The sequence below is a fragment of the Neomonachus schauinslandi genome, chromosome 13, assembly GCF_002201575.2.
Source record: "Neomonachus schauinslandi chromosome 13, ASM220157v2, whole genome shotgun sequence".
NCBI lineage: Eukaryota > Metazoa > Chordata > Mammalia > Carnivora > Phocidae > Neomonachus > Neomonachus schauinslandi.
Genome location: NC_058415.1, coordinates 59,359,198 through 59,429,946, shown reverse-complemented (window position 1 = coordinate 59,429,946; position 70,749 = coordinate 59,359,198). Strand labels below are relative to the sequence as shown.

Sequence of the window (70,749 nt, the reverse complement as noted above, 5' to 3'; positions counted from 1 at the left end):
TACTTGAGATAGAGAGGGAGCATGAGCTGGGGGAAGGGCAGAGGGAGAGGGAGAGGGAGAAACAGACTCCCCACTGAGCGTGGAGACTGATGTGGGGCTCCAACCCAAGATCCAGAGATCATGACCTGAGCCGAAGTCAGACACTTAACTGAGCCACCCAGGTGCCCCATCACAATCATTTTTAAGTGCACAGTTCAGTGGTATTAAACACTCATAATGTTGTGCAACCATCACCACCATCCACCTCCATTGCTCTTTTCATCTTGTAAAACTGAAACTCTATATCCATTAAACAGTAATTCTCCAATTGCCCCTCCTCTCAGACCCTGGCAAACACCATTCTACTTTTCATCTCTATGATTTTGACCATTCTAATTACCTCATATAAGTAGAATCATACAGTATTTGTCTTCTTGTAACTGGCTTATTTTGCTTAGCATAACGTTCTCCAGGCTTATCCATGTTGTAGCATGTGTCAGAATTTCCTTCCTTTTTAAGGTCGAATAATATTCTATTGCAAGTATATACCACATTTTGCTTATCTATTTATCCATTGGGTTGCTCCCATGTTTTAGTGATTGTGAATAGTGCTGCTATGAATATGGGTATACAAATGTCTCTGTAAGACTCTGTTTTCAATTCTTTGGGGTATATGCCCAGAAGCAGAATTGCTGGATCATATGGTAATTCTATTTTTGATTTTTCAAGAACTGCCATACTGTTTTCCATTTTGGCTGCAACAATTTACATTGCTACCAATAGGGTGCAAGGGTTCCAGTTTCTCCACATCCTTACTTGTTTTTTTTTATTTTTTGGACAGTAGCCATCCTAATGGGTATGAGAGGGTATCTCATTGTAGCATTGCTTTGCATTTCTCTAACAAGCAGAGATGCTGATCATCTTTTCATGTGTTTATTGCCATTTGTATATTTTCTTTGGAGAAACGTCTATTCAAGTCTTTTGCCCACTTTCAAATTATATTTTTGGTTTTATTTTGTTTTGGGGTTGTTGAGTTTTACTTCTCTATTCTGGACATTAGTCCTTTATCAGATATAAGATTTGCAAATATTTTCTCCCACTCTGTGGGTTGCCTGTTTACTCTGTTGATATTGTATTTGATGCACAACATTTTAAAAATTTTCAAGTTCAATTTGTCTATTTGTTCTTTTGTTGTCTGGGCCTTTAGTGTTATATCCAAAATATTGTTGCCAAAATCCAATGTCCTATTCCTATGTTTTCTACTGGCAGTTTTATAGTTTTAGGTCTTACATTTAGGTCTTAGATCAAGTTTGAGTAAATTTTTTTTTAAGATTTTATTTATTTATTTGACAGAGAGAGTGAGCGAGCAAGCATGAGCGGGGGGGTGGGTAGTGACAGGCAGAAGGAGAGAGAGAAGCAGGCCTCCCGCTGAGCACGGAGCCTGAGGTGGGGCTCGATCCCAGGACCCTGGGATCATGACCTGAGCCAAAAGCAGACGCTTAACCGACTGAGTCACCCAGGCACCCCGCTAGTTATAGGTCTATTCAGACTTTTCTATTTCTTTGTGATTTAGTCTTGGTAGGTTTTGCATTTCTAGGAGTTTGTCTGTTTCATCTAGTTTAATTTGATGGCAAAGAATTGTTCATAGTACTCTCTTATAATCCTTTTTATTTCTGCAGAATTTGTAGTGATGTCCTCATTTTCATTTCTGGTTTTAGTAATTTTAGTCTCTTCTTTTTTCTTAGTTCATTTAGCTGAAAGTTTGTCAGTTTTGTTGATCCTTTCAAATAACCAATTTTTGGTTTCATTAATTTTCTCTATTGTTTTTCTATTCTTTATTTCATTTACCTTTATTAGTTTTTTCTTTCTGTAGTTCCGAGTTTAGTTTTTTTTTTTTTTTTAACTAGGTCATAAGTTGTAAACCTTGTTAATTTGAAATCTTTCTTGGTTTTTTATTTTTTATTTTTAGAGAGAGGAGAAGGGCAGAGAGGGAGAGAGAGAATGTTAAGCAGGCTCCACACACAGTGCAGAGGCTGACACAGGGCTCAATCTCACAACACTGAGATCACGGCCTGAGCCAAAATCAAGACTTGGACACTTAACCGACTGAGCCCCCAGGTGCCTCTTAAATCTCTCGTTTTTTAATGTAAGCATTTTTAGCTATAAATTTCCCTCTTTAGGACTGTTTTTGCTGTGTCCCAAAGCTTTTGGTCTGTTATGTTTTTATTTTCATTCATCTCTAAGTATTTTTTTTTTTAAGATTTTATTTATTTGAGAGCGAGAGAGCACGAGTGGGGGGCGGGGCAAAGGGAGAGAGAGAAGCAGACTCCCCACTCAGCAGGGAGCCTGATGAGAGGTTCAATCCCAGGACCTTGGGATCATGACCTGAGCTGAGGGCAGACACTTAACCGACTGAGCCACCCACATGCCCCTCTTTTTTATTTTATTTTATTTTATTTATTTATGAGAGACAGGGTGCATGAGCAGGAGGAAGGGCAGAGGGAAAGGGAGAGAATCCCAAGCAGACTCTCTGCTGAGCTCAATGCAGGACTTGATCCCACAACTCCAAGATCATGACCTGAGCCAAAACCAAGAGTCAGACACTTAACTAACTGAGCCACCCAGGCACCCCATCTCTAAGTATTTTCTAATTTCCACTGGAATTTCTAAATTGATCCTCAGTTATTTAAGAGTATGTTGTTTAATTTCCACAAATATTTTACATTGTCCAGTTTTATTTCTGTTATTGATTTCTAACATTATCCCCTTGTGGTCAGAGGAGATACTTTGTATAAAATTTATCTTTTAAAATCTACTGAGACTTTATGGGGTGCCTGGGTGGCTCAGTCCCTTAAGTGTCTGTCTTTGGCTCAGGTCATGATCTCAGGGTCCTGGGATCAAGCCCCATGTCAGGCTCCCTGCTCAGTGGAGAACATGCTCCTCCCTCTACCTCTGACCGCCCCCCCCCGCCCCCGCTTATGCTCTCTCTCTCTGTCGCTCTTGCTCTATCTCAGATAAATAAATAAAATCTTAAAAAAAAAAAAAGAAGAAGAAGAAAATCTACTGAGACTTAACTTGTAGCCTAACATATGTTCTTTCCTGGGAGATGTCCCAGGTGCACTTGAGAAGAATGTGTGTGCTGTTTTTGTTGGGTAGTGTTCTGGACATGGCTATTAGATGTGGTTGGTTAATTGTGTTAATTCTTCTATTTCCTTAACTTCTGTCTGGTCATCCTATCCATTATTGAGAATGGGATGCTGTAATCTCCAACTATTACTGTGGAACTGTTTCTCCCTCCAATTCTGTCAGTTTTTGCTTCAAATCCCCTGGAAATTGCTCTAGCTGGAGGGGATAAGGCTTGCAACAATGGGGGAGGAGGGTTATGGTGCAACAACAGGCGCCTGTCTCTTCATCTGCACCTCTGTATCAAAAGCAGCAATCAGCAATCCCGAATATTTGGAGGACAGAGTCCTTTTTTGCCCATCTTGGCTCCCACAAGCTGATGCAAGGGGTTCCAGGAACCAGTGCATAGCTGCCCTCCACGTGGCTGAGGGGTGAAGGATGGGTAGCTTCTACTGTGCTAACAGCTAAAACTGACCAAAATTTACTGCGATTTATCATCCAAGCTCTCCCCTAGAGGTTGCCGTCAATAGACTCCAGAGTTCCAAAACAGTTACATCAGACAGATTCTGCCAGTGCAATTATTATGTGGGTGAGGAGACAGATTCTTGGTGCTTCCTTCTCTGCCATCTTCCCGGAATCCTCTCCCCAAGTTTTTTTTTCTTACACAATAAAGCATTATGAAATACATTTGTAACTATTAGGGCTATAGCTGCCTTGTAAATTTTTTCCAGAATTTTCGTGACTCATCTTGCAATATTATCTTCCCTTACGAGTCTTAGAATCAAGTGTCTAGTTTCAAAAAGAATCTGGTATTTTCATTGAAAAATTTATATCTTAATTTAGGAAGAATATTGTCAATGATTTAAAAACCAGAACAACCTAAAATTCCTGGTTTTTATAAATACTATTAATATAATAAAGATTATTATAAAACTTAAATTAATACAGGGGCGCCTGGGTGGCTCAGTTAAGCATCTGACTCTTGATTTCAGCTCAGGTCTTTATCTCAGGGTTGTGAGTTCAAGCCCAGTATGGACCCTACTTAAAAAAAAAAATTATGGGCATTTGGGTGGCTCAGTTGTTAAGCGTCTGCCTTCGGCTCAGGTCATGATCCTAGGGTCCTGGGATCGAGCCCCACATCGAGCCCCTTATCAGGCTCCCTGCTCAGCGGGAAGCCTGCTTCTCCCTCTCCCACTTCTCCTACTTGTGTTCCCTCTCTTGCTTTGTCTCTCTCTGTCAAATAAATAAATAAAAATCTAAAAAATAAATACATAAATAAATCAGGGCGCCTGGGTGGCTCAGTCAGTTAAGCGTCTGCCTTTGACTCACGTCATGATCCCAGGGTCCTGGGATGGAGTCCTGCTCCCTGCTCAGCAGGGAGCCTGCTTGTCCCTCTCCCTCTGCCACTCCCCCTCCTTAGGCTCTCTCATTCTCTCTCTGTCAAAATAAATAAATATTTTTTTTTAAAAGATTTTATTTATTTATTTTGACAGAGAGACAGGGAGACACAGCGAGAGAGGGAACACAAGCAGGGGGAGTGGGAGAGGGAGAAGCAGGCTTCCCGCTGAGCAGGGAGCGGGACGTGGGGCTCGATCCCGGGATCCTGGGATCACGACCTAAGCTGAAGGCAGACGCATAATGACTGAGCCACCCAGGTGCCCCAATAAATAAATCTTTAAAAAATTAAATTAATACAGAAGTATATAAGGACTAAAAATTAAATTCTTAAACATTTCCTTATCACCTCCCCCTTCACTGAGGTAACTACTGTGAAGAGTTTGATTGTATCCTTTGATACTTACCCATATCTTTACAAACTTTTATGTGTACCTCCACATGCAGGTTTTTGTTTTGTTTTGTATGTATTTGGATCATTAGAGATGAAGGAGCAATAATATGTACATATCAATTTTTTTGTAATCCTCTGTAGACGCACATTCAGACTGTTACCTTTTTTCTCCTACTAACAGCTGTGATCAAAAGCCTCTTGTATATACTTCCACATTTGTGTATTTCAGAATACATTTCTAGAAGGAATTGCTAGTTAAAAGGGAAGGAACGCACATTTTAAATTTTGAGAGATACGACCAAGTTATCTTCAAGGAAAGCATCAATGATACTCCCACCAACAACACAGGAGGGGCCTTTTCACACTTTCCTAAGTAATAAATACATAGATCTTTTTAATTTTTTCCAGTTTGTAAATCAGAGATATCTAGCTCACAGCATTTTTGTAAGGATCATGTATATGAAAAGACCTCTCACATTGCCTAGGTTATTGTCAGAATCCATTTTTATAATTTTACTGCCCAATCTGCAGTAAAAACGTGTAAGGGCTCTAAAATGTCAGGCAATCTTAATGAACAGAATTTACCTTCAGACTTCACTGAGGCCTTAAATAAATCCAAAGGGCAACTTTTCCAACCTGTAACGTCTGAATGAATGGATCGGCTATAATGGTATTTAGGTACAAAGTCTGAAGAAGAGGGGTGTTCCATTTTTAAAAGTCTCCCCCTACCCCCGACCCACCCCACCCCGAAAAGAACCCGCGGCGATCGCCAGCCTGCCTTTGTCTCCCGAGCCACGCACAGCTCCCGGACAGCTCCCGCCGGAAGGTCCCTCACGGGATTGCTTCTCTCCTCTTCACCGGAGGAAGGAGGGCTTCCTCCCCGCCCAGGGCCCGGCGTCCCCGGGAGGCTGCTCGGGCTCTGCATCCGAGCGTGCACCTCGGAGCTCGGGAGCCGTCCCGGAGCTTGCTCTATTCTGACAGCGTCCGCGAGCCTTCCACGTCGGTTCTGGAGCCGGCAGGCGGATCCGACCTGCAGCACGGAATGCGGAGAGAAAGGCGGGTCGGGGCCGGGACGCCCGCCGGACTCCTCGGGTACCCGCGCTGGGAGACGCCGCCGCCGGGACTGGACGTGCGGCGGCATCGCACCCAAGTGCTGTCAGACCGTATTTTTGGTTCAGCGATTTTAGCCTGGATTTTGGCCCAATTCAACTACACAGCGTCTCGGAATTTTATTTTCTTTTTCCCAAAGTCTACGAGATGGGAGGAACTCAGCCTCCAGCCCGCCGCGGCTGTGGGCTCCGCAAAGGGCACTGGCTTCAGAGAGCGAGCAGGCGGTCACGAAAGGGCCGGATGCCGCGAGGGTGGGGAAATCCTTCAGGTCCAGCCAATGGTGGGACTCACTCCCCGGCGGATTGGCCGGGCCGCTCGCGCAGACCTCAGGCAGCCGCGACTGCGATTGGCACAATTAAGCGGAAAACCCGCTTACCTCAACCATAACGGCTATTGATTGGCTGCAGCACACAGTGTCTTTTCTACAGTCCAAACCTAGAGCCGCTTAGTGATAAATCCCGCCTTAAAAGGCGTTTGATAAGTTTTACGTATTGTAAGGCAAATGGTGATTGGTCACAGCGCTCACGGATTCTGTCTGTAGTAAACACAGCGAGGTCCTGGGGCCGTCGATTGGTCGGCGTTCCGGGGGCCAGAGTAAATTCCTCCGAATTCCGCGCGCCGGCTGGCTGCCCTTCTGCCCCGGCCCCGCCCCCTCCCCTTCTCATTGGTTGCAGCTCGGCCGGAGGGAGGAGGAATGGAGCGGAGTAAGCTCTCTCGCGGGCGTCACTTCCGTTTACTGTCGGCCGCCGCCGCGGTGTTCTCAGAGTGCGGCGGCGAACGGGCCGAAGAAGCTGGGGGACGAGAGGCGGGGTGGGCGGAAGGGGGAGGAAATCCCATCGCGGAGACGCCGGCCTGGACGTTCCCGCCTCCTCCGACACTGTCAGGCCGCATCGGAGAGGGGTCACCGCCTCCTCCAGCGAGCAGGGGGGCGGAGCCCGGCTCAGGTGAGGCGACCCTGTCAGCCCCGGCGGTGGTGGAGCGCGCGGGCGCGCTCACGTGGAGACCGTTGAGCTCCCGGAGAGCTGGGCCGGCGGCGCGAGCCGGCTCGCGCCTAGGCGTCGGGGCGCGCGCAGACGCGTACCGGTGACCCCCGCCTACCCTGCTGGTCTTTTTGAAGGGGTATTGTTACCCTTCGGAGCCGAGGGGCCAGGCGGGTTCTTCTGCGCAGGCGTCCCCCAGGTTCCGACGCCAGAATGTCTGCTGGGTGGGGCGGGGGCTCTTGCCCCCACGGGTCCGCGGGCGGGCGACGTTGGTTCCTGGGATGGCGTGGGAAAGGCCCAGGACCTACAGGCTGGCGGGTTAACAGAGGATCTGCCGCCCTACGGGTTGGGGTCGGCTGGCTTCGTTGCCCTCTTCCTGGCTCTGAGCGTCGGGGTTTCCTTTCAGCCGAGCAAGGCCGAGGCGGTCTGGAATCGGGGACCGGCGGTTGACCCTGGAGGGGTGGAGCCAGTCTTTTGGAATGCCCCAGCTTGTTATCTGAGGACTGTTTCTGGGCATTTATTAAATGTCCACTTTTTCCAGGCTTCGTGCTAGGAGCTGTGGGAGTTGCAGTGGTAAGAACAGCCGTTCCCCCTCTTACCCTTGTTTGGAGGACAGATTTGTACGTAAATGTTAACATCAGGCAGTGAATTAAGGGGGGGTGGAAGGTCAGTTTTTTCCCTTACAAAAAAAAAAGAAAGGAAAGGTTGTTACAAAGTCAGTCTGCATTCTGTCCTGGTGAAGGGTGCTGTAAGAAGCGAAGTTCTTTATAGGAGACAAATCCTAAATGTTTATTCGGAGGAAAATTTTTACGGAAAAGAACAGTAAAGTCTTGATTACTGATATGCTCCGGTTCTCGTAATTTGAATGAATAGAAGTAACCCTTCGCCTTCAAGATTTGAAACAACTTTTCGCAAAATACATTCATATACTTTTCAGTTGTAGTTAAGTAGAAGATATTGGGATTTTTAGAGGTTGAAGAGAATGCTGTGCCTTAGTCGATGATTTGCTATCCTTGTACGGACACTTGTGCCTTAGATAGTTAAAAAGGTGTGCTGGCCACCTAGTTATCTTCTGGAGAACATGCTTTTCATTTGCTAAAGTCTTGGCGATTTCTGAGATGAGGGTGGTTGGCAGCAAGCTAAAAGAGCAGAGGTGGGGGGAAGAGACCAGGTGCGGAGAGAAGAAAGAGTTTTATTAGAGAACGGCTCCTAAACGAAGGGAAGGCCTGCTGCTACTATTGCTTTAACCCCCGCTGGAAATTCCAGCAAACTTGGGAGGATTGGCCTGGCCACCACAGCCAGCTTGGTGACCTGCCAGGTAAGACTAACTGGTTGGGGACCTGTTCTGGGCCCTTGTGTTTTGCTGAGTAAGTGAACCATTTAGAGTTCTGAAGTCAACTTGTTTTTTGTTCTAAAAATTGTGTCAAAACGTAGTTAGCTGGGGATCCTGGCACGCTGTATTCTGGTTAACTGAGGTATCTCTAGCAAAATTCTGAATGTGATAAGATTTGGAAGAAAAGCACCTTAGAGTAGGGTGTTTTCCTAAATTTAGAGGTCAGTGCTCTCGAAAGAGACTTTGTTGAAAGACTGTCACAAGAAGTTGAAGTCATTTTTAAAAATTGCTTTGATTCAAAATGCATGCAGATGTTTTAATATTTAAAGTACTTAGCATTGGAGCACCTGGGTGGCTCAGTTAAGTGTCCAGCTCTTTTTTTTTTTTTTAAAGATTATATTTATTTATTTGACAGAGAGACATAGCGAGAGAGGAAACACAAGCAGGGGGAGTGGGAGAGGGAGAAGCAGGCTTCCCGCTGAGCAGGGAGCCCGATGCGGGGCTCGACCCCAGGACCCTGGGATCATGACCTGAGCCGAAGGCAGACGCTAAACGACTGAGCCACCCAGGCGCCCCAAGTGTCCAGCTCTTGATGTTGGCTCAGGTCGTGATCTCCGGGTGGTGAGATTGAGCCCTGGGTGGGGCTCTGTGCTGAGCGTGGAGTCTGCTTAAGATTCTCTCTCTCCCTCACCCCTTCCCTCCCCTAAAAAAAAATAAAATTAAAAATATTAAAAAAAATAAAGTACTTAACATGAATTATATTGAATTGGAATTCTTCGGTGGGAGTAAGACGTAAAAATATCTTACGTACAGTGAGACAAAAGCTTGCTGTAGTGCCAACACAGAATCTTGAATCTGCCTCAATTTCTCCTTGGAAAGGGAAAAGAAAAATTTAAGATATTGAGTCTGTGTTAGCTTTCAACTTATATTTTTTAAATGTAAATTTTTTATGAACAAATACTTTTCTCCTGTGTCAGTTTTAAACATATATTTCTCTTTTACTGTACTTAACACTTCTCAGATACGGACATTGAATAGTAGGAGCCAAATTTTGTTAGTGTAGCCGGTGGGCTGGAATGTAACACTACACTGCACCTTTTGTCTGAGTATGAAGTGAACTTCTCATATGCTAAAGACCAGCTGTTTCTGAGTGAACTGCTGCTCTTACAGTTGTTTTCATCATTTTCATCACTGAATAGTGGCTTTTCATCTCAAGGTTCAGTTTTGGGGGGTGCCTTTCATCTGATTAGTTATACATATATTTGCTAAAAGCTTTGATTTAGCTTTCTGACAGCTCCAACAGATTAGGAATTGTGTTGGAGTACTGATTTTTTGTAATGTAACAGGCATATTGTACTGTACCCTGGAAGGAAGTCACTATGCACAGCTCACATCAAGGAGTGAGGAGAGTTATGTTCCATCTCTTTGAGGGTAGAGTATCTACATAATTTACTTGGAATTTTTCTGCACAGGAGATTTGACTCTTCTCTCCCATTTATTTATGTAAGCAATCTATATCAGTACGGATCTGTGGATATTTATTTTATATACTTGGGGTATAATCCAATAGTATTTTTTTTTAAGATTTTATTTATTTATTTATTTGACAGAGAGACAGCGAGAGAGGGAACATAAGCAGGGGGAGTGGGAGAGGGAGAAGCAGGCTTCCTGCGGAGCAGGGAACCAGATGCGGGGCTCAATCCCAGGACGCTGGGATCATGACCTGAGCCAAAGGCAGACGCTTAACGACTGAGCCACCCAGCCGCCCCCCAATGGTATTTTATCTTTTGCTCAGATTTTTCCAGTTTTGGCCTTTGGGAGCTCTTTCTCCTGTTGGGTCCCATGTCCCTTTCACATATTCCCATTTTCATGTATGTTTGTTTGTTTGAAGCATTTCCTTACTTCCTGACACTGTAAGATACTGCAGGCTTATCTTGTATATTTTCAGCCCCAGTCCTAGAATCAGCCATTTCTCCAAAGAGCACTAGTTCCTTTTGTTAGAAAATGGTATTTGAAACCAAGATCTGGGCACCAGGATGCTCAGAGTGGTACTGATTTACATATCTTTGAAATTCTCTTCAATGTCTAGTTTAAAAGAAGACAGGTGGATTCTCATACCTGCTTTTGTATTCAATTTGTTGGGCTATAACCTTGATTAAAGTATACCAAGAAAAATCCACCATCACACAAATATGTACTTGGAAAAGGGAAGAGTATTTTAGTAGCTTTTTCAAATAACTTTGGATATTCTTTTCTGATACTGTAACAGAGCTCAGCAAATGGTATTTTCTTTTCTTTTCTTTTTTTTTTTTTAAAGATTTTATTTATTTGAGAGAGAGAGAATGAGAGACAGCATGAGAGGGAGGAGGGTCAGAGGGAGAAGCAGACTCCCTGCCGAGCAGGGAGCCCGATGCGGGACTCGATCCCTGGACTCCAGGATCATGACCTGAGCCGAAGGCAGTCGCTTAACAAACTGAGCCACCCAGGCGCCCCTAGCAAATGGTATTTTCTTAAGTGGTTGGTTAGTTGCAATGTGTAATCTGAAACCATGTCAACAAACTTTTCATATTCTGTTACAATGAAATACATTAGTATGTATCTTGCACTTTGAATGAATTTTTTTATCCATAACTTATTTTTTAACATCACATTTTATAACATTGGTCATTTGGAACATACTGATTCACTGGGTTATGCAGATCTTCCAAATGTTAATGCATTTATAATAAAAAAAAATCACATTCCATCAATATCACCAATCATCTCATTGGGTTTGAGCACTGGGAAGCTGTGAAACTCACAGTGACATGTACAAATTTCCCAAAATTCCAATTTTTACCTGAAAGCTCAAATTTTATCATAGGCAACAAATACTATAAGTTGTTTTCCTTGAAATGACAAGCTCATTTCATTCATCTTCAAGAGATGTCTGGCAAATACTCAAGTCTGAATAACCATAGTTTGTCATTGTTCTTCCAAGTTATAATGGTGTTCCATGATAAAGCAATTAGTTCAGCTTACAACTCAAAAATTGCACAAGAATTTTTCCTTACATTGCATTTTAGTATGCAGCACAATTACTTCAAGTGTACTTTCCATTTCATCTCACATAATATTAAAAAAGACATGTAGGGGCACCTGGGTGGCTCAGTCATTAAGCGTCTGCCTTCGGCTCAGGTCATGGTCCCAGGGTCCTGGGATCGAGCCCCGCATCGGGCTCCCTGCTCAGTGGGGAGCCTGCTTCTCCCTCTCCCACTCCCCCTGCTTGTGTTCCCTCTCGCTGTGTCTCTCTCTGTCAAATAAATAAAATCTTTAAAAAAATAAAATAAAAAAATAAAAAAGACATGTATTCAAGAATTGAAACTAACAATAATGAAGGGAACAGCATTCTTGTAGAAGTGGCTGTGTCCAGCACACAGACAGCAAGCATTCTGGCCAGATTGTCAAGCTCAGGTGTCCAGTCTTCCCATCAATTCTTGCAGCAGCTTCTGTGCTTAGGTTAGCTAGAAACAGTTTCTGTTGCTGCAACCAAGAACCCTGACTGATACTGCGCTCAAGCTTTAAAAAATGGAATTAGGGACGCCTGGGTGGCTCAGTCGGTTAAGCGTCTGCCTTCGGCCCGGGATCATGACCCAGTCCTGGGATCGAGTCCCGCATCAGGCTCCTTGCTCCGCGGGGAGCCTGCTTCTCCCTCTGCCTGCTCTGCCTGCCGCTCCCCCTGCTTGTGCTCTCTCTCTCTGACAAAAAATGGAATTAAAATATTTTTTTACAAAAGTTACGTGAAAAGTGATGATAGTCTTTAGATGAAAATTATATGCCTCTTTGTTAACTTTTCTGATGATGCCTGGTGATCATTATCAGTTAAGAGCATTTGCTCTCCAATACCTGCCTTTCTAGCCTTACCTGCTCTCCAGCCAGAAGAGATACGCTGCCTTCCCCACCTCAGACCTCTCCCCACTTTTACCTCTGCATGGAATGTATTTTATGTCTTATTTTTATCCAAGTGCGAACTTGTACCCAGCTCTGTCGTCAGGGCCACCAAGAAGCTGGAAATAACGTTTGCCTTATCTGAGCCCCCGAACACACTTCATCTCTTGGGTGGCACTTAGTGCTCTCCATTTGGTCATAATTTGTATATGTCGTGTTCCCGCTAAGCACCCGTGACAGTTAGGACTATGCCACATCAATCTCTGTTCCATAGCACTTAACCTTGAATGAAGCAAGCACTTCCAAACATTGGATGAATGAATCTGTATACCAAATACACAAGTGCCTTCATGGGCTGTTGCAACTTCTGGGTTGTATAGCCCTCTAGGACATGGCTCCTACGTTGCTGGGCCTCTTTTTTCCCTTAGTGGATCAGCTGTCTTTATTTATTTATTTATTTATTTACACAGCTGTCAACGTGCAGCCGCCTCTTGCCCTCATTCTAGAATTGCTGTTGCTCATCTTCAGTCAGTTAGGAAACTAGAAAAACTTGAATTTTGTTTGTTTAAAACAAAAGATTATGTGAGCGCTTGAGGGACTTTCCTATGAGGAAATCTTTCAGATGTAGGCTTTGATCTTTATTTTGGATATTCTGAGACTTTCTGGGTTTTGGCTGATTTTAGAGATAGTTGGGACTTTCAGGAAAATAACTGTTGGGTAATATGCTGTTGTAGTTCATCTGTATACAGTCAGTGCTCATTCAACCAATAATTTACTGAGCTGTGTATCAGGCACTTAGGGAGGGAGAAAGAAAATGCAGTCCCTGCCCTCAAAAACTGTTTTAGTAGAAACAGCATTTTGAGTTTGCACTAGGAATATAAGTAGGGCACTAATACCTTTTCTTATTCAAACGGAATCATGAAGTTCTAGGTCAGCTAATCCGTAGGAATTTTGAACTGGGAAACAAGGTGGCAGAGCAGGGAGAGTTGAGGGTAGGGGGAGATGGTAAGGGATCTGGCTCTCGCTTGAGTTCCCCAGTCATGCTCACTTTTTAGTCATTGATAGAGTCCCTTTTTACTAGACCTGATCTGTCCAGTTTCTGAGCCAGCCCTGACAGAGCAGAAACAGAGAGATTATAAAATTAGTAAACACTGACGGATCAAGATCTGGGGTTGACGCTGGGCACCTGTGTGCCCACCTAGTCCTAGCCGTTCCCTACTTCCACTTAGTCAAATCAGAACAATGGGCGAACATTCTAGGACTCCATGACTCGGAGCTCTGTCAGAATCCTAGACTGCTTCTCTGGAACCTTGCCTAGTTTTGTTTGCTTACACTTATTTTTGTCTGTATCATCTCTAAAAATGGAGAAAAAGTTCTGTTTGGTTATTTTTTCTGCTAGGGTGTTAACTAGATTAAGGATACTGAATGTTAAGAATTCCTTAGACTGTTAAGACACTTCCTGCAGGTGGCAACTTTGCAGGTCCTGCCCGGCACACAGGCAGCAAATCAGTCGATGGTATTTGAGTATGGGTGTGCTTTTCCTTATGAAGTCAGTTATTGAAAAGCATGTGGGTAGGTTAATATATAAGTCAAATAGTTTAAAATGTGCTATTAATTGGTTTGTTCTCCTAGAACACAAATGAACTTTTTTATTAGTCTAAGTAAAGCATTATTAGGAAAGTAAATCTATTGAGAAAACAGCCAGCTCTTGATTATTCATGTTAATATAATGAGCAGTGGTATAAGTGTATTTTCTTAATTATATTTAGTTTGGAAATTACTAAAAATCTGGTCCTGCAGATAACAAATATTGTAGTATACACTTGCTATGAGTCAGATAGTTACAAATTGGTAGATTACTTGCTGTATCTCCTCCAACTATTTAGATTCATATTGTCACATTTTGAAATCTTTTAAAGAGACCTGAAGCTTTTTTCCTTGGTTTGAAGGCTTTAGACATCAGCTTTTGGTAAAACACTTACTTTTTCAGCATGAGCTCTTTTTATCGCTTTTACATTGGACCTCCAAGTTTGCCACAGTTGCTTGGTAGTTTTGAATAACCATGATCTTGATTCATGATTCTCTTCCATCAGAGCTGAGAGTAACAAATTTTATATCTCCTAAACTAACTGAATTTTTTTTAAATACCCCTTCTAGATCCACAAAGGTTTTAGGATAGCCATGTTATTTGGGTTTTTCTGAAATTATGTTTTAAACCTTATGTTTGACTGTGTGACAGATCCAACATAAACCAGTTTAAGATAAAAGCGGAATTCATTGGCTCATGAAATAGGAAATCCTAGGGTGATGCCACCTGTAGTCATGACTGGATCCCAGGGTCTTGCTGTCATCAGCACATTTGGGGGGGGGGGTACTGCTTTCTTTTGTGTTGGCTTCCTTCTCAGACAGGCAGAAACGGCCACCATCAGTGCTAGACTTAATCTACCTTATAACTTGCAAGCTGGGTGAAGAGAATCCCAGGGCAGACTCTAACTGGCATGGCGTGGGTCACATACCCATCTCTGAAACAATCACTGGAGTCATGGGGCCAGATCTCCCTGGATTATTTGTCCACTCCTGGAACTCAGAGGTTTAGGGCAGTCTGATCTGCAGCACGAGCACTAAGAATGGGTGAAAAGTAATTTCCCCCAAAGACTTAGTAGGCAGGACCCCCCCACACCCAAAAAAGTGTCCCTTGGAGATAATATTTGAATGTTGATTTGTGAGGAAATGTTAACAAGTTTCACGTTGTTCCAGTTATTTGTTGCTATGTAACAAGTCACTTGCAAACTTAATGGCTTGAAACAACAAAAATCATTTTATTGTTACCTCTAATAGTTCTAGGGGTTGACTGGGCTCAGCTAGATGATTCTCTCAGGGTCTGTCATGGGGTTGAAGTCAGACCATGACTGGGGCTGAAGTCACCTTGAAGGCATACTCATGCCTGGGAGTGAGTGCTGACTGTCAGCTAGACTTGAGCTAGGCTTCCTCACGGCATGGTGCCTGGGTTCCAGGAGCAAGCCAGAAAGAGCAGGCAAAAGCTCTGTTGCCTTTTATGACCCAGCTCCCAAGTCAGTGGGAGTGGAAGAAAAACTGTAATTTCTGCCGTAGTCCTAGATTTGCTTGGCTTCAAGGGGAATGAGCACGGACTCCACCTTGATGAGAGGGGTATCAGTGTCACATTGTAAGAAAGCATGCAGGATGGGCGATCTTAATGATGCCAGCCATCTTGGAAAATATAATCTGCTTTAAACATTGCCTTATTTCTAGTGACTAGTTTTTATAAAGAACATGAGATATAAATTAGGTGTGGGTTGTACTTATATTGACCAGATCACTTTGTTGCCTAGTGTATCATGTGGTATCACTGGCTCTCTGGCTGTCTTTCTCCTTTTCTAATAGCACTCTGATTTCCTGTTTGTGAATTATCTCAACCCACTTTCTGTACTGATCTGCCCCTCTCACTCTTAAGGTTGCTAAAAGACTAGAATTTCATGGAGCTTATTCACTGTCCTTAGGGAATGCAGAATTCTAATTCACTTCTATGGGATAGCTATTCCACCACTTACACGTTGGTCTTTTCTAACATGGGTCCCTAAGTGTTAAAAGTGGGCCCTATGAAGGGGAGCCCGTAAAGAGCCAGCAGCTGATGCCACATGTGTACATGCTTCTAGAATTGTTAGCCGAATTCGCATTTGTTCCTTATTTGACAGGTTTTTAGTCTGTGTGCCCATCATGAGAAATATCAACAGCTTTAAAAGGTCCAAGCTTGGCTGTCCATATCTCTTTTCATCGCACCCTCTGTGCTCTGATTTCGACTCCAGCTTTTCTAAGTCTTAACACTTTCTTTCTTTGTTTTTTCTATAGGATCATGGATTTTCCTGGACACTTTGAACAGATCTTCCAGCAGCTGAACTACCAGAGACTTCACGGGCAGCTCTGTGATTGTGTCATTGTCGTGGGGAACAGACATTTTAAAGCCCACCGCTCGGTCCTGGCAGCATGCAGCACGCATTTCCGAGCCCTGTTCTCAGTGGCAGAGGGAGATCAGACCATGAACATGATCCAGCTGGATAGCGAGGTAGTGACAGCGGAGGCCTTTGCCGCACTGATTGACATGATGTACACCTCCACCCTCATGCTGGGGGAGAGCAATGTTATGGATGTCTTATTGGCAGCCTCTCACCTGCATTTGAACTCTGTTGTTAAGGCGTGTAAGCATTACTTAACGACAAGGACGCTGCCCATGTCTCCCCCCAGTGAGCGCGTCCAGGAGCAGAGCGCCCGCATGCAGCGCTCCTTTATGCTGCAGCAGCTGGGGCTGAGCATCGTGAGCTCAGCCCTCAATTCCAGCCAGAGTGGCGAGGAGCAGCCAGCCCCCATGAGCTCCTCAATGCGCAGTAACCTGGACCAGCGGACACCCTTCCCCATGAGACGCCTTCATAAGCGCAAGCAGTCTGCAGAGGAGCGGGCCAGACAGCGCCTCCGGCCCACCATGGACGAGTCTGCCATTGCTGATGTTACACCGGAGAACGGGCCGTCAGGGGTTCATTCTCGGGAGGAGTTCTTCTCACCTGATTCCCTGAAAATCGTGGATAACCCTAAGGCTGACGGGATGGCCGACAACCAGGAAGACAGTGCCATCATGTTCGACCAGTCTTTTGGTGCTCAAGAAGACGCCCAGGTGCCCAGCCAGTCAGACAATACTGCTGGCAGCATGGCCCAGTTGTCTATGGCCTCCCGTGCGACTCAGGTTGAGACGAGTTTTGAGCAGGAAGCTGCAGCCGAGAAAAGTGGTTTTCAGTGTGAAAATCCCGAGGTTGGCCTTGGAGAGAAGGAACACATGAGAGTGGTGGTTAAATCTGAGCCCCTGAGCTCTCCTGAGCCTCAGGATGAAGTGAGCGATGTGACCTCCCAAGCAGAAGGCAGCGAATCCGTGGAAGTCGAAGGGGTTGTGGTCAGTGCCGAGAAGATAGACCTCAGCCCTGAAAGCAGTGATCGGAGTTTTTCAGATCCCCAGTCTAGCACTGACAGGGTAGGTGACATCCATATTTTGGAAGTCACAAATAACCTAGAACATAAATCCACTTTCAGCATTTCAAATTTTCTTAACAAGGGCAGAGGGAGTAACTTTAGTGCAAATCAGAACAATGATGATAATATCCCAAACACTACTAGTGACTGTAGGCTGGAGGGGGAGGCCCCTTATTTGCTGAGTCCAGAGGCTGGGCCTGCGGGCGGGCCCTCCTCGGCCCCTGGCTCTCATGTGGAGAACCCGTTCAGTGAGCCTGCAGACTCCCATTTCGTCAGGCCTATGCAAGAGGTGATGGGCCTGCCATGCGTGCAGACCTCAGGCTACCAAGGAGGAGAACAGTTTGGGATGGACTTTTCCCGGTCTGGTTTGGGCCTCCACTCCTCCTTCTCCAGGGTCATGATGGGTTCCCCGAGAGGAGGAGCCAGTAACTTTCCATACTACCGACGCATAGCTCCCAAAATGCCAGTTGTAACTTCTGTCAGGAGCTCACAGATCCCAGAAAACTCTGCCAGTTCCCAGCTAATGATGAATGCGGCCACGTCCTCATTTGAAAACGGCCATCCTTCGCAGCCCGGCCCTCCGCAGTTGACCAGGGCATCTGCTGATGTCCTGTCCAAGTGCAAGAAGGCCTTATCAGAGCACAACGTCTTGGTTGTAGAGGGGGCTCGCAAGTATGCCTGCAAAATCTGCTGCAAGACTTTTCTGACCTTGACAGATTGCAAGAAGCACATCCGAGTTCACACAGGTGAAAAACCCTACGCCTGCCTCAAGTGCGGCAAGAGGTTCAGTCAGTCCAGCCACCTGTATAAACATTCAAAGACCACGTGCCTGCGCTGGCAGGGCAGCAGTCTCCCCAGCACTTTGCTCTAACCGGGCCGCTCGGCAGCAGGCCGGCGCCAGTCGTCTCACCGAAGCGGACGGCTCTTGTGGTTGGTGGTAGAGGCCACTGGGCTGGAGGCCTCGGGCCCCCGATGGCTGGTGCAAATGCCGGTGACTAGCAGCTGGAGAGTACATGCGCGGGGCCGTTGGGCTGCGGCCGCATCTCGCAGTGAGATGCACACTTCCGGAGAGGGACGCGATCCCTGAAACCGAGTTCTTCCTTAGGGTTGAGTACTGCGGTCAGAAAGTAGTTTGTAATTGATGGCGTTAAAAGTGGCACATTTAAAAATTAAAAATCGAAGTGCAAAAAAATTTTTTTTAGCAATTTTTATAAAACTCTGTGAAGCATTTAAGTAAATTTCCTATATCCTCCGAAGGGAATATTATATACCCGTACAGCGCTGCACACCGTACTTACGTGTAGCCGGTGGCGATCTTGTGCCTGTCTGAAAGGAAGGCCCTTGGGGACATGCCTGTCCGCCACAAATGCTTTAAAGTGTATCAGGAGCTAGTCCGAGGCCTCAGCAAGTACTGTATTTTTAATTTTTGTCTCAACTGCAGTCACAGACACTGCACTTTGATGGTGCTGACACTGGGTCCAGAGCGAGCATTCTCCGGACTGTTAGGTGTACATACTTTTGAAAACATCACTGCTGGATAGATGTTTTAACAACTTTTCCTGGTTTTAAAAACACAGTTGTAAATGGAGTATGTACCGTAGGGAGTGGCAAGTAAGGTGTTGTTTCTGTACGTGCTGTTTTAGCAGTATTTTACCCAACCTGTATTACATATGTTACAGTTCCATGTTTGGAAGTCAGAAAAGAGCTAGTGTTTGTCTTTGTTAAATGATGTGGAGTCCTGTTTTGTGGGATCTTTCATGGTGCATTCACCCTTTGCTCCATCCAGGCTTTGGGGGCCCGTCCAGCCTGACACATCTCACCAGTGACAGGCCCGCTCTCTGCTTTGCTTCTCCGCACTCCTGCCCCGCGTGGCATCTTGTCCAGGCCTGCATTACTGTTTTGTTGCAGACTAACCAAAAATGATGCTAACACGTCTCCACCGTGGGTTGATCACTTTTATATACTATAGTTTTAAAGTCTAGACCCTGAGCTTTTAGCGTTGTTGCCCCAACCCAAGACTGAATGTCTCAAATTGTTTAAAATCCAAACATAGTAGCGGTGTTCCCAGGTAAATATTTTCCAGACTTTGTAAGAGAGTTGGGCAGCCCGGAGCACGGAAGTCACCGAGTAGCACCGGAGACTGCTGGAGGACACAGTTGGGCCACTGCCCGGGGCCTCCGTGGCCCCCGCCTCGCTTCGCCAGCCCCACCTGCGCCGTCAGGGCTGTCGGCGGCACCTGTGCAAGGCCGAGCCCGGGCTCGTGTGCATCCAGGGCAACAGGTCTTTGGAGAGCTCATGAAGTCAGTTTAATTCATGCATGGAACATGAGTTCATTTTTTATACGGCTCTTTCAGAGACACCAAACCATTGTGCGTAAATCAAAAGAAGTCCTTCGGTTCTTATTTAGAACTGTTTAGAAAGCTAAGTATGTGTAGCCTAAAACAATCAGCATGTGTTTTCTCCCCTTACTCTAGTGTGTGCAGTTACACATCTGTCTGTGGATAAACTCACATTGTTCATAGTCAGGCTTAGCATCTCCTATGAACTGATTCCCAGGGAGGAAAGCCAAAAAGGAAACTTCTGTGATTCCTCTCCTTTCCAGCAGAAGTGGGAAAGAGACCGTTGGAGGATATGGGATCACGTGTGAAATGCAGTTGTGCATGCGGCTGTTGCTGGAGTCATGTTCTGACTGGATGTGAGGGGGCTCTTCGTCTACCCCTCTGCTTGATGTGGGGACCAGTGTCTTGTGGGGAGATTAACCTTGGGAGGCAGGTGGGTCAAGGCGGAGCACAAGAGAGGCCCTGCCTGGGCCCGGGGAGAGGAGCCAGCAGCACGGGGAAGAGCGGGGGTAGCTCTCTTCCCTTCCATCTTGAGGGGGAGGGGCCGGGAGGCTGCGCCTCACCTCAGCTCAGCCTTAAGTGGACTTTGCTTTAGGGCCTGTCTCTGATAGAGCGCCCGGAGCCTTGCCTCTCCACTGCTAGATGGAATCTGGAATCTCTCATCTACCTCTTAGTCGGTTTCTACATGTGAGAAGCAAGCTTTGGGGCCCGTGTCCTCATACATGCTGTAGAACTTAAAAATAATTCAGAGGTTCCCTGCAAAACTAGTCTCAGGGTTCCTGTGATCCGTAGCTTCTACCTGAATTAGAACTGGTTTGGGGTACCTGAATTTTGATTTGTTAGCCTTAATTATAGCCTGGCATAATCATTTCTGGTGATCAAATCATAAAGTTCTATCAGGGCACCTACGTCAGTGGTGCTATGCTGGTCAAAATTTGAGATTTTGAAATAAAAAATTTGTCACATTCATGCCTCTAACTAAGTATGTGTTCTTTTTTCTTCGCTTAGGTTATTAAGGTTGAAAGAAAAAAGGGAAGTAGTATGGCTTTCTCTCCTAACCCTGCTTTGACCAGTACTTTTTTAAAAAACCCAAATCTCCTCCAAAATACTCAATGCTGTCAATCACAGTTACGGTCATTGCCCTCAATTCAGTCCCTCCACTCTCCCTGCACTGTGTGTGTCTTTGAGGCAAAGATGTGTGTGCGGTTCTGTTCTCAGCACACCCAGTCCTCCTCTGACAGCCCGCTTCAGCCTGCGCTTTCTGCCGCTCCCTTACCTGCCTGGCTCCCTTACCTGCCTGCCTGCCTGCCCGCCCGGGTGAAAGCTCCATCTGCCGGCTGGGCTTGGCTGTGGGGAAGAGCCGGAACCGGATTCCCTCGGCAGGAGCGGGGCTTTGGCAATGCACGAGGCCTGGCCTTGGGAGGAGTAAGCCAGGTGGTGATCAGAGCAAGGGCATCCACCTGGGGGACGGGGGTGGCGGAGGGGGGGGACAAAGGAGCAAAGTGTGAGGGTGCTGAAATGGATTTTAAAATAAAAATTAAGAAACTCACCTACCTCCAGTTATTCTTGACCGAAACAGTAAGAGTACTCTGACCTTACCTGGTTCTCTTTGCCGTGTATATTTAATTAGATGATCTAGGTAGCAGATTTAAGTGCCATGGTCGTCCCATCCCCGGTGAGGGACAAGTGAAGGAGTTGAGATGAGCGGTAAGGTGGTTTGGACAGGTTCTAAAAGTTCACGTGCTGGGGGGGCCGGGGGAGGGCTGGGGGAGAGCAGAACCCACAGGTCACCAGATGCCCTGATTTTAGAAAGGTAAGCAGATGCCCTTGTTAGCTTCTCCCAGTTACAGGCCCACACAGTCTCTCAGAGAACTATTTAATAAGATCACATACTTTTGGCTCAGAGTTTCCAACCACAAAAGCGGCAAGCCCGTGTATCAGCACCAGTCTCCCTTCTGCAGGATCAGAACAGATGAGACTTTTCCTTGGCTCCAGTCCTGTGGGTCCAAGTCCAGCCTGCGCTCACTGACAGACCCCAGGGGCACAGTGGGCCTCCTGGCCCTCAGCGCCTCCTGTCTGGCTACAGCTTGAGTTCACTGGGCATCGGCTCCCCTCGCAGGCCAGCCAGCAAGTTGTTAGCTGCCAACAAGGACATGGTGTTTCGGGTTCCGTAGGTGGCGCTGCCAACGTGGGGCAGGATCACTGGAAAGGGGAGGAGAGGGAGGAAAGGATGTTTCAAGAGCCTTAAAGTGGGCCCTGTTTTCCTGACTAGGGGTTGCAGGGAGAAGAATAAAGAGAACCTGCCTTAGTATTCTTTGATTCGCCTTCCTGTCATTTGTCTTTGATTTGCCTACTGTCCTTACATGCTCCACTCCTGTGGGGCTGAGGGTTAGGGGAACGGTACAGGGACTCAGGGCTGCTGGAACCCAGACGCAAGGGTGGCAAGAGATTCGGATCCTAAATACGAGGATGCCAAGCCCAGAAGGGGTCTTGGAGCCTATCTAGACAAAGCCCTTCAGATACCAGACGGTGAAACCAGGCGCCAGTTCAGCTTAGAAGTTGCAGCACTGATCGTCCACACCACACCCATACCCCTGAAAGTGGTGCCACAGGGCGTCTGATCTACACAAATAACTACAAGATGAAGGGGCGGACAGACCAGCTCCCTCTGGCCCCACTGCAGAGCAAGTAAGGTCACTTGTCCCCAAAGAAGGCCTTTCGAAAGCAGCATCCAGGGCACTGAGCTGTACTGCCAGGCCTGCGGGGATGGGACCGTTCCAGCTGTGGGCAACAGCCCAGACGGGACAGCCAACGCTCCTCCTTTCAGCCTGGTGCGGACGGTGGGCACAGTGGAGTTTCCAAGGGCTACAATAATGGGGGCCCTCCCTGTGGGGTTCCATCCCAGAGTGTACATAAAGGACAGGGACTGGCTCAGCCCCTACAGTTATGTAAGAGCCTGGAGACAGAAAGCACACCAGCTACCTGGACAGACAGAACTTTATATAAAGAGCTGTTAACCAGGCACAAAACTGGGGAAGCTAAGAAGCAACCACTGAGGCAGCGCTTCTCCAAGTGCGGCCCTCGGCCCCGCAGCATTGGTGCTCAGGACGCCCCTCCCCTGCGTCGCAGCGTGCCAGTGTCACCAACAGCCTCAATAAGCATGGTCCCAGGTGTGCCCCCCGTGCTCGGTACTGCTCAGGGTAGCTCTGCACCCAGCACCTCCAGACCACCTCTAACTCCCGCGGGCCCAGGTGACTGCATCGGAAAGTCAGTTCTCACCACAGTTCTTCAGGGTCAGGAGAGGGTGGTCTGTAGGCAGCGGTTCCGGGGTCGTCACATCCAGTCCAGCAGCTGCAATCTGCCCGCTAGTCAAGGCCTGGTACAGGTCGTCCTGGTTCACCACGTCTCCCCTGGGAAGGACAGTGGTGCCGTGGATGCCCCCACGCTCCCTCCACCCAGGCCTCCTCCCACGGAATGGATTTCCCCGCGGACCAGGCACACTCGGCACTGACTTTGAAAGCAGTAAGGCTGATAAGCTACTTCTTTTTTTTTTTTTTTTTAAGATTTTATTGATTTATTTGAGAGAGAGAATGAGAGAGAGAGAGAGAGAGCACATGAGGGGGGGAGGGTCAGAGGGAGAAGCAGACTCCCTGCTGAGCAGGGAGCCCGATGCGGGACTCAATCCCGGGACTCCAGGATCATGACCTGAGCCGAAGGCAGTCGCTCAACCAACTGAGCCACCCAGGCGCCCTGATAAGCTACTTCTTTACAGTAAGTCTGTGCAGTAACACTGGGAACCCCAGCCCCACCACTCCGTAGCTGTGTGACCTTGGGCAGGTGTGTCACCTTCCTCCGTAAGACGGGGAGAATACACCCCACTCCCAGGCGTGCTTACTGACCCACGATCTGCATCTGTGTGGGGCCCCATCCAGGTGTGTCTGCCCGAGAACGTGCTGAGAACCACGGCGTCACGCTGTGGGGCGCGGGCCCAACACAAGGATACACCTAACCACATCCACCCGAGTGAGCAGCCCTCCCTCCTGTGACTGAGCCACTGAAGGAAAGAAAGGACTGGCTCGAGACTTCATCCTGCACCCGAAGTAATACTCGTTGCGGCAGGCAACAATGCACAGTACCCGGCCCAGTCCTGGGTCTGTGCGGGGGCTCCGTCCGCCGAGGCTGAGCCACCGTCGGCCGTCAGCGCCAGCCCTGCGCTCCCGCCCGATCCACCTCCCCTCCAGGGCACCTCCTTTGCGGCTAAACATTAATAATGACGGAGGCCTCTGGAGTGGAGAGACCTGAGGCGGACCCCATGGAATCCCTTCCTTTGCCTTTACTTGCCTCCAAACTGGTTTAAGCAGGTTCAAAGGGCACCATCCAGGCAGGGACTGGAGTGGCAGAGAGGGAAGGTCTGCCCCCATAATATGCCCAGTGGCCTGAAGGCACCCTGGGGACACTGTGATAAACCGAGATAAGTTGGGTTGGGGCCTATCTTTCCAGAAGCACCACGGTTCAAGCTGTCACTAACTCAGACAGATAGACCCAGGCTCAGTGTTACGGTAGGTCAGCCTCTGAAGGGCTGTTAAGATCGTTACACCCAACTCTTTGCAGCAGAGAAGAACATGGGCTGCCCAAGGTTACCTGGTCACTTGCTGCTATCACGCCTCCACTCCCCAAGCCAACTCTGCCACGTGCCCAGCCCTGAGCATGGCTCAGGGAACTGCTGGGAACCAGACAGGCCAGGCCTGCTCTGAGGGCTCCTGCTCCCAGCCTGGGGCACTCTCTTGTGGCCTTTACTGTATTTCAGAGCTGGGGCTGGCTGGTGGTTGGTTTAGGGAGCAGCAGGCTCTGCCCAAGGTCTCAGGGACAAGCCATGGGGATCCCGGCAGCAGGGACAGCCCCTCTCTAGACATTCTCGGTGCCCCAGGGAGCTTGGGCGGCCCCAGCGTACCTGCTGATGTTGACAAACACAGCCGTGTTTTTCATCTGCTGGAAGAAGTCCTTGTTGCAGAGCCCCTTGGTTGCAGGGGTTAAGGAGCAGGCCACGATGATGAAATCAGACTCAGCAGCCAGCTTGGGGGTGGACACTGGGGGAGGGCAGGGTTCCATGAGATGCTGAGTCCCAGGCTGGAGACAGCAAAAGGATGGGAGACCAAACCCTTGCCTCCTCCTGCCAAACTGGAAACTCCCAAGATGCTTCCTGAAGGCCTCGTGTCCACCCAAACACCTCTGATAACTGACAGCTACTGCTGGGGTCCTGGTGTACTACATCGTTTATCCAGCCCCCTGGCCTCACAGATGGGGAAACTAAGGCCAGAGAGGGGCAGGAGCTTGGTTCAAGGTCACCACCTTCAGGGTCCAATGTGCCAAAGGGGTGAGGAATGGCTAAGATCTAGGTGTCCTGTGCTCACGACACTGTGCACCCTCCAGGGGGCTGGATCCACTGGACACAAGGCTGGGGGACAGTGCTCACCAGTTTATTAGGGAAACCGGGTGTCCAAGTTCCCAGCAATTCCTTATGTCTGTCACCATCCCTGCTGCTCTGCCCAGGCACAGAGGGCGGTGACAAGGAACTCTGAGAGACAGGAGGCCTGGAGAGCTCTCAGGCATGAAGAGAACTCACCGTGTGGCCTGGGTACGTCCCTGTGCTCTCCGACTGGGCCCCTGCATCCAGGGGCAGGTGGCCTAGCTAGTACTTGAGGGACGCCACAGGCCCCAGACGCACCTGCCTGAAATGCTGCCACTACAGAAATACAGAGGCACCTCTAACCAGGCACAGATGGGGCTCCTGCGGAAATCAAGGTTTTACGTACCAAACTCTGCCTGGAATTCTGCAGCTTCCTGAGGCTTGGGCTGGCGCCCCGTGTACAGAAATCTCTGGACACCAAATGGCTTCAGACGCTGAGCAATGGCCTGGCCTGGAGGCAAAGAGAGTCCTGGCTCGTCTCCAACCCCTCAGAGGGCAGAAGCAGCACCCAGCAGCTCCAGGGACAGGGAGCCCCTGGGGGGGGGGGGTAGGGAAGCATACTTCTGACTTTAACTGGTCCTGACCCAGTAGAACCAGCCCCCCACAGGCCCATACCGCCCTTAGGGGACCATGTGACAGCCCTTCAGAGACCCAGAGGCAGCACCACCACTCCTCGGCAGTGGTGACTGGCTTCTGCTGTCCTCACACGTCCTGGGCACCTTGAGGGCCATTTGCTAACCATCCCTGAGAACTGGGTCTGGCATCCCAGAAGCGGTCTGACCAAGCGGTCCCTTCCCTCCTTCTGGACCCTCTGCTTTTATCGACGCAGCCCAAGACCTCTTAGGACTTTTCGGTGGCCTGGCCAAACTGCCAACTCGCCCCAAATCTTTCAAGACATTTTCACATGTGCTGCTCAGGAGACAGGCTTGGGTTGCCGGATTTCCAGAATCAGAATGTACCCCAAAGCTGGTGGGTTCCTCCAAGCAACTCTCCAGTGTGAGGCACTGCTGGCCGGCCAGACTGTCCATACTCTCCTGCCTCATCCTCCCCTCTGGACCAGGCTGATGCCGGAGAGCCACAGACAGCTGCCCGGCTGAGCTCAAGCCTTTAGGCCAGACTTCTCCAAGCCGGGGCCCCTGGGAGAAAACTAGCTCTGCCCCGTCAGCAGAATCACAGGTAAGCTCTGCTCCCTGGACCCGCTGGTTCCTGAGTTAAAGCTTTACATTTTGGCAGGCCTGGGGGAGCACGGGCTGTCCCACAGGAAGCCCCTCCTCAAGGCCCCAACCCAGCCATCGCCACTTTCATCTGTTCTGTATGGAGCTGTAACCATAAAGAACCCCGACTTTTCAACTTGCTTCTGTCACTTAGCAAGTTCTTAAGGAACTCCTATTTTCATTTCTTTTATTTTTTGTTTCTGCCTGTGTTTTATGAAGCTGGGTCTGGACAGCGACTGCATGCAAAGTGCACTGGGAACTTGGCCAGTGGTGGCCACTCTTTCCAAAGGATGGCCAACACCCAGACGCCGGGCACCAGAGACTCAGACGAAGCCAAGGTTGCTGGGGCGGGCCAGAGGGAAGGTGGGGGCCTCACCTATGCGCCCCAGCCCGATGATGCCCACGGTGCTCCGTGTGAGTCCATAGCCACACATCCACAGAGGTTTCCATGAGGTCCAGCCACCGCTGTGGGGAGGGGAGGGGTGGGTAAGAGCCCCGGCCTCGGGCAAAGATGAGGGCTCTCTGTGAACGAACAGACCCAGGACCCCCAGACAGGGACTGTGGTCTAAGGGGTAGAAGACCCTGCTCTCCAGCTCACAGGACAGTCCGTAGCATGAGTTACACCATAGCCACTGAGCGCTGTGGATGAGCAGCTACAATGACTCTTCCTTTAAAGCCACTGGACAACAGACTCCGAGGGCTGGGAGGGGCCTTAGAAGTTCTCATCCCATTTTGCAGATGGGGAAACTGAGACCAGAAAGGGTGCCCTGCCTGAGGCCACATCCAGCCAGGGCAGAGGTGGGAGCAGCAGGTTGCAAACTCGGGATCTGGGATTCCAAAACCAGTATTCCCAGTGCCCCAGGGAAGCAACACAAAGTAAAGCCATGGGCCCAGCCATTGCCCTGGGTGGACAGGGGGATGGAGGCTGCCTTGAGCCACCTCCGAGAAGGGTGCCGACTCCCCGGGCAGGAGGGTGAGCGGGACGTGCAGCACTGTGTCTCCTCAGCCCAGCGCTGCCCTCGGTGTCTGCCTCGGCCCCAGGCCCACCCCGGGGCCCCAGCTCCTGGTCCACAAACGCCGAGGGCCTGCACAGGCCCATCTGCTGGCCTCCCTGCAGCCGCAGTGCCTTCCCGAACCCTCTATAACACACAGACCCAAATCCCTGATCTGAAACCCTCGGGCCAGGGTTTTCAATTTTCTGATTTTAGAAAGGTTGTCTGGTGCATATTGTCTAGTCTATATAACAACACCCTCAGCAGTGTCTAGGGTGGTACCTGTTGTCAAACACACCAGTTATCTGCAGCAAAACATGCATATTCACACAGCGTGAGAAAAATAAAGATCATAAATAGCCTCTTGTCATTTCCAGTCAGGTTTTGCCACCAAAAGATTTATGAAACCACCTTCAGTTTTCCGAGCTTCTCGGATTTCTGCATCACGAGCAAGGACGGAGGACCTATCTCCTCAACGTGCTCAAGAGGATGCCTACCTGCTACTTCTCGTGGGAAGCCTCTGATCCATACCCCTGCCCCTACTTCCTCGCCAACCAGGCAGGACTGATCTGGCCCTCCCTATCCTCCTCTCTCACAATTTCCCCTCAAAGCCACGATTTCCCCACATTTCTCTTCAGCTCTGCCCTGTCCCTCAGTAGTCTGGCTGAGTCTGTCCCTGCTCACTAGATGAGGCACCCCCGGGGACAGGGATCACATCCGGGCCAGGCGGACGCCGGGGGCTCAGGAACCAGCTGCCGAGCACAGCCAACTTTCCTGTCAGGGGTTCACTCACTTCTTCACCTCCTCGATGGCTTCTGGCAAGCGGCGACAGGTGGTGAGCAGCAGGGACATGGCGAGTTCTGCCGTGGCGTCTGTCAGGACATCTGGGGTGTAGCCCACACGGATGCCGCTACGAAGCCAAGATCTGGTGGTCACCCAGGCCTCAGGCACCTTCACCAATTTCTAGCTCTGGGACATCTCCAAGCTGCTGCTCTGCTCCCTCTTTGCACTGCCCACCGGGAAGCTCCGAGTGGTAAAGGAGCAACTCAGGGACAGTCAGCCTCCTTCCTGGTTCGCTTCTCTCCCGCGTGGCGAAGGACACGAAGATGAAAGGTCACGGCCCCAAGCCTGGGGCAAATAACTACTCGACCTTTCTGAATCTCCAAAATCTAACAAGGGAAGTAATACTACTAGTAGCCTTTCCTACTTCAAGGAGTTGTGGTGAGGGTCAACAACCAGGCTGAACAGGAAAGGGAGCCACCTGGCAGATGCAGTTACCCACAGCTCCTGACGGTTCGGGGCCTGTCGTACCTGCCCTGTGCTCACGCGGACGGACTGTACGCTCAGCCCCCTCCCAGTCTCACTGAAGGGCGGAGGGGGCTATGAGCAAATAAAGACCCAGCTCCCTCTCCCGCTCTGGGAGCCAGCCCTCACCCCAGACCCCTTCCAGAGCGCAAGCTGCTCTTACCGCTTCTTGATTTCCTCCAAAGCCAAGTGGTCAACGCCCACAGACATGGTGCTGATGACTTTGAGATTGCCTCCTGTTGTGCAGAAAAAGCACTGTTTGTATCTTTCCTTGTGGGGTTCCAACCCACACCACTGGGGATACCATGGGGCCAGCTGCTTGTTATTATTTTCTGAGAGTAAGAGAAAGGCTGACATCTCTGTTCCTCGCTAGAATCCTGAACAACCCTACCTGACAGACTCGACCATCCGACTTGACTCCTCCATGTGCAGACGCTGTGGCTCGGGGAGGTGAAGTGGCCGGCCCCAGTCACAAGCTGCCGAGTGGCAGAGCTGGGCTTCGCGCTGCGGCCTCTGACACCAAGGCCTCCACTCCTACCCACAGGAATGTTCCCTCAACAAAGCCTCCAGTCTCCTTTGACCGCACCTGGGGCCCTGCTGTGGACACACTGGGGTGTCCACTGAGAAGCGGCCGGGGTGCAAGGATGGAGGACCTATCTCTTCAACGTGCTCAAGAGGATGCCCACCTGCTCACACCCTCTCTACGGGGCAGGGCACCAGAAAGCTCCAGGGCCAAGGCTGGGGCATGGATTGGCTCAGCACTGACTCATGAGGGTTCTCCCCATCTGGCAGCCTCTAAGTCTGAATCTTTCCTCAAAACGACTTTCTAGGGTGACATTTACCCTGGCCCAGGGCTGGGCCCCGTGGCTGGCGCTAACACACCCCGGGTGCCTCCTGGTGCTTGGCACTGAGACGGGCCCTCCTGCAGGAGACAAATGAGCCCAGGAGGGACAGGGCCTTTCTCGAGGTCATAAGCAAGGCTGTGGCAGGGCTGGATAAGGGCCCAGGGACTCGGGTGCTCCCTCCACACCACCCTTTGCCCTGCTAGCTCCCTGCAGGGATTCGCAGCCAGGAGAGGAGCAATGCCCGTGACAGAACTGAGAGGTCACTGCGGGCCCGTGGGGGGAGCCAGCCACAGCAGACTGATGTGCCCTACGGGGCCAAGACACCCTTGGAATCCTCCCCAGCCCTGCCCAGTGCACACACCTGCAGCATCCAGGAGCCTCTTGTCCACTCGGTCAGAGAGGAGGCAAAGTAGGCCGTGGGCCCCCACCACACCTCGCTCCAGCTCCTTGGCAGGGATTGGCTCATCTGAATCCCAATGCTCCACCTCACAGCTAAAGACCAAAGAAAGACCACTCAGAAGCAGCGGAGCCACAGATGCCCCCGGGCTCCCGAAGGCCCCCTGGGACTGCACCTCCCTCGCAAAGTGAGAAACACTGCCTTCTGCTTGCTCCAGCCTCAGGCTGCCTGGGGCTGGCTGAGGAGTCAGGGTCAGGCTCGGGCGGCCTCAGAACTGTCCCAAGAGGGTGGCTGAGGGTAAAGGGCTGTCACAGAATGGAGGTCACCAGAGCCTGACCAGAGCCTAGTCTAAAAGGAGAAAGTCATGGGGACAGCTCTCAGCTCAAAGCAAGGAAGAACTTTATCACCCTCACAGGAGGCCTCAGGGCCAGTGGGGGGCGGTGGCTTGAGGTGGGCAGTCCCTGCACCAGCTGAGGCTTGACTGTTCTGTCCTGGGAGTCCATGCCACGGGAAAGTCTCCTACTTGCACTCTGCCGGGAAGGATAAGATCAAAGCAATGCACCGTGGAGGAGTCTGAGGGCACACTTCCACCACAGCTCGTGAGCAGTGGAGGCGTTCCCGGGGGTGCTGCCCAGCCTCCCAGTCCTTGCCATTTAATTCAGTGCCCCCATCACATATAGCAAGACACAGGGCGGCGGCCGGCACTTCCCAGAACACCCTGCTGCAGCACCTGGCTGACCAAGGGCCTGGCACAGGCCACCCTGCACCCTCCTTTCCACGGGCATGGCACTCAGAGCTAGAGCTGCTCGAGCCCCGGCCATGACTGCTCCCCCCCTCTCCCGCCGCCCCCAGTGCTTGCAACCTGGCAGGTCCTTGACAAAGGTTTTGTTGCACTGAACAAAACAAACAAATCTCATTTTTGCATGGCCCTGGTTTCTGAGCCTGGGTTCCACCTTCTCCCTGCCAGACACTGGCTGCACAGACCTGGGTAACACAGTGTTCCCGCTGCAGTCAGACAGGCTGAGGTCAAATCCCAGCTCTGCCACACTGCAGCTGTGACTTTGGGCAAGGCACTTAACCTCTCCCAGTTTGCTCATCCGTAAAATGGGAATTATAATACCAACTTCAGAGTGTTGCAAGGATTGAGCATTTATGTCTACGAAGAACCTGGAAAACTGGCATGTTAATGGTCCTGAGAGGCTCCTGCCAACTATCCAAAGGGACCAGGCCAGTGACTGCGAAGGTCCCTGACCCTGCCAAAAGTGACCTCAAGGGTAAAGGATTAACAGCCTGGATCTTGCGTCACCGGCGGCGTCCCGTCTCCCCAGGCCTTTCCCTTCACCCGCACTGCACGTGCCAGGGGAGCTGCGGGTCCCGGCGTCACTGCAACAGGCTTGTACAAGGCTAGGCCGCAGAGAACTTTTTTTAAGCCTCCCAAAACTCCATGACCGTCCAGGCCGGACACAGGTTGGCAAGGCCGGCCAAGACGCAAGCGCAGGATCCGGGCTCCCTCTGGGCCCTCCCCACCAAAAATAAGTGGGGTTCAGGAGGCCGCCCCCAGCCCGCCCCGGCCCGCCTGGAGACGCTGAGTCACCCAGTGTGCGGGGTGTCGGAGATCCAGGGGAGGGCCCGGGCTCCGCAGCCCCTTCCCCGACACCACCCCCAGCCCCAGCCCCGGCCCGGGACTCGGCGTGCGGCGGGGGCGCGGCGCGCTTACTCTGCGGCCCGGGCGAGCGCGGCCCAGCCCTCGGGGGGGATCCTGCGGGTGACGAACACCTTCATGAGTCTCACTGGCCTCATCCACCTTGCAACTGCGGGAACACTGACCCGGACCTCCAGACGGAAGCGGGACGCGGCGGGAGGCGGGGCGGGGCCTCGGAAGGGGCGGGGCCGGAGCTGGGCGGGCGGGGTCGGGGGAGGAGGGTAGAGAGGGGGAAAGGTAGGGGGGAAGTGGAGGTGGGAGAGGGAGCCTGTGGGCCTCGAGGAGCGGGACTGTGTGTGTTCAGGGAGTGGCAGTGACAGTGTGACTCTGTGGGGTGTAACTGTGGCGCCCCTAGGTGTGTGTCTCATGAAGCTGTGTGCATGATCAAGCCCTCATGGAATTGGGACTTGTTCTGGGGGCCTTGGTCCTTGGCCCCCAGGGCCCCCCTCAGGGATTGGCAGGTGTGTCTGGTGTTGGAGTTGGGGTGGGTAAAGGGGCGTCCAGGAGAGTCCTGTGTGAGTATGTGTGGACGTCTGTCAGGATGCCTATAGCTGTCGAAGTGTGTCTGTGTCTGGAGAGGGGAGATGCAGTCAGGGACCATCCTAATTCCCAGGGCCTGAGCACCCTAGTGGTCCTTGCTAGGTCTGTTCCATTATGGTCACACTGTTCCCGGCAGGGGCCTTTGGTCACAGACTGGGCTCTGAGCCAGGCCTCTGCCTTATATACTCAGGAGGCTGGACTGGGGCAGTCTGAACCCAGGCATGGCCCCTTTAGTATCTGGTGCAATTCCCCCATATGAAACCCACAGCTGTTGGGGGCAGTTTAATTGGTTGTGGGCCACTTGGCATGCTGGACAGCTGCTGGCCGGCTGGAGGCAGGTCATGCAGAGGGCCAGGGTGCTGGATAGGGCCATGTGGAGTCACGGGCAGACCTGGGCTTTGCAATCCGATGTACCTGGGTCTGAATCTCAGCTCTGCCACTTACAAGCTGTGTCCTCTTGGTCAGTTCACATCATCTTTCTAAGCCTCAGTTTTTAGCTACAAAATGGGGTAAGGAGCACTTACCTTTCAGGGTTATTGTGATGATTAAACCAGCAATGTTTGCACAGGCCCTGGGCCATGGTAGGTGCTCATCAAGCTCAGGCTCTGGAGCCATTGTGCATGGGCTTAAATCCCAGCTCTGCCACCCACTGACCAGAAGTCAGTAAACTTCTGTGTGCCTCAGTTTCCTCATCTGTGAAATGGGAATAATAGTAACACCCGAATCATGGTTTGTTGAAAGGATGAACTATGTATCGTCCTGTGTGTTAACACAGCATATAACACATGGGGTGCTTGCCTGACAAAGGGTGACACAGCCAAGGAGACCCACACCCTGGTGCCCTGAGGCTGGCAGTTGGTCAGAAATGGAGATGCCGAAGTCCAAATGAGGATAACTGGGAGGGGCCCGGGCCTAGGAGCACCCAGAGGACAAAAGCCCTGCCTGGCAGTCTCTTCCCCGCCAGTCTTACCAGAATCAATTTCTGCCCCCTCAGGGCCCAGAAAGGAGCCAGAGACAGGCACAGGGAGGTAACACGTCCAGTTTGGGTTCACACAGCAAGTCACTGGAAAGGCCAGAGCCGGCGCTCTGCCATCTCCCCAAGTCACACATTAATAAATGCCTAACCCACAGATGGTGATCTGCACTGCAGGGCCATCTCAGGGACAATTTCTGAAATACTTCAAACATTGACACAACGAGGTGTTTTTCTGTCTCCAGCAAGGTCCTTGGGGGGAATGACACAGCTGGGTGGCTCCAAACTCTGTTACTCAATGGTTCAGTCTTTTTTTTTTTTTTTTTTTTTTAATTTATTTGAGAGAGAGAGAGAGAGAAACAGCATGAGAGGGGATAGGGTCAGAGGGAGAAGCAGGCTGCTGAGCCGGGAGCCCGATGCGGGACTCGATCCCAGGACTCCGTGATCATAACCTGAGCCGAAGGCAGTTGCTTAACCAACTGAGCCACCCAGGCGCCCGGTCTGTTACTCAATGGTGAGACCTGAGCGCAACTCCTCCCACACGCCAGGACAGGCGAGGACACGGGGTAAGCCTGTCCACCGGGGGCGGGAGGGGGCATGACACATTAATGGGCCCCCTCCCCTAAGGCAGAGCACCCAGCTGGTGCTCAATAGGTGCTACTGGGCAGGAGGTGTGAGCCGGAACAGAGAGCCAGCTGAAGGTCCCTGAGGAGGGAAACTGTGAAGTGGTAGGGAGAGAGGATCTGAGCTGGAGAGGGGTTCACTGGGTACAACTAACCGTGGAACAAGTCACTAATATTGATGGAGCTCTTACTAAGTTCCAGGCACTGGACATGGGAACTCATGAATTTAAACATCTCAACCCCTTTAGAGTTGTGCTGTTATTCTGCCCACTTCACACATGAGGAAACTGAAGGCAAGCATGGTGAAGTTCGGGGAGCCTGGCTGGCTGGATCGGTGGAGCATGCGACTCTTGGTCTCGGTGTTGTGGGTTCGAGCCCTATGTTGGGTGTAGAGATTACTTAAAAATAAAATCTTAAAAAAAAAAAAGAGTGCTGAAGTTATTTGCTTAAGGTCATACAGCTGCTAGGAGGCAGAGCTTGGATTCAAGTCCCAGCACCCCAACTCCAGACCCAGCACCCTGACTCCAGACCCAGGCTCTTAACCACTGTGCAAGTCTGTGGGAGTGGACAGGATGTGTTAATCCGTTAGGGCTGCTATAACAAAATGTCATATTTTGGATGGTTTTTTTTTTTTTTTTTTTGACAGAGAGAGAGCACGACCAGGGGGAGCAGCAGAGGGAGAGGGAGAGGGTGAAGCAGGCTCCCCGCAGAGCAGGACCCTGGGATCATGACCTGAGCCAAAGGCAGACGCCCAACCAACTGAGCCACCCAGACACCCCTACTGGGTGGCTTAAACAACAAACATTTATTTAACACAGTTCTAGAGGCTGGAAGCTCAAGGTCAAGGCACAGGCAGATTTGCTGTCTGGTGACGTCTTCCTAATTCATAGATGGCTGTCTTCTGGCTGTGTCCTCACAGGGTGGAAGAGGCAAGGGAGCTCTCTGGGGTCTTTCTTAAAAGGACACTAATCCCACTGGTGAGGGCTCCACTCTCATGGCCTCACCTCCTTTTTTTTTTTTTTTTAAGATTTTTATGTATTTATTTGACAGACAGAGACACGGCAAGAGAGGGAACACAAGCAGGGGGAGTGGGAGAGGGAAAAGCAGGCTTCCCGCCAAGCAGGGAGCCCGATGTGGGGCTCAATCCCAGGACCCTGGGATCATGATCTGAGCTGAAGGCACAGGCCTAACGACTGAGCCACCCAGGCGCCCCATGGCCTCACCTCTTAATTCCAACACACTGGGCATGAGGATTTCAAAATATGAATGGGGTGGGGAGACACAAACATTCGGTCAGTAACAGAAGTAAAAGGGGCAAGTGAGGAGCTACATCTAAGGTATTGCCTTAGGAGGACTCTTGGAGCTGGCTGTCACTTTGTCACTTGGATGGATATCCAGGAGGAGGTGCAGGGTTTGGGGAGGCTGAGTTCAGCTTGGCAAGGAATGAGTTCAGGATGCTTGCAAGATGTTCTGAGTTTCTGGTGGAAAAGCCCAGGAGGGAGGTGGGGTCTGAAGGTCAGGGACAGGTGGGGGCTGGGGCCATAGTTCCAGAGTCAGCAGCATGCAATGGGCAGCCTAGGAGACACCTGGACAACTGAGAGCCAGGGCCCTAGTTCTGGCAGGGAGATCGAGACTCAGAGCACACAGAAGTTCAAAATGACAGTATGAAAAGGAGTTTTTTTTTTTGTTTTTTGTTTTTTTTTTAAAGATTTTATTTATTTATTTGAGCCAGAGAGAATGAGAGAGAGAGAGAGAGAGAGAGAGCGTAGGGTCAGAGGGAGAAGCAGGCTCCCCGCCGAGCAGGGAGCCCGATGCGGGACTCGATCCAGGGACTCCAGGATCATGACCTGAGCCGAAGGCAGTCGCCCAACCAACTGAGCCACCCAGGCGCCCCTGAAAAGGAGTTTTTGTAGGGCTTTTCTAATTTCACTTTGCATATAATTTCACATCTCCATTGAATCCCTTTGGAACACTGTGTGTATATGGTTTGAGGAGGTGCTCGCCTGAATGTTCTCAGATGGCTACCCAGTTATTCAAGTACTATTTTTAAATGAATGTTTTCTTTAATTTGGGAATAATTCATAAATGCACAAGATGCAAATTCCCAAAGGCACACAAGGGTATAAGATGGAATTGTTTCTCTTCTCCCTGGTCCCCCCACTCAGATCCTCTCCCCAGAAACAGTGGCATCTTCCAGAGGGGCTTGATATTTACAAGAATATGCACACACTTTCACAGAAATGGTAGCATGTACACACACTTTGCATCACCCGGTTCTTTACTGAACGGTGTATCTTGGTGGCCACTCCATATCAGTACACATCATTCTTTTTATTGATGCAGAGTATTGCACTGTAGGAGTGAACCATAAACAATGAACAATTCCCTACTAAGGGACATTTAGATTGTTTCCCCATCTTTTACTATGACGGTGCCCCAGTGAAGAACCTTTGGCAGATGTCATTGTATGCAGGTGTAAATGCAGCTGTAGGATAAATTCCCAGAAACGAAATTGCTGGGTCAGAAAATACATGCACTAGAAATTTTGACAGATTCTGATAAAATGTTTTTCACAGTTGTTCTATATCCTCTTATGGGTAATGTATGAAAGCACCTATTTTTCTATAAACTATCCATTGGTATGCTTTGCCTGTGCAGATAAGCTGGGCATCTTTGTCTTAGTGATTTGCAGGCATTATTTGTACAATAAGGAAATTAGCCCTGTCTGTAGTTGCAAATATGGTCTTTCCCCCAGTTTGTGTTAGCCCTGTGATTTTGTTAATTATTTTTAATGCAGACATTTTTGATTCTTTATGACTTCTACGTTTTGTCACACATAGTGTTATCAGGTGTCTGTTGCTGTGTAACGGATTATTTCAAAACAATGGCAGTCATTTTACTATCATTTCTTGTGGTTCTGGACATTGGCTGGACTCAGCTAGAGCTTCTTTTCAGGCTCTTGCATGTAGTCAGAGGCTGGTTGGGCTGGAGTCACTCCTATGTCTGCTTATCAGTGCCGGCTGTCAGCTGGGCCCTCGGCTAGGCTGTTGGTCTGGACGTCTACACAGGACCTCTGCCTGTGGCCTGGACTTCCTGCCAGCCTAGAGCCTGGGCTCCAAGCCTAGGCCATTCCAAGAAAACAGAAAGGGGAAACCTCTCAGCCTCTTAAGGTCTGAGCCTGGAAATAGTACTACATCTTTTCTGCCAAATTCCATTGGTCATGCAGTCCTGGAGTCTTTTTTCTTTCTTTCTTTCTTTTTTTAAGATTTTATTTATTTGTTTGAGAGAGAGGGAGGGAGGGAAAGCGGCAACAGGGGAAAGGGGCAGAGGAAGAGAGAGAAGCAGACTCCCCGCCGAGCAGGGAGCCCGATGCGGGCCTCGATCCCAGGACCCTGGGACCATGACCTGGGTCCTGGGACCATGACCTGAGCCGAAGGCAGATGCTTAACGACTGAGCCATCCAGGCGCCCCCTTTCTAGCTAGTCTTACGTGACTGGTCATATGTGAGGTAGTAAAGGGCTGTTGTTTTGTGGTTATTTGCCGCAGTACACTAATATAGGTAAGGACATATCTCAGGGCCCCTTAGGGCCCCTTTAGGAGCAGAGTTAGGTGCTTGTGGCCTGTTTCATTTCCGAGGCTTTGTGAGAACAGGGTTGGCTCAGAATATCTGCCTCAACCACAAACTAGCCAGATGGCATCAGGCAAAGCATTTCTGATGGATCCTTGGTTTCCAAACCACAGAATGGGGGACCAATCATTGGATGTCATGGTGGTCAGTATGCACTAGGCCCAGGACCAGAGCCTGGGAAGTCCACAGGAAATGCTGACCGAATGGGATTGACTTTGATCCTCACCTCTTTGGTCAGGGGAAGGTAATGGGCCCAAGTCATGCCCATGTCCACGTCAGGCACTCCCTGCCTCCCTGGCTTCACGCCCACCGCTATGGCACTTGCCCCCTACAATCCCCTCCCCTGCTCTAGGCTCTGGACCCCTCCTGCCCTTGGTCAGGGGGTGTAGAGGACTCAGGGCTCTCGGCCCTTGGGATCCTTCCTAACCATCTGGCTTCTACCCCATCTCTAAGATTTGTCCCCATTCCAACTTCTGGAATCTTGGACCTTGAGCCTGAGTCAACCTAGTAACCCTCCTGAGCCCCGACCAGCTGTCCTGGGGGCCTGCTTGACTCTCTGCTCCTCTGTTGCTCCCAGCCCTGGCTAGAATCCAGCCTTGGTCCCCTGGGTTGGGGGCCCCACGGCAGCACCCCAGGGCTGACCTTGCTACCTAGCCCCCTCTCCCCACCCACTCAGGCATAGAGTGACTCAGCCTGGGCATGCATCCCAGACACACCTGAAGGTGGAACTGCCGTGGAGTAGCTGCAGGCTGGGAGGCAGGGAGTATGGCTGCCTCCTAGGCCATGGTGAAGGGCTGCAAGAGGCAACATATAGAAAAGTGCCTGCAAGTAGGGGGCACAATGCAGGTGCCCATAAATGCTGGTCAGATCTCTGATTCAGAGTTATGTGCTGCCCAGCTGTTCATGTAAAAAATGATTGGTCATATTATTCTAACATGTTATTAGAGCTAACACTTACTGTGTGCCAATGGTGTCTGTGGCTGTCCTTCAGGTCACCACATGTTGTCTTCACAGCGACTCTCTGCGATGGGTGCTCTTAGTATTCCCATTTTGCAGATGAGGAAACTGAGGCCCAGAAAGGTTAAGAAACTTGTCCAAGGTCTCACAGCTGGTAAGTGGCTGAGCTGATATTTAAACCTAAGTATTGAGATTACTCTCGAGCCTGAGGATGATGGCCATCATAGATGGGGCCAAGCAGGGGGAGCCGCTCTGAGCTGCATCCCCAGCCACAGCCCAGGCCTGGACCTCTGTGCTCTCTGCCACCACCTCTCAGTGCCTGCACGCCTGCCAACACCAACTCCCCCAAACTCATAATGGAGATGGCAGGGAAGTACTTGGTGACTTGAGATAGGTGCTCAACTGCCGGCCCAGCTCAAAGCCTCAGAGCACCCCACACGGTCCAGGAACCCCTCACTTTGTGGGTGGGCTAGGGGCAGGAAAGACTCCTTCCTGTTTCCTGCGCTGACCCCCCTGAAACCCTCTCCTCCCTTCAGGAGCTCAGGGACCCCACTTTCTCAGGAAAAAGCCTAATATCAGTCATGTACACTCTAGTAAAAGGAACCTGATTCTCCTTTGGATACCCTCGTCTCATTCTAGACTCCAAACTGGCTTCTTTTGACATGGAAAGCTCATTGAAATGTCTTGAGTATATCATAAATCTTAGACAAGAAACTTTTCAACAAGGCTATCACTCCAAACACAGAAAAGGTGAAGGTAGTTCAACTGCCCAAACCAGAGGCTCTGCAAACAAGGCCTTGAGTGGCATATGGAAATGTGAGCAGGGCTCCTATAAGGCCTCGATAAGATCCTCTTCTCTCTAAGGCCCAATTTCTCATCTGAGGAGAATGCACTAGGCCAGGGATCGGGAAACTTTTTCTGCAAAGAGCCCAGTAGAGCTGGACTGGAGCAGAGCTTCTCACTTTCACGTGCGCACAAAAATTACCTGGGGATCTTCTTAAAATGCAGATTCTAATTCAGTAGACTTGGGTGAGACCTGAGACTCTGCATTTCCTATAAGCTCCCACCTATTGCTGCTGCTGATCCATGGAGTGCATTTTGAGTAACAAGAGGCTAGGGAAACTTCCAGCTTGGCTGCTCTCCGAGATCCTAACTGACACTCTGATGACAGATCCTGCTGTTCACTGAAGAAATGCTCACTCGGGTCTGAACGCAAGTGAGCCCCAGCATTTTCTGTGCAACCTTCGCCTCTGTCCCATGGTTATCTTGCTTTCTTTCTGTATTTGCTGTGTTTTTTCTCTTACCTCCTGCCATTAGAGCATAAGCTTCTTGAGAGCAGGGCCTTTGTTGCTTTGTTTGCCACTGTCGTCCTGCAGTCTTGCTCATGCCAGGTGCTCAGAAAACATTTGTTGAGGGAATGAATAAATGATGCTGGTGGGCAGCGCCTGCGTGGCCTCCCTCCTGGCTCATCCCCGCGGGGCCATCGTCGTTTTATCACCACCTAGTGGGCACTTCTGTGTACTGTGGGGTGGGGGAGAAAAAGGCTCCGCGTGTTTGATTTTGACCCAGGCAGAAGGTAGAGGCCACTGTGGGCAGCGAGTTGCCCCTTCTGGTGCCCATATTATCTGTGTTCTAGTCTGCTGGCACAGGAGGAGAGCCTTGCTGGGGGCGATGGCATTTGAGCTGAACAGTGAAGGCGACAAGATGTGGGAATGAGAGAGGGAACAATGGCATTCCTGGCAGAACAGACACCATGACTGGACGTCCCGAGGCTCGAAAGCATGGGCATCTGGCAAAAGGGAAGAGAAGCAGAAGCCGCTGAGATAAGCAGTGGAAGATGAGACAGGTGATGATATAGGAGGAGGGGAAGAGACCCCAAGGAAAGGGAGCTTCCCCTTAGTGAGTGTTGGATCCGTGCCAGGCGCTTCCTGCACACAAGTTCACTTAATCCCTGTGAAGGCCAATGAAGCAGATTTTAGGACCCCCATTTTACAGATGAGGCAACTGAGGCAGAGATCAGCAAAGTGACTTGCCCAAGGTCACACAGCTGGTAAGGGGCAGAACCAGGTTTGAATTTAGATCATCTGCTTATCTCCTCCCTGATGGAGTGCCTTCCCCTGGCTTGTGCTTGGAGGGGGTGCATGTTGATGGGGCACATGCAGGAAGCCAAGGGGCTGGGGTTCAAGACACCCAGAGATGTTTGCTCCTCTTCATGGGCCCAGGGCCTGACAGCACATCAACCAGAAGTCTCCCTCTGCTCACCTACATGGTCCTAGACCTCCTGGCCTGGGTGGCAGGACACCCAAATTCTAGTCTGTGCTCCCCTCACCTCTCTGGCCACAGAGGACAATAGTTATAATGACTTGGAAGAGGACCTCAGGGAACTCTTGCTCACCCATTATACAGATATGAAAACTGAGGCCCAGAGAAGAAAAAGAACTTCCCTGATGATGCGCACCAAACTAGACTCAAGACAGCTTTCATCCTGGCCCCTGCCTGCGCTCCCATCTGGTGGCTGGAAACTGATGCTACCGTACAGAGGGCCTGAGCCCTGGCCACAGAGGGTGGCAGAGAGTCCAGCAGGGCCCCCTTGGCCAGCCAGGGCCTTTGGGAAATGTGTTTGAATTTCATTTCCCAGCGAGGCATGTCCCCAGGGAGAGGGTGAGCGTGTGGCGCTGCCGGCTGGGGGGCTATGGCCTCTTTAAGGAAGAAAAGGAGGCTTAGCAGGACTTGTCCCACAGGCTTTCAGGAGACCCACCAGGGCAGAGGGAAGAATGAGGGGTCACCCAGTTCTGGAAGCAGACCTGGATCCCCCCCCTGGACTTTCAGCTCTGCTGCAGCCCTACATCTGACTCAGGAAGTCACCTGCCCCTTTCTCAGCCCCTGGACCAGCTCTTCCAGAAAGCAGAGGACGCTGGCCTGGGGGACTTGTGCACAGGGGAGCCACCTCCACCCAGGACTGAGCCCAGCTCTGTCAGGCTTCAAACTATGGCATCTTCACCACCACATAGGCCTGACAATGGGCACTGTTACTATTCCTCAAAAACACTGAGAGACAGAGAGACAGAAGGACTTGCCCAAGTTCTCCAAGTTTGGTGCAGGCTTCAAGCCCAGGATACAGTGACACCAAAGCCTTTGACCACAACACCCATGACTGCCCTGACCCAAGCCCCCGGCCAGCCCCAGTGGCTCCTTCTGTCACCTCCCCAGGGATTAATTCATCCATGGCCTCAGGGCATCTCTTGGAGCTTCTGCTTCTGCCCAGAGCCCCGCGCTACAGCCTGGGATGCTGGCTGGAAGCCTCTGGCTTTGTGTTAGTGACCCCCACCATACACAGCCCACTCCTCTGACCCTCACCACTTACCTGGTCCTCTTCCTCGAGAACCAGGAGCTCCACCAGTGCCAGTACCCAGTGCCCAGCTGTGGTGGACAGTCCATAAACGTGTTCTCTGTGAGGGGGCCCCTCCAAGGGTGAACACCCCATTCTTCAAATGGGAAAACGGAGTGTTAGCAGGGGATAGTGACTTGCCTGGATCACCAGCAGGCTCCAGGCAGAGCAGTGACCTGCCCAGGCCTCTTGATGTCCAGGCTCAGGTTCCCTCCACAGGACGATTTGGCTTAACAAAGCTCCCCCAGCCGCTGTGCTGCCCGAAGTCTCCACGTGGATGCAAAAGTTGGCATCTGGGCCACTGTTCTGCCTGCCGGGCAGGGGCCTGTCACCCAGATGCTGCCCACCCCAGCTGGTGCACAGACTCCAGGAATGCGCTTCACTGGGAACAGAACTGGAAAAGGTTGCTGAAGATTACTGTAGTCGATTTCTAGGACTCCGTGCAGTGGGAACGACTATTTCTGCTGGGGATTTTTTTTTTTTTTTTTTTTTCCAGAGTCATTTCCTTAATCCTTTTCAGGGCATGGCTGAGACTTAGTAACAAGGTGTAACAGCTGGAGTACTTGGTTCTGGGAGCAGGGAAGGACGGTTCATTCTTTTTTTTTTTTTTTTTTTTTTAAAGATTTTTTATTTATTTATTTGAGACAGAGAGAATGAGAGACAGAAAGCATGAGAGGGAGAAGGGTCAGAGGGAGAAGCAGACTCCCCGCCGAGCAGGGAGCCCGATGCGGGACTCGATCCCGGGACTCCAGGATCATGACCTGAACCGAAGGCAGTCGCCCAACCAACTGAGCCACCCAGGCGCCCAGGACGGTTCATTCTTAAATGAGCTTTCTTGATGGCTGAGCTCAGCTATGGCAAAGGGGTTGGGGGTGGGGAGCAGGGATCCAGGGCCTGAACAACAACAGTGCTAGCATAGGACCAGGGGTCAGCAACCCCATTAAAAAGATGGAGCCACGGGGCGCCTGGGTGGCTCAGTTGGTTAAGCGACTGCCTTCAGCTCAGGTCGTGATCCTGGAGTCCCGGGATCGAGTCCCGCATCGGGCTCCCTGCTCAGCGGGGAGTCTGCTTCTCCCTCTGACCCTCCTCCCTCTCATGCTCTCTGTCTCTCATTCTCTCTCTCTCAAATAAATAAATAAAATCTTTTAAAAAAAAAAAAAAAAAAAAAAAAGATGGAGCCACGGAGGCCTGGGGAGGCTGTGGGGTAGGGGGAGTGGCACAATTCCATGTGCCGACTGGACTGTGGGTTCAACGGGGTGGAGCCACGGAGAGGGGGCCATCTCCCCGGAGCCTGGGTTGGCCATCAGGCACCTCAGGACCTCGGGGCAGGGCCATCCCGCTGGAAGGTTCCCTGCAGGAGGAGAGGTTGTGTGGGACCTGGCAGGCATCGGTCTACTTTGTAAGGAAGCTGCCGAGGGTGATGATCTAAGAGAAAGAAATAGCAGGAGGAAAAGCATGGAAGCTTTTTCAGTCAGTTTTCCAGAAGCAGGCTCTTAGCCGAGGACTGGACCCTGTGCAAGTGATTTATCCAGCAAGTGTTCCCAGAATGAGCCTGGGAAGAAGACGGACACAGGAGAAGGGATGGGAGGAAGGTAAAGGGTGCCATACCTGGCCTAGTCCCGCCCAGGACTTGGGTGGGGTGGTTTGTTTCTGGAGTGTAAGTTACATCTCAGGGTTGTTGAAACTCCAGGCCAGGGAACTGGTCTTCCATACTCTCTGCACACCATCAGTCAGCACCATCCAAGGAGATCTGGGCTGAGTATAGCTTCCTGGAGGAGGCGAGGAGGAGGCCTCGCCATGTCATGGGCAACAGGACAAGCGGGTTCTACTGAGGACAAGGGTTTGAGCAGGACCTGAGGGAGGAGCTCGGGTCCACCGCTGGAAGGCCAAGGTCGCCATGATCCATGTGGGTGAGCACCAAGGCCCCATCCCCGATTTAAGACAGGCCAAGGGGGAGCATGGAGCTCGGAGGATGAGCCAGCTCCCTACAGGCTGTGCGTGAAGATCACTCAACTGTTTCAGCAAAAGTCCCACAAACCACCTCTGGAAGTCCCTCTCTCACGTGCCGCTGTTTGGGCTGCAAACCCTGATCTGGGACGAGGAGGGACAAATGTCTCAGGAGAAGTGGAACCACGGTATACTGGCCTGACTTGCGCCCCAAGAGCCTGCAGGCTGCACGCAGAGAGGAGCCCAGGGCCTGACTGGCATCAGGTCTGGGCCCAAAGGGCAGAGCCACGATTGACTAGGGGCAGCCCAGGGGTGGGTGTATTAGTGGCAACTCCTACCCCTCGAGCTGACCCCCCCCTTCCCTTCTTTCCTCCCCTCCTTCAGGGCCCCATCTGGACCTCCTGGCCTCCAGCCTCGCCTCCTCCAATCGAATTTCCTAAATTTGCCAGAGGGTCTCCCCTGGAAAGCAACTCTGGCCCTGTCCCTTCCCTGCCTGCCGCCTTCCGTGGCTCCCTATTGCCCTCAGGAGAAAGACCAAAGCCCCAGTGTTCTCCCATGTTCTCCCTGGTGATGAAGATGCTTACCCCCGCAGGGGCTGAGAGCATAACCCTCGGCCAGAAACCAGGAGTCCCAGAGGCCCCCAGCCCGCAGGCAGCCACCCAGCTGTCCCAGAATAGGGATGAGCTGCCCCAGGACCTCCCTCCCGGCTTTGCCTCTGTGATTAATTTATGGAAAGCATCTAAACTGGAGTCAACCCAGTCCTGCACATCTCATGTAATCCTGCCTCCGACGGAGGGAGCAGGGCCCTGGGGGTGGAGCTTCTCTTCCAGTGATTACATTTAGTTTTATTTGGGGTGGGGGGGTGGGGGACCCAAAGTGAAGCATTTAAAATCTCATTTCTGCAATCACCTGAGGAGTGAGGAGACTCCCAGGTGGCACTTGGTGAGGCCACAGGGAAAGCGGCCATCCTGCAGCCCCAACAGGGGCTTGGAGGGCAGAGTCTGGCTCGGCAAAAACTTCTCTTGGCTCTACCTTTATGCACACCTAGTTCTCCCCTCCGTTGCCTGCACCCTGGTCCAAGCACCACCATCTCTGCAGTAGCCTCCGGACAGGCCCTGCTTCTGCCTGGCCCCACGGGGGGGCCTCTTCCAGGCAGCTGGAGCCTGGTGGTACTCCTGTGAGCAGGAGTCCAGGGCTCTTATCTCCCTGGGGCGGACGCCGGAGCCCCACCCCAGCGCACACAGCCCACACTCCCTCTCTTCTCCCACTCCCCTGCGGTCCTCGCTGTCTTAGACTCTGTCAGGTCTCAGGGCTCCTGCTCGCTCTGGACCCTGGCCTGGAACTCCCTTCCCTACAGATCTCACTCTCCAGTCAGCCCTTCACGGACTTCCCTGATGGCACCCCACCATCCATTCTCTACGCCCCCAGCCTGCCTTATTTATCCCCTTAGCACTCACCACTAATCTGATATATCCTAGTTTTTGTTTATTGTCCAGTTTCCCTCTATTCTCCACCAGAATGTAAGCTCTGCGTGCAGGGGATTTGCTTGTTCACGGATGCATCACCAGCACCAAGAGCAATGCCGGCATGTAGCAGATGCTCAATACATATTTATCAAATGAATGAGTGATGTGCCTCTGTCCTTGGGCAGAAAGGGCGGGCAGAGCTCCCCAAGATGCGCTGGAAGCGCGGAGCCGGCCTACTGCTCGCTGTGCGCTGGTCTCCCGGCCGGCTTCTCCGTGGAAGTTCTGGCTGCAGACAGCAGCTCGGGTCACTCAGTAGAACTGGCACCCACTCTGGCTGTGCCAGTGGCCTCCCAGGACCCTCCACAGCCCTCAAGGCAAGCTTGGCCTGGCCCCTCCCAGCCGGACACCTTCTGGCGTGTTTGGGTGTGGGTGTGAGGCCCAACTCCCCGGCGCACCTGAGTCATAGCCAGAGAGCACCTGCAGCCCCTCTCGTGGGGCCTTAGTCCCACCCTCTCCTAATTTAAGCCTCACGGCAACGCGCTCAGCTAGTCATCATCATCCCCATTTTACAGATGAGGGAACTGTGGTCAGAGGTCAGAGGTCAGAGGCCGCAGAGGTGACTTACCCAAGCCCAGGCTGGTGTCATGAGGCCGAGAGCAGCAGTCTCCTGGGCCCCAAGCCCAGCACTGCCGGAGTTCAGTTCATGCTCAAAAAGTGTTCGGAGAATGAAGAAAAGGGCAAATTTGAATTCCAGGGCTCCCGAGTGAGTGATGAAGACCCTGTAAACAGCGCATGTGCCAACCCATTGCTAGTTGATCGGGGTGGCCCATCCATGCTTGGCTGAGGCCCAAGAATGTGACTGCACCGGCATTCTGTAAGGAGAAAGAAAAGGCAATATCTGTCCTCCCACGGATCCAGGGAGGAACCCGAATGACGGTGCCCATCCTCAGCCTTTGGCTTCTCCCTGGGCAGAGACAAGGTCCAGAAGGACCGAAGGATAAGCTAGAGGCAGGGATAGAGCTGGGAGCAAGGCTCCTGCCTCTGGACACCAGTCCCATCTTTGTTCTCTGAGCCTACCCGCTACGTCCACAGTGACTATATCCCCAGGACCTGCACCTCTGTTTCCTTATGGTAAAGCGAGGCAATTGTACCAATCTAATAGAATCAACAGTGAAATGAAAGAACACAAGAAAGTGCCTGGCAGAAAGCAAATTCTAATAAGTGAAGCGTATGACTATGAGCTGGATCCAAGAGAGGCTCAGACATCACATTGCCTCCTTCCCTGCATTACAGATGGGTCTCACAGGCCTGGAGCTGCAGACTTGATAGTTAGAACAACAATTACTTGTTTAAGGGGGAAAAAAACCAAAAGTGCCCGAATGGTAGAGATGATGGGGCAAAACTAGCCCAGCATGGGAGCATTTCGTAAGCATTTTAAATGCACAAGGTAAATACTTTATGAAATGTTAAATATTAATAAAGGCTCATTTTGTCTGAATTCTCCCACCTTTAAGAATGTTTGTCAAGAAACAAATAATACACCATGACAGGAGGGACCCTTCTTGGCATAAGACGCAGTGGTCCTATACACACCTCTATGTCCCCAGAGCCCCCCACTTGGGAAACAGCACTTTGACAAAACCTATCAAGAACTGTAAGGACCATTTATACACTTTGACTAGTTATTTCCTCTGGAATTTATCCTAATGAAATAATTCCAAAAAAGCAAAGCAAAACTTTAAGCACATAAGGATGTTAATTACAGGATTGTTTATAGTGCGGGAAAATGGTAAACACACTCAACTTAGAACAATAGAGGGATGTTAGTAAATACACTTGAGTCCTTAATGATTCTTCAGTCAATAAAGTGATCATTTTGAAGACTATGTAACATCAGGATGATGTTTATGTCCCAAGGTTTCATATCAAAGGAGAAAATGTGAAACTGCATTGAGACTCTAGTCTCTGACTCAGGGCAGTTTTCTTTGCTCCATATTTGATCCTCACATCAGCCCTGAGAGAGACAAAACAGGGTCGTTATTTATTCTCCCATTATCCTGGGGAGGAGAGGAGACTGAGCAGGGAGAAGCCACAGAGACCCAGATTCGGAGCTGGGACAACTCCCTGGTTTCCTAACACAGAACCCAGTGCTGCCTCAAAGGACCATCCCCAACAGGGTCACCCCACAGCAAGTCTCCAGTCTCGGGGGAGAGGAAGTGAGTCCCCCTTTTGCTGGGGCAGTCCCCAACTCCCAGGTGAGGACAGTGCAAGACAATGCCCCGTTCTCACGCACCCGGCCCCCTCTCATCCAGGAGCTGTGGCCCCTGGGCTGCCCCTTCCTCTGTCTCTGGCTGGGGTTTCCCCCTAGGCAGATCTGGAAGAACCCCCACTCCCAGGCCCCACCCTGTTCTGACCTGGCTTATAGGAAGCCCCTTCTGCATTCTTGACCCATGAGATCATGTGGGAAAACCCTTAGAAACTCTAAGACCCACTGCAGGTGCTTGTTCCTATAACTAAAAAAAAGTTGTAAGGTGAATTTTTTTCCATCATGCAAAAATTGTCGATCATCATATAACAAACACTCCTGTCTCTGCTGCCCAGCTTAGAAGATAAAACCTTACAGGGACACTTGAAGTTTCCTGGCATCCCTTCCTGATCCAATGCCCCACCTCGGTCACAAGGGTAAACCGAACCAGAACTGTTTATCCACAAATGTTAAGTAGAATTGTTTTGCATGCTTTTCAACTTTCAATATGTGGTTTCCTACCATCTAGTATTCACTCAGCAAATTCACTCAACAAATATTTATTGAGTGCCTGCTGTATGTTAGGTACCATTCGAAGCCCTGGGAATGTCAGTGTGAACAAAACAGACAAGATCACTGTTCTCATACCAGCTACATTCCTGTGGGGTAAACCAAACAGTAAACAAAATTTATGAATTATAGATAAAATTTGTTTTTTGATAAATTATATGATATGTTAGAATGCGAGAGGTGCAAAGGAGAAAAATAAAGTCAGAGAGGTGGGGGTGGAATGTTGCAATTTTAAGTAGAATCCTATCCTTCTATATCTTGCTTATTTACTCAGTATTATATTTTTCCTTTTTCTGAATGCACCAACTTTATTCATTCTCTTGTCAATAAACACTTAAGATTTCTTTGTCATTATAGGGACACCTGGGTGGCTCAGTCGGTTAAGCGTCTGCCTTTGACTCAGGTCATGATCCCAGGGTCCTGGGATCGAGTCCTGAGTTGGGCTCCTTGCTCAGCGGGGAGCCTGCTTCTCCCTCTGCCTGCCGCTCCCCCTGCTTGTGCTCTCTCTCTCTGACAAATAAATAAATACAATCTTTAAAAAAAAATGTATACCATGTATTTATTTTTTTAAGTTTTATTGATTTATTTAAAAACTTTTTTAAAAAAGAAAATGTATTATCTTTTCCCTCCAGCTGCCTTTTTTTTTTTTTTAAGATTTTTATTTACTTATTTGAACAAAAGAGAGCAGAGCTAGAGAGAGAGAGACAGCATGAGCAGGGGTAAAGGGCAGAGGGAGAGGGAGAAGCAGGCTCCCCGCTGAGCAGGGAGCCTGACGCGGGGCTCCATCCCAGGACCCTGGGATCATGACCTGAGCCAAAGGTAGACGCTTAGCCAACTGAGCCACCCAGGCACCTCAATAAAGTATTTTTAAATTAAGTTATGTACATTGAGTTTTTTTAGATGTAATGCTATTGCACACTTAATAGACTGCAGTGTAGTGTAAACACAACTTTTATATGCACTGGGAAACAAAATAATTAATTTGACCCATTTTATTGTGATATTCACTTTATTATGGTGGTCTGGAACCAAACCCACAATATCTCCCAAGTATATCTGTATGTACTTTTGTCAAATGCCTTTCTGCATCTACTTAGGTGATCATATGGTTTTTTTTCTTTAATCTATTAATATGGTGTAATGGTAAATTACCATTATCGATGTTCTAATTTTTTTTAAAGATTTTATTTATTTGTGACAGAGAGAGAGCACAAGCAGGGGGAGCGGCAGAGGGAGAAGCAGGCGCTGATCTGGGGCTCGACCCCAGGACCCTGGGATCATGACCTGAGCTGAAAGCAGACGCTTAACTCACTGAGCCACCCAGGCGTCCCTACATGTTCTAATATTAACCCATCTTTGTATTCCTGGTATAAATTCAACTTCGTTATGGTAGGTTATCTTTTTCATACATCACTGGATTATTTTAATAACGTTATTTAGGATTATTATGTCTATATTCATGAGTTAAATGGGCCAACAATTTTCTTTTCTCATGCTTTAGTTGTCTAATTTTGGTATTAAGATCATACTGACCTCAAAGAATGAATTTGGAGTATTCTTATTTTCCTATTTCCTGAAAGAATTCATATACAATTGGGATTATCTATTCCTAGAAATATTGGTAGAATTCACCTATAAAACCATCTAGGCTTTGAGTGTTCTTTGTGGAAAGTTTTCAATTATCGCTTCAATTTCTTTCATAGTTTTAGGGTTATTGAGAATATTTTTTCCCAGTTTTGGTAGGAATTTGTCTATTTCTACTAAGACTTCAAATTTGTTGGCATGAAGTGATTGAGAACATTCTCTTATCTTCTTTATTTTAATAATAATCTTATTTGCAAATACAGTTACATGCAAAAGCAAAATCTTCAGGTATTTGGCTGTCTTGATCTTATTTTTAAACCTCTGTTTTAACTATAATTGTGTTATTCTTTTCATTTATGATGTTATTTACTGTAGCTTTCTTTTCCTTGATCAGTCTTCCCCAAGATGTGTCTGCTTTGTCTATTGAGAGAATCAACTCTTGGCTTTGTTGGTCTCCATTGCATTTTTGTGTTTTATTTTGTTGATTTTGTTTTGTATCATCTTCCTTATATTGTTTTGGGGTTTATTGTATTTTTACAAAACTTCTTAGGTTGGACACTTTAGTCATTAATGTGCTCTGAGGGTATTTGCCTCCCAGCTGAACTCCAGCTGGTTTTAAAGGAACTGTGGGATGGGGAACCCCCTCCACCCCCGCCCCAAAGCAGGACTCCAAAGACCTAAGTTTGGTGCAATTTTGCTTTCTCCCCAAACTATAGTAGCATGATATAAAAAGGAAAAAAAAAAAAAACCCACAAAGAGGAAGACAACAATAGAGGAATCATCAGCCACAGCACTTTGCAAGCTGGAAAGTTGATGGATTTAACAGGCCCAAGAAAGCCAAATCCCAAACTTGAAAAAGAAGCTGATGTATAGCACAGAATCATGAAGAGGCCCCAGAAGCAGGCACGCCAATTATCTCAGAGCTGGGAATGGGCCTTAATAAGGCCTTAATAGGGCCTTAATTGGGGGGACAGAAGAAAGATCCTACAGGTTTGCAGAGAAAAAGTAGATTTGACGCAAAGGATTATGGCTCAAAATGCAATGGATATTTCCAATTGCATCAGTGGAAGCCAGAACACGATGGAATAGTAATATGTTCAACATTTTCATCGGAAAATTTTGTGGTTAGATTGGTGATAAATATTAGCAAACTAAGTCAATGACAAGAATAAGTTAACTATTAACTCCAGGGAAAACAAAATGTTATACAGGGGGAAAAAAAGGTAGTATCCTATACGGCTCATTTGACAACAGATTTATAGTCATAAGAAGGTGAATAACGAATATTAATCTAATCAGAATTACAAATAACTGTATTGGGAGGCTGATGATGGAGGCGAGGAGAGGTATGTGCATGTTCTGTGGGGTGTGTAAGAGCGGGGGTTGGAGAGAGACAAAATCCTCCCTTTCCATGATGGGAAATCATTACATAATGCCAAAACCTGAAAAATCACGAAGTAGCAAATAAACATGTTATTTAGAGAAAACACAGTAAATACCAAAAGACCGAAGGCAGCATCTCTGGGACTGAGAAAGAGGGGGAATAGGGTGGGGTAGGTAGGGGAGGGGAGGGGCTTCAAGGAATTGCTAATTTTCCTAATAAACCATGTAGAATTTTTCAACTCTGAAAATTATATGCATGTGTAACTTTGATAAAAACTAAATTTTAAAAACCCCTGTGATTAGCAGCCTCATATGTATATCTTTAAGATAGCTTCATTTTTTCCCCTGGGATAGATTCCAGAAGTGAGGCTGCTGGGTCAACAGGCATGCATGGACTTAAGATCTTATCCACAGCGCTGAAGAGCGCACCAGTCTCATCCCTGTCAGAAGGGTAATGGTCTCTATTTTCCAGGCTTTGCAAACACCGTTATCAATTTTCAGATCTCTGTCCATTTGGTGGTTAAAAAAAAAAAAAAAGGTATCATACTGGAATTTCAATTTGCATTTCTTTGACTACCAAATAGTTTTATATTTAACATATTTAACCATTTTTAGTTCTTCTTTAATTTCCTGTTACAGTTCTTTGTCCATTTTTATCTTGGAGTGTTCATCTTTTTCACTATTGATTTGTAAGGGCTCTTAAAATAGTGAGCCTACTAATTCTTTATCACACATATTACAAATATCCGCTCCCCCCTCTGTCGGTCCTTCTGCTTTTAATTTTCTTTTTTGATGTGAGGGAGTTTTCATTTTTATGTAATTAAGTCTCTCTTTTATGCATTTTGCCTTTGGGATCACGGCTGGACAGTCCTTGCTCATCCTTGGGCTATGACAAATACAGCATTTCGTATAAGTTCATCTCGTATTCATATTTCATTGCCTCTAAGTTTTTCACATTTTAAATCTCTGAAATTGGGACATCTTTATAAACTGGTGCTCAGGGGGCAGTCACTACCTGCCAGCCACCCACCAAAATGTGGAAATGTGCAGAGAGTATCAGTGACTTGTGTAACAGTCCTGGAGACAAGAGGGGAGCCCTCTTAGCTGTATTATCACCTGTTTCCTTTTCCTGCTGGGCACAGAACTACACTGTACCTCCCAGGCCCCCTCGCAGTTAGGTGTGGTCTGTGACTGGGTTCTAGCCATTGGATTGGGGGTGAAAGTGATGTATTGGGCTTCCCTGCTGGGCCCATAAAATTTCCCGTGGGATTCTTTCCTCTCTTTCTAATGTCTGTGCATAGAGGATGTAGCAGGGATTCTAGGCAATGGCAGATCCAGAAGGCAGAGAACAGTTTCGGTTACCAAAAGGCAACATGGGAGGTGCCTGCTGACCAGGAATCCTCATCCTTCTTCTTGTGAATAAGTAATAAACTGTTATTGTGGCAAGCCTTTGAGATTTGGGTGTCTGTTTGTTATAGCAACTAGCACTGCTGATACCTGACAACCCTTGTCTTAATTCTGACTCGAATCCGAATCCCTCCAGACTAGAGCTTTATGTCTTTTCATTGAGTATGAGTATGATGTTGGCTCTTGATTTTAGATAAATGCACTTTATCTCGTGTTCTTCTTCTTTTTTAATCAAGCCTTGGTATTGGAGTTATTCTAAGTGTGTAAAATTAATTGGAAAAATTTTAATTTTTTTCTGAGCTCCATCTTCCAACATCAACATTTTCTTCAAGGTCCTGCTAAAGCGTGGCCTCCAGGTTCCTTGGACAGACTAAGTCTCCCCCATCTCTGCCTGACACACCCCTTCCTACAGAGGGAAGTTCGCTCCTCTCACGAAAGCCCCTAAGCACACAGAGGCAGCTGCAGGGAGTAGAAAGAATGCGGCCAGAGCTGGCTGAGTCTGAGTCTTGCCGCTTTCCCGCTGGGGACCTTAGGCCCTTATTTCACCCGAGCTTCAGGGCTCTCATCTGTAAAATGGGAAGATGATCATACCTACCTCCCAGGGTGAATGTAAGAATTAAATGACACACTCATGAAAGGTCCCTGGTGCTCATTATTCTACGTGATGTGCAAATATAGCCCTTGTCAGCATCCAAGGGCAGAGTCCGGAGCCTGGGTCTCAGGAGCTCCAGGAAACACTGACTTGAAAGCCACAATGGAAGCCCTGAGAGGCCACGTACAGAACCTGGCAGGTGGGTGGAAACCCCCGCACAGCTGGTTTTCCCTTCTGTTGGACAAGCCCTAAGGTGCCCCGTGGGCCCAGGATACTGAGTGAGGGTTGTTTCCCCAAACTGTCTGTGCTGCCTGGCTTGGCCTCTGGCCTGAGGAGTGGCAGAAGACCCAAAAAGTTGAAAGCAGGGACTCGAAGAGATATTTCTATTCATAGCAGCAGTATTCACAATAGCCAGAATATGGAATTAACCCAAGTGTCCTCCATGGATGAATGGATAAATGAAGTGTGGTATATACATACAATGGAATATTATTCAGCCTTAAAAAGGAAGGGAATTCTGACACGTACTCTAAGTTGGATGAACCTTGAGAACATTATGCTAAGTAAGATAAGTCAGTCACAGAAATACAAATACTATATGATTCCACTTATATGAAGTACCTAGAGTAGTTAAATTCATAAAGACAGAAAGTAGGATGGTGGTTGCCAGGGTTTGAGAGGAGGGTTACTAGGGAAGTGTTGCTTAATGGGTATAGAATTTCAATTTTGCAAGATGGAAAGAGTTCTGGAGATGAATGGTGGTGATGGTTTCACAATAATGTGAAAGTACTTAACGCCACTGAACTATACACCTAAAAATAGTTAAAATGGTAAATTTTCTGGTATGTGTATTTTACCACAATTTAAAAAATGTTTTGGGGGCCTTCTAGTTGCCCAAGCTGGGGATTTCCAAGCCACCACCTAGAAAACCGTGTCCAGTGGGCACCAAGGGCACAGAGGTCTGATGACTGAATCCTGAGCCTGCTCCCTACTACCTTCTCCACATGGCAAATGCCAAGGAAATAGGAGCCTGTGATGTCCTAGCTTCCTCCCGGCTCTGATGAACTAAGATGAGAACTAGAGAGAATGGAAACATGGGCTTTGAAAAAGTAGATAGAGAATTAAAAATACAATTGAAAATCACGCTCACTATTCCAAGATTAAAAACATTCTTTAGAAACTGGGCTTTATTAGCCGACATGCTTCCTGCATCGTGCGGGAGGGAGGGGGCCGGGTCACCGGTGCTCTCTGTAGGGGGCAGGCAGGTGAAATGATTATGAAATATGTCAAATAAATGGTCCTTTTTTCTCCCCAGGAGATAAGGAAAGGTAATTTGGTCTGTCAGTCTCGCACACAGAAGACGTCATGGTCAACTGCATTAATACTGAATACTTTGTCCAGAGTCACAGAGCTAAAAGAAATTACAGAATCTTTCTCCTGTGAATTCTGGCATGACTCTCAGCAGACCTTTCCCCACCTGAATTCACAAGAGAGATGAATAATAAAAGGCAGGGCCTACAGTGGGACCTAGAGCCCGCTGCCGGCTGTCTGCTGGCTGTCTGGGCACGGTAGCCAGAGCCAAGCTGCTTTCCTCTGCACCTAAGACCCCGTCTCCCAGCCAGCCCCTCCAGCCTCCCAGGTCACCACACCCTTCCTGGGTCCTGTTTCAGCCAGACCAAACCTCAGCCGTTTCCTGCGGATCGCCAGTTAGGTCTTGGCCCTGTCCCCCCTTATCTGCACTGTGAAAGCTCATCATCCCAGCCAGTCCCAGAGCACCCCATCTCCTCTGACACCATTTCCCGCCTGCAAATGCTCACTTCTTTCTGCAGTTGTTAGGGGGATGTTGTGTCCAGATCTTCTTTCCCTAAACACCCCAGACCTCCTGGAGGAAAGACAGCCAGGCAGCCTCCCCTCCTTTTCTAGCCCAGGGTCTGGCACTTCCCAGTAGAAGGGATGAGTTCATGAGGTCTCTGCAAGTTTTCTCTTTTATAATATAACAAAAGTATGTATAGGGTGTGTTTTTTCTTTTCTTTCTTTCTTTCTTTGGAATTGGTGGTGGCGAAGGGGTGTGCTGGCCAGGCTGGGGTGGACACTGGGAGGCTCTCTAAATCCACTGTCAAGTTGCCCTGCAGCAGTGGGGTCAAGGAGCCCAACCCCAGACCCTTACCCAGCGGCTGGACAAAGTCCCTGCCCTTTCTGCTTTTGCAGATTTGTCAGTCTGGGGAACAGGGAAACCTCTTTTGACACAGTTATATTCCCTCATGTAATAAGGTACCGCATTATTTTTAGAATGTTTTACCCAATTAGTTTTATTATCAGTTAATTATGTATTAACATTTTAAGAAAATGAATATTTGCCCAGCTACTTAAGCTAAATCATTAAATATGTATTTATTCCTTTTTTTTTTTTGAAATGCATGTCTGTTATCTTCTGTAGATGTAGAAGACATGTTTGGAGCCATCTGGGCCTCTGAAACAGACCCTGTACAAAAGTGCCTTCTTGGCTACAAGAGGAGGGTTGTGGGGGGCTGGGAAAGACCTGGAACGTGAGGCTCACAGCATGTAGCAGAGACCAGGGCCTCAATGGTGAGTGGGGAGGGCCACCATCACACTGTTGCAGCTTGGTAAATTTGGGATGAGGGGAGGTGGGTGCAGCTGAGAGTCACATGTGTGAGGGTAGGTGAATGTGAAACCATCACCTGGAGGGCTATGGCTTTAAGAAATAAAACTCAACTGGGTGCAGGGTGGCTCAGTGGGTTAAGCATCCAACTCTTGATCTCAGCTCAGGTCTTGATCTCAGGGTCGTGAGTTCAAGCCCTGTGTTGGGCTCCAAGCTGGGCATGAAGCCTCCTTAGGAAGGAAGGAAGGAAGGAAGGAAGGAAGGAAGGAAGGAAGGAAACCTCCTCTTGCCACATCTGGGTGGTTTGGTGAAGCCTCCCAGAGGACAGTAAACCTAGCCCCATGGGACCCAGACTCACCAAGGTGTTTGTCCTTGGACCAGTTGCAGGCTTAAGCGGATCAGTTCCCTGGGTTTATAGTAAGGAGGTGGTGCTGTGGTCACCCAAGGCCCTTCCTGCCCTGCCCTTGCCCTCACTGCCAGCCTGTGAATCACACAGAGGTTGCCCCAAATCTCCAACCACATAGTGAGGGGAGGTGAGAGCCATTCCAGCTCCAGGACACAGTCAGGGGAGAGATGCCAACTCCCTCCCAGTGTTCCCTGCAGATGGAGATGCCCAGTAACCGTCTACACCAGGAATCAGTAAACTCAGGCCTGTGGGCCAAATCCTGCCAGGTACCTATTTTTGTATGGTTTGAGGGCTATTTACATTTTGAATGGTTGGAAAAAATAAAAAAAGAATAATATTTTGTGACACATGAATATTATATAACATTACAGTGTCTATAAATAAAGTTTTATTGGAACACATTCAAGTTCATTCATTTACACATTGTCTGTGGCACTTTTGTGCTACGGTGGCAGAGTAGTTGTGATAGAGACTATATGGTCTTAAAGCTAAAATATTTACTCTCTGGCTCTTTACAGAAAACGTTTGTCAGCTCCTTCCTGATCTACAGTACTTTTCTGTGGGTGTTACAAGGGAAATCTTCCTTTTGTTTTTTAAAAGATTTTATTTATTTATTTGAAAGAGAGAAAGTGAATGAGAGAGCATGAGCAGGGAGAGAGGGAGAAGCAGACTCCCTGGCTGAGCAGGGAGCCCAACGTGGGGCTCGATCCCAGGACCCTGGGATCATGACCTGGGCCGAAGGCAGATGCTTAACCGACTGAGCCACCCAGGCGTCCCAAGGGGAATTTTCTTTTAACAGACTAGATAGGATTTCCCAGTTGTTTGTTGTAGTGAGATATGGATATAAATCACTTAATAAACACCTAAGCACTTTCTTGGTTGGATCACTAAGTAAACAGAGATAAATCAGATCTAGTCCCTACCCTGAAGACAGGCAGGTGTGTATGTATGTAAATTGCAGTATAGAGGGATTAGCTCCACAGTGTGTATTTTTTACAAGATACTTGGAAGCATAAAGGAGGGAGTGACTAACTCTGCCTGGGGAAATCAAGGAGGGCTTCTGAGAGGAAGTGATGAGTGAGCATCATTCTGCATTTAGCTGAACAGACTGTGTATTTAAGTCAAGGGCACCCCCTACACAGTATAAACCTGACTGGGTCTTGAAGGACTCTTGATTGAAAGTGAGAGATATTTAACTCACTCAAGCCTATCAAGGAATTCAGTGGTAATTCCTTTCTACCTGAAAGGTAGAAGTCTGGGTACAACCAGGAAAGACTTGATGTGGGGGTTCAGGCAGTGCTGTAGGGCCCAATCTCCCAATCTCTTGGAGGAACCCCCCTTTGTCCCAGGGACTATAGAACAATCCCAGAAAAGGATACGGATTGGCTGCTTGATCACATGCCCACTCCTGAACCGATCACTGCACTGAGGAGGCAGGGCAGAGTGATCCTTGAGACCATCTACCTCAAAGGGCCAGAGTTGGAGGATGGAGCCATCACGATGGACAGCCTCACGGAGTTGGGGAGGAGTGGTTCTCTCAAGGAAACTTGCAAACAAAATCACACATCCAGCACAAAGAGTCAGAAAGACCTCTTCCAGAAGACCGGACAAGAAAAGTCTGTAACCAGGACATTGCCAGTTCTTGCCAGTTCTATCCCCAGGGCCTCTGCAATGCACAAGACCATCACCAGCAGTGGCACTTGAGATGTACCGTGGACAGCCCTGCCCGTTCCAGCTCATGAGGACTGGTGACCTCTGAACACAGTGGAGGAAGAGAAAGCAGGCTCTCCTTTCCCCACCTTCTCTCGGCTGTTAGAGCTCAAAGAGTGCTTGGAGTCTATTTATTTGATCCACGGAGCACTTTAATTAATTTATTTATTTATAATTTTATTTCATTATTAGAGAGAGAGTGCACACGAGAGGGGGGAGAGGCAGAGGGAGAAGCAGGCTCCCCGCTGAGCCCAGGACCCTGAGATCATGACCTGAGCCAAAGACATGCTTAACTGACTAAGCCACCCAGGTGTCCCCAGGGAGCACTTTAAAATGACAAAACCAGCCACTGACTAGGAGAAAATATTTGCAAAAGACACATCTGATAAAGGACTTGTATCCAAAATACCCAAACCACTCTTTAAACTCAGCAATAAGAAAACAAACAATCCAATGAAAAACAGCCCAAAGACCTTAACAGACACCTCACCAAAGAAGATACACAGATGGCAAATAAGCACATGAAAAGATGCTCCATACCATATGTCATCAGGGAAATGCAAATTCAAACAACAATAAGGTACCACTAAACACCTATTAAAATGGCCCAAATCTGCAACACTGACAACTACAAATGCTGGCAAGGATGTGGTGCAGCACGAACACTCACACACTGCTGGTGGGAGTGCAAAATGGTGCAGCCACTTCGGAAGACAGTTTGGCAGTTTCTTACAAAACCAAACATACTCTTACCATATGATCCTGCATTCGAGCTCCTTGGTATGAACCCAAAGGAGTTGAAAACTTATGTCCACAAAAAACAGCTGCACACGGATGTTTGTAGCAGCTTTATTCATAATTGCTCAAATTTGAAAGCAACCCAGAGGTACTCGGGGAGGTGAATGGATAAGTAAACTGTGGCACATCCAGACGATGGAATGTTATTCAGCACTGAAAAGAAATGAGCTATCAAGCCATGAAAAGACATGGAGGAAACCTGAATGCATATCAGTAAGTGAAAGAAGCCAGTCTGAAAGGCTACATACCGTACGATTCCAACAATATGACATTCTGGTAAAGGCAAAACTATGGAGACAGTAGAAAGATGAGTGGTTGTGGGGATGGGGGCAGGGAGGGATGAATAGGCAGAGCACAGAGGACTTTTAAGGCAATGAAGATACTCTGTATGAGCTGTAATAGTAGATGCATGTCATTATACATTGGTCCAAACCCAGAGAATGTGCAACACCAAGAGCGAACCCTGATGTGCACTATGGACTCTGGGGGATAATGATATGTCAGCCGCAGGTCCACCCTTGGTTGACAGTGAACCATTCTGGTGCAGGGTGTTGATAATGAGGGGGGCTGTGCATTTGTTGGAAAGGGGGTATATGGGAACTCTCTGTACCTTCCTCTCAATTTTGCTAAGTTGAATCTAAAACTGAAATGATCTAAAACTGCCCTAAGAAAATAAAGTCTTTAAAAATGATAACAAGAGCTCATGAGCTAGAATGCACACTGCTTTCTTTTAAAAGCTTCTCTACTCAGCCGCAAACCACAGGAATTAAATTTTATAGTGCATTTTACAGACAATGAACATGGAGCAAGGTCACAATACATGTTGAGATTACAAGACAAGACACTGAACAGAGACCAGCAATCATCGGCAGCCCTGTGATGGCCGCATGGCCTGGAGACGCACATCTAACATCACCCTCACCCCCACCAGCCGGCACCTCTCTTGCTGCCCCCTCTGCTCTGCACCCACCATTTCTTAAAGGTGGGTCACTGCAAGGAAGGGAGAATGATGCAGGTGTGCTTTGCGTGCTTCTTGTGTATTTAAAAGTACACGTAAGAAGGATGTCACAGATACCTCTTTGGCTTTTTGACCTGAGTGACATTTTTGGCCAAACGCAGTTTTTGTCCAACCCCCCAACCATTTAGTCCAACCCTCTAGTTTTATAGATGGGAAAGCAAGGCCCAGTGATGGAAAGGGACTCTTGCAAATGGTTTCAACAGCTGGTACTTGTTCTGAGAATAGACACATTTGAATTCAGTCGGATGAAGAACATAGGAAGGTCTGCAGGTGGTGTTGCTTGTACGGGGCCTGGGGAAGACTTTGGCTCCATCTTCTCATTTAACCTTGGGGTTTTTTTTTAAACAATTTTTTTTTTAGTAATCTCTATACCCAATGTGGGGCTCGAATTCACAAGCTTGTGATCAAGAGTCACATGCTCTTCCAACTGAGCCAGCCAGGTACCCCATAAACTTGGGGTTTTTTTTATTAAGGGTGGGAAATATTGCTTTTCTTGACCTCAAAGATGAAGGCTGTAACACATGGGTCACTTAGGTGTTATTAGAGAAGACATTAAACAAATTAAATGTAGTACATCCCCATGTAATGATACATCTATGAAAAGTGGTACGTCTATGAAAAACTCTACTGCTGTCAAACATGGCAGCTATGAAAATGAGGACCGTGATAGCTTGATGGCAATCATTGATACTGCAGTTACTGGCATCCTTATATCCATGTCCTTGACCCTAAAATTTGTAGTCCCTCTCACTCTGACTTTGGATGCTCACAAGACCTGCTTTGACCAACAGAGTGTGATGGTGGTAAGATCTAGGGTGTGGTCACCCTTGCTGCCCAGGCAGTGGCTGGCCAGCCATTAGACGTGTGAGTGAGGCCATCTTAGACCAATCAGCTGAGCCACCAGCTGGGCACAGATGCATCAACAACCCCAGTCAAGACTAACTAAGCCTGTTCAGACCAGTAGAATGGCCCATTTGATCCACAGACTCAAGAGAAATTATAAATCTTGTTTTAACCATGAATTTTGAGTTGGGTTGTTATTCAGCAATAGCTGATGGGTACAGAGGTATTACTGAGAGGAGACAGGGAAGTACCTGGAAAAAGCTGGATAAAAATGTGCATGAAATACGATCTCTACCATGTGATAAGATACACAGCAGTAGCCCATGCCCACCCACACTTATAGAAAATTCTAAATGGAAACACACCCAGTATCTCAGGGGTGGTATTAAGGGATGTATGGGAGTAATTTTATTTTTCCCCTTTTCTCTTTTTCAAATTTCCTGTGATGGTCTTACCTTACTTTTCTAAACATGCCTTTTCATAAAATAAAGTGCAGGCTGGTCCCACTCAAGGCTCTCATGTTGGAGGTAGCAATGGGCCCATCGACTTCTTTTTTGGAGGATTCGACCCAAACATTTGTGCCACCATCAGAACAAGCCCCTATTGTGGCCAAAGACCGCTATTGACATGAGGCAAAAAAATCCTTTCTTCACACTTTGATGCCACAAATGAGCAAAGCCCAAACAACTGTCTTCCCTGCTCCAGACTACTGGGGCACCAATGAACTTCATTTGTTCTCTCCTTTGTATTTCCCCCTGAACCATTTGCTGTCCTGGCTAAGGGATGCTGAGTCTCCCACCCCATCCTCCTCTGCAGTAATTCTCCTCCCTTCTGTCTCAGCATATGCATATCCTCCAAAGATTACAGGCTCAGCTCTCGTCCTGCCTCCTCTAGGGAGCAGCTCTGGTCTCCTCAGCTGCAGAAGACCCTCCATTCTGAGCTTCTGGAACACTTCCTTGGACCACACAAGTCTCCTTCTCACCATGTAGTATTAATACCCATATTCACCTCTTTATCCAAACTTTGAGCTCAGTGAGGACAGGGTCACTGTATGACCCTATGGATTTTGGCTTCCCCTACTCCAGGGGCTGCAAGGCCAGGAATAAAGGAAAAATCGTACACAGAGAGAAATTTGGAAATGATCATTCTAACGCTCTTGGTTTATAAATGGGGAAAGTGAGGACAAGAGTCAAGGTGTGCCTCATCCACACATGCACACATGGTGGCAAAGACAGAACTTGAACTCACATCTATTGAGCTGTGTCCAGTATCCTTCCTACTGGGCGCTCAGCCTCCAGCAAGGTGGTGGACCAGGGCCAGGGACATTCAGGGGCCAGAGATGAAGGAGGCACTCCCTCCCACGGCAGAGTCTGCATTCCCCCAGCCAGGAGAGCGCGTTCCCCACTTGCCCCACCCTGGGCCCCAGACTCCAGTGGGCTGAGCGCCTGCTTGGCAACAGCCCTGCTGCTCTTTTGGTCCACAGCCCTGGGCCTGGACTGGCTTCACTATTTTGCAGTAGAAAGACCATCACAGCACCCTGCTCATGGGCACAGCAGGTGAGAATACACGTGGGCTTGACATTTAGGGCAGCTGTCTTGAGAGCTACCATTGCAGGAGCTGAGGTCACCACCTCGTCACCATTGAAGTATTCTTTTGTTTTATTCTATTTGATTTGTGATCGTTGCTCTCGATGATGCTATAACTCCGCCCACCACACACGCACTATCCCGCTGGGGTGGCCTTAATAAGGTGAAAATGTGTCAAGGACAGTGAAATCAGGAACCTTCTGGAACGATGAAGAGATAGGCTTAGTCCCTTCAAAAACTCAAGTTAGGTATTTTAAAGATTTTTGAGTATTGGAGGAACTTTCAGTCTCATCTAGGAAAATGATAGAGCAGAATAAAATTTAAATTTTAAATTTACGTTACCTCTTCAGGGTCCCTGGCTGGCTCAGTCAGAAGAGCATGTGACCCTTGACCTCCAGGTAGTGAGTTCAAGCCCCACACCGGGTGTATAGATTACTAAAACAGACAAACAAACAAACAAACAAACAAACTTAAATCTCTGTTGGGGCGCCTGGGTGGCTCAGTCGTTAAGCGTCTGCCTTCGGCTCAGGTCATGATTCCAGGTCCTGGGATCGAGCCCCGCATCGGGCTCCCTGCTCCGCGGGAAGCCTGCTTCTCCCTCTCCCACTCCCCCTGCTTGTGTTCCCTCTCTCGCTGTGTCTCTCTGTCAAATAAATAAATAAATAAAATCTTTAAAAAAACAAAACAAAACACTTAAATCTCTGTTACCTCTTCAAACAGGTAAAATGTCTTTAGGATTTTTTAGGATACATTTGTACCTCTGTTCACAGATCATTTTCTTTGTTAGGGGTGATGCACTTAGGAGACTCAGAAAAGCAGGGAGAGAGGTCAGGGGTGATTCGGTCAAGGTCATGCCCTAGAGCAGAGGGGAGTAAGTCCCCAAGGGGAGGGGCCCTGTCCAGGGCCACACCCAGGGCTCAGACTCCCAGGCCAGGAACAGAGAGCAGGGCCTGTGGGGGGGGCAGACACTGGTTCCTGGCATTGTCCATTCCTTCCACAGCTGCCTTTGGGTATCTCCCCCGTGCCAGGCACAATTCCAGGCACCAGGATGCAGCTGTGAATGAGCCGGGGCCTGGCCTGGTGGTCTTAGGTGCTGGAGGACAGTGGTGAGCTCGGTGAAGGAAGTCGAGCAAGGCGAGGTGACAGGGTCCGGGTGGAGGCCCATCATTCCAGGAGGTCAGTGAAGGTCCCTGAGAAGGTGATGTCTGAGCAGAGACCTGGGTGGTAGGAATGAGGCAGGCTCTGTGCTGGAAGGAGGGCAGACAGAGGCTGGTGTGGCTGGAGGGGAGTGAGGGAGAGGAAGTCAGGAGGTGATAGGGAGAGAAGGAGCTGGAAGGTGGGGTGGGCTAAGTTGGGACTGAATTTCATTCCAAGTGCTATGGCCAGCTCATTCCCAACGCTGAGACTGCTTCTCCCCTCAACAGGGTGGCCTGGAGTTTCCCAAATGGGGGTGCTTCTCAAGAGAAAATGTGCTTCTGTGCAGGAGCCAGTTAGAGGGGGGCCCTGGGAGTATGTGTGTGGGGAGAGTGGAGTTTGGGGGTATGGGAACTGGGGGAGATCTGCCCAGAGCAGAGAGAGCCCAGGGGGGCCAACCAGGGCACAGCGGGCAGATGAAGGACATGTGACTCTGGAGGTAAAGCCAGAGCCAGTGCAGGAAGTCATGGGGAGGCAGAGTCAAGCACAACCTGAAAGAGTTTTCTCGTGGTCAGAGCCGTTCAACAAAGATGGGGTCACTGCAGTGGGAAAGAGTGTGGGGCTTTCTCAAAAACTTAAACATAGAATTCCCATATGATCTAGCAGTCCCATGGCTGGGTATATAACACAAAGAATCGAAAGCAGGAACTCAAAGAGATATTGCACATTCATGGCAGCATTATTCACAATAGCTAAAAGGTGGATGCGACCCAACTGTCTATCCACAAATGAATGGATAAACCAAATGTGCTATGCACGGATAATGGAATATTATCCAGCCTTCAAAAGGAAGGAAATTCCAGCATACGCTCTGTCATTGAAAACATTATGAAAACCTTGAAGACATTATGTTAATTAAAATAAGCCAGTCACCAAAGGACAAATACAGTATGATTGTGTGTATATGAAGTCTCTAGAGCAGTCAAATTAATGAAGACAGAAAATGGTAGTTGCCAGGGGCTGAAGAGGGGAAATGGAATGGAGGGTCAGCTTGGGAAGTTAAAAATGTTCTGGAGATGGATGGTGGTAAGAGTTGCATAACAGTATGAATGTGATTAATGCTACTAAACTATACGCTTATGGATGGTTAAAATGGTATGTTTTATGTTGTGTACACTCCCCACAATAAAGACAAAAGAGTTGTTGCACAGGGACTCGGGCTGACTTGGGAAGTAGCGGTCTGTCCTTTAGTGGAGATGTGCGAGAGAGGCTGGGCAGCTTCTGGATGCCGGGGAGCAGGGGCAGGCTGAGGGAGCGGAGTGGCGAGAGCATCCGGTGCTTTGGGTCAGGGTGGAAATAACACAGGGGCTGACGTGTTTTGAGCCCTTACCATGTGCCGGCCCTGAGCTTAGGCTTTCCGTATATTTTCTCATTCTCCCCTGGGGCCTTGAGGCAAGGTCAGTATTGCTGCCTGCCCCGATCCCCTGCATGCTGGGCATGTGTTCTGCCCTTCAGGATGTCTCCACTGCACAGACTCACCCAGCCCAAGGCCACATCCCTTCGCCGGGCAGCCCATATCTGGGGACCCACCTATGTGAGGTGCCAAAGGCCTGGCTGACTCAGCTCCCTGAAACTGGGGACACCTTGACAGTCCGTTTTAGCCTCAGGGGCCCCCAACTTGTTAAGCCTGCCTGGCAGCTCGGCTTTCCCTCTGTCCATGCCAGTTTTCTCCCCTCCCTTCCTCAGCTGTTGATCCTCAGGACCCCTTGTTTGCTGCACTCCAGTCAAGGTCTGCGCTAAGAACCCCACCTGAAGGGTTTGTCAAGGTCAGTCAGCTGGATGACAGGGGGCTGGGGCCAATTCAGAGTGGGACAGAAGAAAGCTTACCAACTCTCAGGAGGGCACATCAGAGCAACTTGGATGCCCCCCCACAGGTCCTCAGCACCCAGCCCACCTGAGGACCCAGGCTTTAGAGACTGGGGGTCCTCGAGGCAGCTTGGCCTATTGTGCCTCATGCCTCCCAGGCCCCTGGCCTCACAGCAGAACCACAGCACAAATGACACGAGCTAAATTCTAATAGCCAGCCTGGCCTGTTAATGGCCTCTTATACATTTAAATTGGGCGTGATCCCTTCGGGAACTGTAATTTTATTCATGGAGATTGTGCCATCTCATTTGAATACAGAACACTGTACTTAAGAGATAGGGTGGCTCCAGTGGTTTCTTCTTTCCGTCCACCAGCCTGGCTTTGCTGCCCTGGGCCTGGCCCAGGGTAAACGCTATGGCACTGCCAACTCGGCTCTTTTGGTCCCCACCGAGTAGAGAACTTGGGGGTGCTGAAGGTAGAGGAAGCTGACAGAAATCAGACCACAGTCTGAATTCCACTCAGTGCGACTCTGAGCTGTGGTTTCCTCATCTGTAAGTGAGGAGAACACTTAGCTCCTAGGGTTGTAGGAGAGCTATGCACCAGCGAGTACACAAAACACCCCGCACGGAGACTTGCTGCCCTGCGTCCACATCCTGGGCCATCCAACAGCAGGTCTGACAGAGCTCTGAGGAGCCCCAGCCATGGCTGGAAAGGCAGGGGGACAGCTGGGCCCCCTCTTGGACACACTGGGGGCCTTTGGCTCTCCTGCTCAGCCTCTGAGGCTGTCCAAGGTGGGAGGGGTTTGCTCAAACATTCCATGCAGGCATCTCAACCCGCTGCTTCTGCTGCCACCCCAGCCAGGGAGCAGGGCTTTTCTGCTCTCAGAAGCCCCAGCTCATGGGGCTATTGGGCTCCCACCTTCAGGCCAAGCCAGGGCTGAGGGGCTGAGGGGCCAGGGACAAGGCCCGTTCTCAGAAGCCCCACCAGCCTCCTGCTTCTCCTCCATTCCCCTTCTTCCTCTAGCCTGGAGGAACTTTACAAGTCTTAGGAGCTGGGGAAAGGTGGAGAAAAGCTGGCTCTTTCTGAGCAGAAGCCTTCAGATGTAGTACTGATGGCACAGCTGAGGCCTGGAGGCCTCCAGAGTTTCAGGCTTTTGGGGTGGGTGGCGAATTTCACACATTCAGAGCTTTGGGTTTCGAATCCTAAAATATAATGTTGTTGGTTTTTTGTTTGGTTTTGGTTTGGTTGTTAAGTTTCTTGTATCACCTGCTCCTGAAGCATCAAATATTTGAAGTACCAGGAACAAAAATTCACATCAGTATTTTGTTTGGACAACTTCGATCCTCATTTTTTTAAACTGTAAGTAACAAGAGGAAGATAGGCAGGAAGGTACTTTTTCTTTTTTTCCCCCAAGAATGGGATTATATGTATTGTGATTTTAATTTTCACTTAGCAACATATACTCAAACGTCTTTCCAGGTAAATAAGTATTATCGAATAAATCATTCACATCAGTTGCTACATCAAAAATATTATCCACCCCTCTCTCCCCACCCAGTGCAAACACTGACCTTCTTCTTTGGGGTTGAGTGTTGTGTAAAAACAGTCAGCCCCACACGTGCTGATGTGGCGTCTTTGTCTTTTTCCCAAATTGTTCCCCAGGCCTCCTGGAGGTCCCCTGGGGAAGATGCTGGGGGACAGGAGACCAGTGGGAGCCCAAGGGGTCTGCTGTCACCTGCCCAGAGCTGGAGCTCTGTGGTGGACGCAGCTGATCCACCTTAGCTTGGGGAAGAGGTTTCTGGACTGTGCGTTTTGTTGTTGTTTTTTGGTAAATCTAATCAAGTTCATATATGATTACCAATGTATGGATTTAAATGAGTGTCTTCACGAAGCTTTCTCAACACACCAGTATAAATGCACCCTCCTTTAGACTTGTAATGAAAATGGAGCATCAGGGAGAAGGAAAAGGCATTGGTAGGAGATGTCCCCAGGAGCTCCATCTGTGGGTAGAGGGTTTAACCAGATGAGTTTGAAATGTTGGGTATCAGGGGATATTGGGGGGGCGGTGGGAATCGGTCTAGCTGGGCTGTGCTGCCTGGCTACTTTAAACTTGATTTGAATGCCTGGGCAGTGATTGAGGTCAGCAGTAGACACCACTCAGGAGGACCCAAGGTGCATCTGTCCTGAGGAGACAGGGAGCTTCCTATGAGGGCTGATGTGGCAAAGGGGCTGTGGGCTAGGGAGTGAGCACTCTGGCTACAAGCGGGGGAGCATTTGCCCAACGACAACACCTCGGGATGTTTCTCATCTCTGTGGTCTTTTAAGATTCAGTGCTCCAGCTCCGGAAAGCCCCTGGCTGGGAGCTGTCTGCTCCTAAACACATGAGCAGGCTTACACAAGCTGCTCCTGAATGAGGCTTCAGAACTCAGCCCGAGCTTCTTCTGATGGGGGCGAACCTCCACCTCAGCAGCACACAGAGCTCCCAGAAAGAGGGGGTTGGCTGCTGGACCAGTTCCCCTATAAAATAAACCTGGCTTTAGAGCTAGGTAGCTCTGGATGACTGTGACAGAATCACAAAACAGCCTCTGAGCCAAAACAGTCCTATACACCTAACCTCACTGCTCCCTGTACAGAGAGGGATCCGAAGGCCCAGAGCAGGTGTGACTTGCCCAGGGACTCACAGCCAGGTCAGAACTTGAGTCTCCTGATTCTGGCCTGGGCCCTTCTCTGTACCAGCTGCCTTTTCTAGCACCTGGTAGCTCTTAGGAGGTACCCCCTTGTTAGTTCAAAGCGGAAGAGAGGAGATGCAGGACAAGGTGAGTAGAGGAGAGAACAGGCCACCAGTCTCACTTGGCTCTCAGGTCAGAGGCTACCCATGAGGGGCTTGGCTGGGGCATCCCTCCACCCGCATGGGGAGCACGCCAACAGGCTTCCTCCTGTCACTGCCTCCTCGTTTCTTGGATGGGATAAACTGTCTGGCCTTTGGACAAGATTATTTTTGCATGAAACAGGATTGTTATCACTTAATTGAAAATAATTATCCAATGCAAATTGAGTTCAATTTGTCTAGTTGGAAATAAAGAAGTGAATATTTTGGGCAGTTTCACTGCTGCGAAGCAAGTATTTTAAGTAAATGAAAGTAATGAGAATAGACTTCTGTCTTTGCAGGAAGCCCTGGGAAGTCAGCAGGGTCTTTCTTGAGTGGCCTCCATGGCCGGGAAGTCTGGTTCAACACCCTGTCCAGATCAGGGCTTGTCCTGATGGGTCTGTAATGGAGGAGATGTTCTCGCAGAGCCAGAGGCCATGGGAGCGCTGAGGATGGCAGGGATATGTGTCATCCTGCTCAATAGTTCAGCACCCTCCCGGGGCTCATCCTGACAGCCATAGGCCCTGGTCTCCTTGGGAAACAAGGAGAAAGAGGAAGTCAGAGGAAAGGAGAGAGAGCCAGGGTGTAAGTCTAATGTAGGAGGTCACTTCCTGTCCTTCTCCTCTTCCTGTGCTCTCCATCCCAGGCCCGGGACCTTCAACCCCGAGTCCTCTGACACTCTGTCAGTTACCCTCAGTCACAGTCAGTTACACCTAGGTGACCATCAACTCCACCTGCTTTCCTAACTACTTCTTGGCTTTGCTTACTTCTTTCCATCGCCACTGTGTCGGCTCCCCATTGCTGCAGCAATGCTGCCTAATGAGCAATCACAAGATCTCAGTGGCCTGCAATAGCAGGCAGTCCCTTCACATGGCCTTGCTGCTCTATTGACCTCAGCTGGGCTCACTTGTGGGGCTGCAAGTGGTTGGGGCGGCTCAGCTCCACATGTCTCTCATCCTCCAGGATCAGCAGTCTAGCTGGACACGTCCTTCTCCTGGTGATGGCAGATGCATAAGAGGGCAAGTGGAACATGGGAAGCCTCTTAAGGTCAAGGCTCAGAACTGGTATCTGGTCACTTCTGCCCCATTCCATGGACCAAAGGAACTCACAAGACCAAGTCCAAAGTCCAGGGCTAGGAGCGTATGCTCTTCCCACAAGGAGGTGTGGATGAGGGAGGACAGAGGATGCTGCTCTAGTCTTAACCTTCCCACTAAACTCCTCAATTTTGGTCTCATCCCCTGTAATCTATTCTCCATGGAGTAGTTTGTTCCTTCAAACATGCAAACAGGACTATGTCCCTTTTCAGCTTAGATTCCTCCGAATCCTTCCTTTGCTTGATGGTCTTATTCCTCTTTTTTGGGTTATGAGAATAATTGAAATTCACTCATAAAAGTTCTGCATTTAACAATATCCTAAGGGTCCTATGAAATATGTCCCCAGTATGATTGTTATCATGGCCCCTGATAATTGAGTTGTCCTGTTCTCCTCCCTTCTAGGGGCAGCCCTGGCTGTTCATGCTTGTATACGGCGGGGTACGGGGCATCTATAACCTGCATACACCCACACACCCTGGCAGAACACAAAGCAAATGCTCAGAAGCACAGGAGTAATGGTGAGATAGGGTGTCCTTTGTACGTTGTTGCAAGGGGAGGCCTTGGCCCAGCACCAGGCTCATAGGAGGGACTGTTTTTCTCTTCCGAAACCCAACCACGCCAATTCACCAAGATGTAAACTTGTCCACAATAAACAACGTATGCTTTTTTTTTTTCCACAGCAAGACTTTCTCAATGCAGAAAGCAGTGCGCTGCTTTACTCTCTAGTACGAGCTCCTTATCTTGTGCAGACTGGTAAGTAAGTTTACTGCCCAGCTAAGAGATTTGAGATTTGAGATTGTTCATCTCTCCTCTGCTTCTGGGGACACAGACTGGTGGTGCCCAAGAATCTCTGAACGGTTCCCCAGAGTAAAATTATGAAGACAGTGGGCAAAAGCTAGTAAATAAAAAAAATTAATACAGTGCTATAATATAAAAAGGACATTAGCTCAATATAGTAACAGATGATTGGCTAAATAAATTATATATGTCCTCTTAATGGAGTTGATTCCACTCGTAAAATAATAGCTTGGGGACTTTATAATGGGATTAAAAGAAGTCTTAGAGTATAACAGTAAGTTTAAAAAAAAAAAATGCAAAATTGTGTGAGCAGTCCACTATGTAAAATGTAGTTACGATAGATGGGCACACGGGGTGCCTGGGTGACTGTCGGTTAAGCGTCCGACTCTTGATTTAGGCTCAGGTCATGATCTCAGAGTCATGATAACGAGCCCTGCATGGGGCTCTGCGCTCAGCACAGAGTCTGCTTGAGATTCTCTCTCACCTTCTCCCCTGCCCCTCCCCCACTCCTGCACATTCTTTCTCTCCCTAAAATAAATAAATATTAAAAAAACCAAAAAGGATAGATGGTCACACACTCACATACCCTGAAGGAACTGCAGAAAAATACAGAGTGGTTGCTTTAGGGTGGCGTGATTATACCTTTTTCTTCTTTTATTTATTTTTCAAACTTCTGAAATACAGTTCTGCTACTTTATAATGAAAAAAAATTAAGCCTAGAATAACACATTTCTAAGTCCTGTTCAGTTGGTACCCTCTAATTCAGGGTCTCCTTAGATTCCTAAGGTTAATACATTAAAAAAACATTAATTCAGAACCACAAATTCAGAATCTGTGATCATTCAGACTGGGCACTCATTCATTTATTCATTCAACAAACATTTAGTGAGAACCCCCCGAGTGCCCTTCCAGGCCCTATGATGCAACAGTGAACAGCATCACTGCCTCATGGAGGGATGGCCAGGGCTGACCCTTTCACCCTGTGGGATTCACCTAAAATGCTTGCCCACTTCATGCTCTGCCTGGACTGGGGGACAGAAGTAGGTCCAGCCAGGAAGAAGACAAATGCAAACCCAGGAAATTTCTCTTTGTCAGAAACATCAGCTAAAAGCTTAAAAGCATAATACATGCTCATAATACATTCAAACAATACTTGATATGATAGCAGACC

At 49.1% G+C, this 70,749-nt stretch overlaps 2 protein-coding genes across 2 annotated transcripts; one reads left to right on the top strand and one right to left on the bottom strand.

The window, feature by feature from the left end:
* Window positions 1–16,112: 16,112 nt before the first annotated feature.
* Window positions 16,113–19,485, top strand: ZBTB5 (zinc finger and BTB domain containing 5). The gene has a single exon (XM_021691786.1). It carries the CDS (start codon window positions 16,113–16,115, stop codon window positions 18,144–18,146), a length of 2,034 nt encoding a protein of 677 aa, XP_021547461.1. The 3' UTR covers window positions 18,147–19,485.
* A 1,991-nt stretch (window positions 19,486–21,476) lies between these two features.
* On the bottom strand, window positions 21,477–31,697 carry GRHPR (glyoxylate and hydroxypyruvate reductase). The gene is made up of 9 exons (XM_021691787.1): window positions 31,552–31,697; window positions 29,799–29,929; window positions 28,756–28,828; window positions 28,081–28,197; window positions 26,672–26,760; window positions 25,428–25,532; window positions 24,566–24,701; window positions 22,894–23,024; window positions 21,477–21,816 (listed from the first exon to the last, which is right to left on the bottom strand). Exons 1-9 carry the CDS (start codon window positions 31,632–31,634, stop codon window positions 21,695–21,697), a joined length of 987 nt encoding a protein of 328 aa, XP_021547462.1. The 5' UTR covers window positions 31,635–31,697; the 3' UTR covers window positions 21,477–21,694.
* Window positions 31,698–70,749: the final 39,052 nt, after the last annotated feature.

What these genes read in the sequence shown, in the direction of transcription:
- ZBTB5 (XM_021691786.1), top strand. Translation starts at nt 16,113, where the DNA reads ATGGATTTTCCTGGACACTTTGAACAGATCTTCCAGCAGCTGAACTAC.
- GRHPR (XM_021691787.1), bottom strand. Translation starts at nt 31,634, where the DNA reads ATGAGGCCAGTGAGACTCATGAAGGTGTTCGTCACCCGCAGGATCCCC. An exon ending in TTGGAGGAAATCAAGAAGCG is followed by an intron (nt 28,198 to 28,755) that starts GTAAGAGCAGCT and finishes TTGGCTTCGTAG; the next exon opens with CGGCATCCGTGTGGGCTACA. An exon ending in GCCATCGAGGAGGTGAAGAA is followed by an intron (nt 26,761 to 28,080) that starts GTGAGTGAACCC and finishes CCCTCCCCACAG; the next exon opens with CGGTGGCTGGACCTCATGGA.